Source organism: Rutidosis leptorrhynchoides, chromosome 8 (assembly GCF_046630445.1).
Source record: "Rutidosis leptorrhynchoides isolate AG116_Rl617_1_P2 chromosome 8, CSIRO_AGI_Rlap_v1, whole genome shotgun sequence".
In the NCBI taxonomy this organism is placed as follows: domain Eukaryota; kingdom Viridiplantae; phylum Streptophyta; class Magnoliopsida; order Asterales; family Asteraceae; genus Rutidosis; species Rutidosis leptorrhynchoides.
Window position 1 is genome coordinate 160,901,694 of NC_092340.1, and position 72,089 is coordinate 160,973,782.

Below are 72,089 nucleotides of genomic sequence, written 5' to 3' on the forward strand. Positions count from 1 at the left end.
GAGCTTATTACGGGAACGTTTCTCATTGACAATAAATCTGCTTATGTTTTATTTGATTCGGGTGTGGATAGAAGCTATATGAGTAGAGATTTTTGTGCTAAACTAAGTTGTTCACCGACGCCCTTGGATAATAAATTTTTACTTAAATTAGCAAACGGTAAATTAATTACAGCAGATAATATATGTCGGAATCGAGAAATTAAACTGGTTAGCGAAACATTTAAGATTGACTTGATACCAGTAGAGTTAGGGAGTTTTGATGTGATAATCGGTATGGACTGGTTGAAAGAAGTAAAAGCAGAGATCATTTGTTACAAAAATGCAATTCGTATTATACGAGAAAAAGGAAAACCCATAATGGTGTATGGATAAAAGAGCAACGCGAAGTTAAATCTTATTAGTAACCTAAAGGCACAAAAACTAATAAGAAAAGGTTGCTATGCTGTGCTAGCACACGTCGAGAAAGTCAATTCCGAAGAAAAGAACATAAATGATGTTCCAGTCGCAAAAGAATTTCCCGATGTATTTCCGAAAGAATTACCGGGACTACCTCGACATCGATCCGTTGAATTTCAAATAGACCTTGTACCGGGAGCTGCACCAATAGCTCGTGCTCCATACAGACTCGCACCTAGCGAAATGAAGGAACTTTAGAGCCAATTATAAGAACTTTTAGATCGTGGTTTCATTCGACCAAGCACATCACCGTGGGGAGCTCCTGTTTTGTTTGTCAAGAAGAAGGATGGTACACTTAGGTTGTGTATCGACTACAGAGAGTTGAACAAACTTACCATCAAGAACTACTGCCTACTACCGAGAATCGACGACTTATTTGATCAACTACAAGGCTCGTCGGTTTATTCGAAGATTGATTTACGTTCTGGGTATCATCAAATGCGGGTGAAGGAGGATGATATTCCAAAGACTGCTTTTAGGACGCGTTATGGTCATTACGAGTTTATGGTTATGCCGTTTGGATTGACGAACGCACCAGCTGTGTTCATGGACCTCATGAACCGAGTGTGTGGGCCATATCTTGACAAGTTTGTCATTGTTTTCATCGATGACATAATTATTTACTCGAAGAATGATCAAGAGCATGAAGAACATTTAAGAAAAGTGCTAGAGATGCTGAGAAAAGAAAAATTGTACGGTAAGTTTTCAAAGTGTGCATTTTGTTTGGAAGAAGTTCAATTCCTCGGTCACATAGTGAACAAAGACGGTATTCAGGTGGATCCAGCAATGATTGAAACCATTGAAAAATGGGAAACCCCGAAAACTCTGAAGCATATACGCTAATTTTTAGGACTAGCTGGTTACTACAGAAGGTTCAACCAAGATTTTTCCAGAATAGTAAAACTCTTGACTGCATTAACACATAAAGGGAGGAAATTTGAATGGAAGGATGAACAAGAGAAAGCGTTTCAATTGTTAAAGAAAAAGTTAACTACGGCACCTATATTGTCATTATTTGAAGGGAATGATGATTTTGTGATATATTGTGATGCTTTAAAGCAAGGTCTCGATTGTGTATTAATGCAACGAACGAATGTAATTGCTTATGCGTCTAGACAATTAAAGATTCACGAGCAGAATTATACGACACATGATTTGGAATTAGGCGCGTTTGTTTTTGCATTAAAGACTTAGAGGCACTACTTATATGGGGTCAAAAGTGTTATATATACCGACCATAAAAGTCTTCAACATATATTTAATCAGAAACAACTGAACATGAGGCAGCACAGGTGGATTGAATTGTTGAATGATTACGACTTTGAGATTCGTTACCACCCGGGGAAGGCGAATGTGGTAGCCGACACTTTGAGTAGAAAGGACAGAGAACCCATTCGAGTAAAATCTATGAATATAATGATTCACAATAACTTTACTACTCAAATAAAGGAGGCGCAACAAGGAGTTTTAAAAGAGGGAAATTTAAAGGATGAAATACCCAAATGATCGGAGAAGCATCTTAATATTCGGGAAGACGAAACCTGGTATAGGGCTGAAAGAATTTTGGGACCAAAATTTCTAGATATGAGAGAAATGGTACTTAGAGAAGCTCATAAAACCAGATACTCAATACATCCTGAACGGGGAAGATGTACAAAGATCTTAAGAAATATTTTTGGTGGCCAGGTATGAAAGCTGATGTTGCTAAATACGTAGGGGAATGTTTGAAGTGTTCTAAGGTCAAAGCTGAGAATCAAAAACCATCAGGTATACTTCAACAACCCGAAATCCTAAAAAGGAAATGGGAAAACATTACCATGGATTTCATCACTAAATTGCCAAGGACTGCAAGTGGTTTTGATACTATTTGGGTAATAGTTGATCTCTCACCAAATCAGCACACTTCCTGCCAATAAGATAAGATGACAAGATGGAGAAGTTAGCACGACTGTATTTGAAGGAAGTCATCTCCATACATATAATACCAATCTCTATTATCTCTGATAGGGATGGCAGATTTATTTCAAGATTCCGGCAGACATTACAGCAAGCATTAGGAACTCGTCTAGACATGAGTACTACCTATCATCCACAAACTGATGGGCAGAGCGAAAGGACGATACAAATGCTTGAAGACATGCTACGAGCATGTGTTATTGATTTCGGAAACAGTTGGGATCGACATCTACCGTTAGCAGAATTTTCCTACAATAACAGCTACCATTCAAGCATTGAGATGACACCGTTTGAAGCACTTTATTTTAGAAAGTGCAGGTCTCCGATTTTTTGGAGTGAAATGGGGGATAGACAGATTACGGGTCCGGAGATAATACAAGAAACTACCGAGAAGATCATCCAAATTCAACAACGGTTGAAAACCGCCCAAAGTCGACAAAAGAGCTACGCCGACATTAAAAGAAAAGATATAGAATTTGAAATTGGAGAGATGGTCATGCTTAAGGTTGCACCTTGGAAAGGCGTTGTTCGATTTGGTAAACGAGAGAAATTAAATCCAAGGTATATAGGACCATTCAAGATTATTGATCATGTCGGACCAGTTGCTTACCGACTTGAATTACCACAACAATTTGCGGCTGTACATAACACTTTCCACGTCTCAAATATGAAGAAATGTTTTGCTAAAGAAGATCTCACTATTCTGTTAGACGAAATCCAAATCAACGAAAAACTTCAATTCGTCGAAGAACCCGTCGAAATAATGGATCGTGAGGTTAAAAGACTTAAGCAAAACAAGATACCAATTGTTAAAGTTCGATGGAATGCTCGTAGAGGACCCGAGTTCACCTGGGAATGAGAAGATCAGATGAAGAAGAAATACCCGCACTTATTTCCAGAAGATACTTCAACACCTCCAACTGCTTAAAATTTCGGGACGAAATTTATTTAACGGGTAGGTACTGTAGTGACCCGAATTTTTTCATGTTTATATATATTAAATGAAATTGTTATTTACATGATTAAGTGTTTCCAACATGTTAAGAAATCAAACTTGTTAAAACTTGATTAATTTAAATAGGTTTCATATAGACAATTGACCACCCAAGTTGACCGGTGATTCACGAACGTTAAAACTTGTAAAAACTATATGATGACCTATATATGATTATATATATATAGTTAACATGATATTATGATAAGTAAGTATCTTAGTAAGTATCTCATTAGGTATTTTAACAATGAGTTATATACATAAAATTGAGTTTATTGAATTAAGAAACTCGAAACGATATATATAACGATTATCGTTATAACAACGTCTTACTAAATACATATAAATCATATTAAGATATTGATACACTATGTTTAATCATGATAAATGATAAGTAAACATGTCATTAAGTGTATTAACAATGAACTACATATGTAAAAACAAGACTACTAACTTAATGATTTCGAAACGAGACATATATGTAACGATTATCATTGTAACAACATTTAACTGTATATATATCATACTAAGATATATTAATATATCATAATATCATGATAATGTAATAATTTAACATCTCTTTAGATATAATAAACAATAGGTTAACAACATTTAACATAATCGTTAACTTAAAGGTTTCAAAACAACATTTACATGTAACGACTAACGATGACTTAACAACTCAGTTAAAATGTATATACATGTAGTGTTTTAATATATATTCATACACTTTTGAAAGACTTCAAGACACTTATCAAAATACTTCTACTTAAGAAAAATGCTTACAATTACATCCTCTTTCATTTTCATCAACAATTCTACTCGTATGCACCCGTATTCGTACTCGTACAATACACAGCTTTTAGATGTATGCACTATTGGTATATACACTCCAATGATCAGCTTTTAGCAGCCCATGTGAGTCACCTAACACATGTGGGAACCATCATTTGGCAACTAGCATGAAATATCTCATAAAATTACAAAAATATTAGTAATCATTCATGACTTATTTACATGTAAATAAAATTACACATCCTTTATATCTAATCCATATACCAACGACCAAAAACACCTACAAACACTTTCATTCTTCAATTTTCTTCATAAAATTGATCTCTCTCAAGTTCTATCTTCAAGTTCTAAGTGTTCTTCATAAATTCTATAAGTTCTAGTTTCATAAAATCAAGAATACTTCCAAGGTTGCTAGCTTACTTCCAATCTTGTAAAGTGAACATCCAACCTCAAGAAATCTTTCTTATTTACAGTAACACATCTTTCTAATACAAGGTAATACTCATATTCAAACTTTGATTCAATTTCTATAACTATAACAATCTTATTTCTAGTGGAAATCTTACTTGAACTTGTTTTCGTGTCATGATTCTGCTTCAAGAACTTTCAAGCCATCCAAGGATCCTTTGAAGCTAGATATATTTTTCTCATTTCCATTTAATTTATCCACAAAACCTGAGGTAGTAATGATGTTCATAACATCATTCAATTCATATATATAAAACAACCTTATTCGAAGGTTTAAACTTGAAATCACTAGAACATAGTTTAGTTAATTCTAAACTTGTTCGCAAACAAAAGTTAATCCTTCTAACTTGAATTTTAAAATCAACTAGACACATTTTCTATATCTATATGATATGCTAACTTAATGATTTAAAACCTAAAAACACGAAAAACACCGTAAAACTGGATATACGCCGTCGTAGTAACACCGCGGGCTGTTTTGGGTTAGTTAATTAAAAACTATGATAAACTTTGATTTAAAATTTGTTCTTCTGGGAAAATGATTTTTCTTATGAACATGAAACTATATCCAAAAATCATGATTAAACTTAAAGTGGAAGTATGTTTTCCAAAATGGTCATCTAGACGTCGTTCTTTTGACTGAAATGACTACCTTTACAAAAACAACTTGTAACATGTATTTATGACTATAAACTTATACTTTTTCTGTATAGATTCATAAACTTAAGTTCAATATGAAACCATAGCAATTGGATTCACTCAAAACGGATTTAAAACGAAGAAGTTATGGGTAAAACAAGATTGGATATTTTTAATTGTTGTAGCTACGTGAAAATTGGTAACAAATCTATATTAATCATATCCTAGCTAACTTATATTGTATAATACATATATTCTAATATATTATGTACTCTTGGGATACCATAGACACGTATGTAAATGTTTTGAAATATATATATATATATATATATATATATATATATATATATATATATATGTATATATATATATATATATAATTTGGAACAACCATAGACACTCTATATGCAGTAATGTTGGAGTTAGCTATACAGGGTTGAGGTTGATTCCAAAAATATATATACTTTGAGTTATGATCTAGCATGAGATGTGTATACACTGGGTCGTGGATTGGGTCAAGATAATATATATCAATTTATTTCTGTACATCTAACTATGGACAACTAGTTGTAGGTTACTAACGAGGACAACTGACTTAATAAACTTAAAACATTAAAATGTATTAGAAATGTTGTAAATATATTTTGAACATACTTTGATATATATGTACATATTTGTTATAGGTTCGTGAATCGACCAGTGGCCAAGTCTTACTTCCCGACGAAGTAAAAATCTGTGAAAGTGAGTTATAGTCCCACTTTTAAAACCTAATATTTTTGGGATGAGAATACATGCAGCTTTATAAATGTTTTACAAAATAGACACAAGTACATGAAACTACTTTCTATGGTTGAACGATCGAAGCTGAATATGCCCCTTTACTTGGTAACCTAAGAATTAGTAAACCAGTCTACTAATTGACGCGAATCCTAAAGATAGATCTATTGAGCCCAACAAACCCCATCCATTGTAGCGGATGCTTTAGTACTTCAAGTTTTTATATCATGTCTGATGGATGTCCCAGAATGATGGGATATTCTTATATGCATCTTGTTAATGTCGGTTACCAGGTGTTCACCGTATGAATGATTTTTATCTCTATGTATGGGATGTATTGAAATATGAAATCTTGTGGTCTATTATTATGATTTGATAATATATAGGTTAAACCTATAACTCACCAACATTTTTGTTTGTGATGACCCGAGAATTTCCGACCAAATTTAAACTTAATCTTTATTTGATTTCGACACAATAAGCAAAGTCTATCATCTTGATTCTCAAAAATTTTGAACTGCTTTCAAACATTTATTAAATCCCTTGACTATTCTTGACGATTCACGAACCATAAATTGTAACATAAACTACAAGCTAAAAATATTGAAATGATTGTTATGACAAATATTATTATTACAACTTTCACTAATAGCAATATTAATAAATATTAAATATTAAAATTTTTAATAAATTCTATGTTATGATTATCAAAATAAATATTTAAAATATAAATGTTACTATAAGAATGATTAACATTATTAATTATTTGTAACTAAAATATTATTAGCTAATGTAGTTAATACATGGATCATTTATTGATTATTAGTAATATTAACATTATTACTTCTATTATTATTATTATTATTATTATTATTATTATTATTATTATTATTATTATTATTATTATTATTATTATTATTATTATTATTATTATTATTATTATTATTATTGATATTTAATGATAACATTTGTATGATAAATAAAACTATGTTCCTTATACAATTAATATACCTATATATATAGTCAATATATATAGTATACATATATATATATATATATATATATATATATATATATATATATATATATATATATATATATATATATATATATATATATATATATATATATATATATATATATATATATATAAACACAAAATCATATATAAATGTTAGTTAAATATATATAAATAACTATATATATAAATAGATATATATAAATAAATATATATAAAATCAAATATACATAAATACATATATATGTATATAATACGAATACATGTATGTATAGCTATTTAAATATATTAATGTTATATACATATATATAATTATAGATGATATATATCCTGTTATCCATACCATCACCATGTTTAATTTAATTATCTGATAAATATAAAATCAGGATTTGTACGAATGGAATCATAAGATTTTAACTTGTTGTTATTTTTTTCTTCCCTTCTTGTTCCCGATTAGCAAAGCTGACGACCCAATTGTGATACAAACAAAACTTTATGAATCTGTGTATGTACATAAATCCAAATTCTGTTAGAGGTTATATTCAACTTTTTATTTAATTATTACTATATTTTTTTTTACTTCTGTCCTTGATTGAGTCTGTGAAAAACGAATTGGATTTAAATCCAATTCTTTATCTGCATTATCGATTATTAACACTACACCATTTATCAGATTCAATAAATCAAAAGAATACAGAAAAACAGACCCGTTAAAACTCTGTTCTACAACTTAATAGCCAATTTCAAATTCGAATCCAATTTTAAAAACAAAAAGTGCAGTCATGGTAGGAATTCGTTGTTGAAACTATCTGGAAAGTTTCAGCATCTAACTTCTATTAACGATTCCGAATTTAAGAAGTCAAACTTTTGGTTTTTAAAGTCAACAGGTTGTTCATGAATCAAATTCAAAGTTTATGCTATGATTTATGTTTAATTAACGATTACCACAGTTTCTAAATATGAATTGAAAACTATTTTGTGAAGAAATTGTAAGCTAAAACGTCCTTTAATTCATAATCAATGAACGAGATTTTTTTTTTCACGAACAGCTCGCTGCTTCTTTTATTCATTTTTTTTCGATTGGTTGTTAGTAAATAACTCCACCTCTGGTCGATTACAACTAAAATTCTAGTTTTAAAGTTGATTGAGTAATTTAAAGAATTAAAGTGATTCGTTATCTGATGGATTTGATAAAGAAGAAGAACAAGAGAGAAAAACAGAAAACGTATTATGTATAAAAGTTTAGGAGATAATTCAGAAAGATAAGAATAGAGAAACGGTTAAGGTGTGTTTCAGATTAATGAGAGGTCAGGGGTTCGAGCCTTGGCAATGGCATTCTATTTTTTTGAAGTTCAATTAGTGTGAGGTAGTAATCTTGTTATTTTATTGTTATTATTATTATTATTATTATTATTATTATTATTGTTATTATTATTATTATTATTATTATTATTATTATTATTATTATTATTATTATTATTATTAAAAGTATTATTATTAATATTATCATTATTATTATTATTCATATAAATATTAGTATCATTATTTTGATAGTTATGATTATAAATATTCATTTTTGTTAAAATTAACATTTTTACTAAAAGTATTATTTATTAAAGTTATCATTTTTATCAATATTATTAAAAGTATCTTATTTTAAATTTATCATTTTTATTATTATTATTTAGTATTACAATTATTATAATAGATAAACATTTTTACATATATTATAGATATCAATATAATTATGTATGAAAGTATTAATTTTAATACATAATAGATAAAGATAAAACATTAATAAACATATATATATATATATATATATATATATATATATATATATATATATATATATATATATATATATATATATATAACACTATTAAATCATAATAAATAATAATTATTAAGAATATATAAACTTGTTCGATTACCATTATACATGTTAATATATATATAACTGATATAGGTTCGTGAATCCGAGGCCAACCCTGCGTTGTTCAGTTCCGTTGTTCAATGCCGTCATATGTATTTTTACTACAAAATACAGTATTGTGAGTTTCATTTGCCTTTTTACCCTTTATATTTTTGGGCTGAGAATACATGCAGGTTTTATAAATGATTTACAAAATAGACACAAGTACGTGAAACTACATTCTATGGTTGAATTATCGAAATCGAATATGCCCCTTTTTATTAAGTCTGGTAATCTAAGAATTAGGGAAAGACACCCTAATTGACGCGAATCCTAAAGATAGATCTATTGGGCCTAACAAACCCCATCCAAAGTAACGGATGCTTTAGTACTTCGAAATTTATATCATATCCGAAGGGTGTCCCAGAATGATGGGGATATTCTTATATATGCATCTTGTTAATGTCTGTAATGACCCGAACTTTTCCATGTTTATATATATTAATTGAGATTGATATTTACATGATTAAATGTTTCCAACATGTTAAGCAATCAAACTTGTTAAGACTTGATTAATTGAAATAGGTTTCATATAGACAATTGACCACCCAAGTTGACCGGTGATTCACGAACGTTAAAACTTGTAAAAACTATATGATGACATATATATGGTTATATATATAGTTAAAATGATATTATGATAAGTAAACATATCATTAAGTATATTAACAATGAACTACATATGTAAAAACAAGACTACTAACTTAATGATTTTTAAACGAGACATATATGTAACGATTATCGTTGTAAAGACATTTAATGTATATATATCATATTAAGAGATATTCGTACATCATAATATCATGATAATATAATAATTTAAAATCTCTTTTGATATTATAAACATTGGGTTAACAACATTTAACAAGATCGTTAACCTAAAGGTTTCAAAACAACACTTACATGTAACGACTAACGATGACTTAACGACTCAGTTAAAATGTATATACATGTAGTGTTTTAATATGTATTTATACACTTTTGAAAGACTTCAATACACTTATCAAAATACTTCTACTTAACAAAAATGCTTACAATTACATCCTCGTTCAGTTTCATCAACAATTCTACTCGTATACACCCGTATTCGTACTCGTACAATACACAGCTTTTAGATGTATGTACTATTGGTATATACACTCCAATGATCAGTTCTTAGCAGCCCATGTGAGTCACCTAACACATGTGGGAACCATCATTTGGCAACTAGCATGAAATATCTCATAAAATTACAAAAATATGAGTAATCATTCATGACTTATTTACATGAAAACAAAATAACATATCCTTTATATCTAATCCATACACCAACGACCAAGAACACCTACAAACACTTTCATTCTTCAATTTTCTTCATCTAATTGATCTCTCTCAAGTTCTATCTTCATGTTCTAAGTGTTCTTCATAAATTCTAAAAGTTCTAGTTTCATAAAATCAAGAATACTTTCAAGTTTGCTAGCTCACTTCCAATCTTGTAAGGTGATCATCCAACCTCAAGAAATCTTTGTTTCTTACAGTAGGTTATCATTCTAATACAAGGTAATAATCATATTCAAACTTTGGTTCAATTTCTATAACTATAACAATCTTATTTCAAGTGATGATCTTACTTGAACTTGTTTTCGTGTCATGATTCTGCTTCAAGAACTTCGAGCCATCCAAGGATCCATTGAAGCTAGATCCATTTTTCTCTTTTCCAGTAGGTTTATCCAAGGAACTTAAGGTAGTAATGATGTTCATAACATCATTCGATTCATACATATAAAGCTATCTTATTCGAAGGTTTAAACTTGTAATCACTAGAACATAGTTTAGTTAATTCTAAACTTGTTCGCAAACAAAAGTTAATCCTTCTAACTTGACTTTTAAAATCAACTAAACACATGTTCTATATCTATATGATATGCTAACTTAATGATTTAAAACCTGGAAACACGAAAAACACCGTAAAACCGGATTTACGCCGTCGTAGTAACACCGCGGGCTGTTTTGGGTTAGTTAATTAAAAACTATGATAAACTTTGATTTAAAAGTTGTTATTCTGAGAAAATGATTTTTATTATGAACATGAAACTATATCCAAAAATTATGGTTAAACTCAAAGTGGAAGTATGTTTTCTAAAATGGTCATCTAGACGTCGTTCTTTCGACTGAAATGCCTACCTTTACAAAAACGACTTGTAACTTATTTTTCCGACTATAAACCTATACTTTTCTGTTTAGATTCATAAAATATAGTTCAATATGAAACCATAGCAATTTGATTCACTCAAAACGGATTTAAAATGAAGAAGTTATGGGTAAAACAAGATTGGATAATTTTTCTCATTTTAGCTACGTGAAAATTGGTAACAAATCTATTCCAACCATAACTTAATCAACTTGTATTGTATATTATGTAATCTTGAGATACCATAGACACGTATACAATGTTTCGACCTATCATGTCGACACATCTATATATATTTCGGAACAACCATAGACACTCTATATGTGAATGTTGGAGTTAGCTATACAGGGTTGAGGTTGATTCCAAAATATATATAGTTTGAGTTGTGATCAATACTGAGATACGTATACACTGGGTCGTGGATTGATTCAAGATAATATTTATCGATTTATTTCTGTACATCTAACTGTGGACAACTAGTTGTAGGTTACTAACGGGGACAGCTGACTTAATAAACTTAAAACATCAAAATATATTAAAAGTGTTGTAAATATATTTTGAACATACTTTGATATATATGTATATATTGTTATAGGTTCGTGAATCAACCAGTGGCCAAGTCTTACTTCCCGACGAAGTAAAAATCTGTGAAAGTGAGTTATAGTCCCACTTTTAAAATCTAATATTTTTGGGATGAGAATACATGCAGGTTTTATAAATGATTTACAAAATAGACACAAGTACGTGAAACTACATTCTATGGTTGAATTATCGAAATCGAATATGCCCCTTTTTATTAAGTCTGGTAATCTAAGAATTTGGGAACAGACACCCTAATTGACGCGAATCCTAAAGATAGATCTATTGGGCTTAACAAACCCCATCCAAAGTACCGGATGCTTTAGTACTTCGAAATATATATCATATCCGAAGGGTGTCCCGGAATGATGGGGATATTCTTATATATGCATCTTGTTAATGTCGGTTACCAGGTGTTCACCATATGAATGATTTTTATCTCTATGTATGGGATGTGTATTGAAATATGAAATCTTGTGGTCTATTGTTACGATTTGATATATATAGGTTAAACCTATAACTCACCAACATTTTTGTTGACGTTTAAAGCATGTTTATTCTCAGGTGAATATTAAGAGCTTCCGCTGTTGCATACTAAAATAAGGACAAGATTTGGAGTCCATGTTTGTATGATATTGTGTAAAAACTGCATTCAAGAAACTGATTTCGATGTAACATATTTGTATTGTAAACCATTATGTAATGGTCGTGTGTAAACAGGATATTTTAGATTATCATTATTTGATAATCTACGTAAAGCTTTTTAAACTTTTATTTATGAAATAAAGGTTATGGTTTGTTTTAAAAATGAATGCAGTCTTTGAAAAACGTCTCATATAGAGGTCAAAACCTCGCAACGAAATCAATTAATATGGAACGTTTTTAATCATTAAGAACGGGACATTTCAGTTGGTATCCGAGCGTTGGTCTTAGAGAACCAGAATTTTGCATTAGTGTGTCTTATCGAGTTTGTTAGGATGCATTAGTGAGTCTGGACTTCGACCGTGTTTACTTGAAAAATGATTGCTTAACAAATTTTGTTGGAAACTATATATTTTTAACATGTGAATATTATGTGATATATTAATCTCTTAACGCGTTTGATATTATGTGATAGATGTCTACCTCTAGAACAAGTCCCATTGACTCACCTAATAATAATGAAGAGTCAAATGTAAATTGGAATGATTCGTGGACTGATTCACAAGTTCCCGAAGAGGAACCGGAAGAAGAGTCGGAACCAGAAGAAGAATCGGAACCGGAAGAAGAATCGGAACCAGATGAAGAAATAGAACCGGTGGGGGAAATAATAAAACGGTTAAGTAAAAGAAAATCCTCAACCAACCGACCAAGGTTAATTATGGTCAATGGTGTTTCCGCTAAGGAAGCAAAATATTGGGAGGATTACCAATTCTCCGATGAATCGGATTCTGACGAGAATTCCGATGATGTTATAGAAATTACCCCAACTGAATTTAAAAAGGCAAAAGAAAATAATAAGGGAAAGGGTATAAAAATAGAGAAATCTAATTCCAACCCCAATGAACTTTATATATATCGTCAACCCCCGAAGTCCTTAAGTTGTAACAATGACCCGGGAACCTCTAAACCACCAGGTTTTTCTAAACCAATGTGGACAACGACGGCTCGTATTAGGGGAACATCATATATCCCTAGAAACTTGGCAAAACGAACTAAAACCGAAGAAGAAGAAACGAGCGAGTCGGAATAAGATAGTTGTATTCGTGTGGTGTAATATATGTAATATAGTGTTCTTATGCTTTATGATATATGTAAAAATTGCTTGTATTAATAAGTATTTTTTTATGAATCTAACGCTTGTCTATTTTACAGTTTAAAAACACAAAATGGATAGACAACCCAATATTTTAAGAGACCTACCCGGAGACATGATTGATGAAATCTTGTCTAGAGTCGGCCAGAATTCCTCGGCACAACTATTTAAGGCGAGATCAGTTTGTAAGACATTCGAAGAACGTTCCAAGAATGTCTTGGTTTATAAGAGACTTTCGTTTGAAAGATGGGGGATATCACATTGGGAAACCCATAAGTTACGATGTGTTTACTTTGACGCATATATTGCGGGGAACCCAAATGCTATTTTACGCAACGGGTTAAGAAATTATTTTGACTCAATATATCCGAATATTGGACTTCGTGATTTAGAAAAAGCGGCTAACATGCAACATAAAGAAGCATGTTATGCTTACGGATTAGTAATGTTCGCTTCTCACCAAAGTGAGAACAAGAACATCGGGCTACAACTATTAAACAAAACGTTTCCACAAGTGACGGAGTCGGTAATTGGGGTAAGAAATGAGGTTTTTAGATTATTACGGGACTGTTGGACATTACGTAACCCTCGTCCCTTTGATGACGTTACAACACGCTGTCTTATCAACGGCCATAACGGTTATGTTGCACAAGACCAAGGATGGGAAGTAGTCCTAGTAAAACCAGAATGCATGACTTGTTTCTGGACGTATGAATTACGTGTCTTTATTGCCTTTGCCGAACGACTTGTGTACTAGCTAGAATTGTCTTCACAACTATCTTGTATCAAAGTTATTGTGTGCTATATTTCATGCTTTATGTAAAATAAGCGGTATTGTAAGTTTGTAAAATATTGTATAAAAGTTTGAACGCGAAATATTATTACAATCAGTTTTTCATATAGAATTGTAGTAGTTGAATTGTATATTAGCTACTAAGTATGAACTTAACGGGTAGGTACTACCCGAATTTAAACTTATAAAACGCTAATATGAAGAAAAAGCTTTTATAAATGAGTTCATATTATGCTACGAAATACTATTAACTACTCTTAATATTCTGTATGATTAACTTGTTCCATTTAACTATTTTGAAGGAAATGGCACCGACTACTCGACACACCGTGAATATGAATGAAGAGGAATTCCGTACTTTTCTAGCTTCAAACATAGCCGCAGTACAGGCTGCGCTACATACCAACAATAACCTTGGATCTAGCAGTACAGGAAATCGTGTAGGATGCACCTACAAAGAATTCACTGCCTGCAAACCTTTGGAATTTGATGGAACCGAAGGACCGATCGGATTGAAACGGTGGACCGAGAAGGTTGAATCGGTGTTTGCCATAAGTAAGTGTACTGAAGAGGACAAAGTGAAGTACGCTACGCATACCTTCACAGGTTCTGCGTTAACATGGTGGAATACCTATCTAGAGCAAGTGGGACAAGATGATGCGTACGCACTACCGTGGTCAGCATTCAAGCACTTGATGAACGAGAAGTACCGTCCCAGAACCGAGGTCAATAAGCTCAAGACAGAACTTAGAGGGTTACGAACCCAAGGATTTGATATTACCACGTACGAAAGACGATTCACAGAATTGTGCCTATTGTGTCCGGGAGCATTCGAAGATGAGGAAGAGAAGATCGACGCGTTTGTGAAAGGATTACCGGAAAGAATCCAAGAAGATATAAGTTCACACGAGCCCGCCTCCATACAACAGGCATGTAGAATGGCTCACAAACTAGTGAACCAGATTGAAGAAAGAATTAAAGAACAGACTGCTGAAGAGGCCAATGTGAAGCAAGTCAAAAGAAAGTGGGAGGAAAACGGTGATAAGAATCACCAATACAACAACAACAGTAATTACAACAATAATCGCAACAATTATCCCAACAATCGCAACATCAATCGCAACTACAACAAACGGCCCAACAACAACAACAACAACAACAACAACAGCAACTACAACAATCATCCCAACAACAATAATAACCGCAACAACAACAACAATCAGAAGCAACTATGCCAAAGGTGTGAAAAGAATCACTCGGGGTTCTGCACCAAATTTTGCAACAAGTGTAAAAGAAATGGTCATAGCGCGGCGAAGTGTGAGGTCTACGGACCAGGGGTTAATAGAACGAAAGGAACAAATGGTGTCGGAACGAGTAATGGCGGAGCAAGTAGTGTCGGAGCAAGTTATGCCAATGTAGTTTGTTATAAATGTGGAAAACCAGGCCACGTTATTAGAAATTGCCCGAACCAGGAGAACACGAATGGACAAGGCCGTGGAAGAGTTTTCAATATTAATGCGGTAGAGGCACAGGAAGACCCGGAGCTTGTTACGGGTACGTTTCTTATTGACAATAAATCTGCTTACGTTTTATTTGATTCGGGTGCGGATAGAAGCTATATGAGTAGAGATTTTTGTGCTAAATTAAGTTGTCCATTGACGCCTTTGGATAGTAAATTTTTACTCGAATTAGCAAATGGTAAATTAATTTCAGCAGATAATATATGTCGGAATCGAGAAATTAAACTGGTTAGCGAAACATTTAAGATTGATTTGATACCAGTAGAGTTAGGGAGTTTTGATGTGATAATCGGTATGGACTGGTTGAAAGAAGTGAAAGCAGAGATCGTTTGTTACAAAAATGCAATTCGCATTATACGAGAAAAAGGAAAACCCTTAATGGTGTACGGAGAAAAGGGCAACACGAAGCTACATCTTATTAGTAATTTGAAGGCACAAAAACTAATAAGAAAAGGTTGCTATGCTGTTCTAGCACACGTCGAGAAAGTACAAACTGAAGAAAAGAGCATCAATGATGTTCCCGTCGCAAAAGAATTTCCTGATGTATTTCCGAAAGAATTACCGGGATTACCCCCACATCGATCCGTTGAATTTCAAATAGATCTTGTACCAGGAGCTGCACCAATAGCTCGTGCTCCTTACAGACTCGCACCCAGCGAGATGAAAGAACTACAAAGCCAATTACAAGAACTTTTAGAGCGTGGTTTCATTCGACCAAGCACATCACCGTGGGGAGCTCCTGTTTTGTTTGTCAAGAAGAAAGATGGTACATTCAGGTTGTGTATCGACTACCGAGAGTTGAACAAACTTACCATCAAGAACCGCTACCCACTACCGAGAATCGATGACTTATTTGATCAACTACAAGGCTCGTCTGTTTATTCAAAGATTGACTTACGTTCCGGGTATCATCAAATGCGGGTGAAAGAAGATGATATTCCAAAGACTGCTTTCAGAACACGTTACGGTCATTACGAGTTTATGGTCATGCCGTTTGGTTTAACTAATGCACCAGCTGTGTTCATGGACCTTATGAACCGAGTGTGTGGACCATACCTTGACAAGTTTGTCATTGTTTTCATTGATGACATACTTATTTACTCAAAGAATGACCAAGAACACGGTGAACATTTGAGAAAGGTGTTAGAAGTATTGAGGAAGGAAGAATTGTACGCTAAGTTTTCAAAGTGTGCATTTTGGTTGGAAGAAGTTCAATTCCTCGGTCACATAGTGAACAAAGAAGGTATTAAGGTGGATCCGGCAAAGATAGAAACTGTTGAAAAGTGGGAAACCCCGAAAACTCCGAAACACATACGCCAGTTTTTAGGACTAGCTGGTTACTACAGAAGGTTCATCCAAGACTTTTCCAGAATAGCAAAACCCTTGACTGCATTAACGCATAAAGGGAAGAAATTTGAATGGAATGATGAACAAGAGAAAGCGTTTCAGTTATTGAAGAAAAAGCTAACTACGGCACCTATATTGTCATTGCCTGAAGGGAATGATGATTTTGTGATTTATTGTGATGCATCAAAGCAAGGTCTCGGTTGTGTATTAATGCAACGAACGAAGGTGATTGCTTATGCGTCTAGACAATTGAAGATTCACGAACAAAATTATACGACGCATGATTTGGAATTAGGCGCGGTTGTTTTTGCATTAAAGACTTGGAGGCACTACTTATATGGGGTCAAAAGTATTATATATACCGACCACAAAAGTCTTCAACACATATTTAATCAGAAACAACTGAATATGAGGCAGCGTAGGTGGATTGAATTATTGAATGATTACGACTTTGAGATTCGTTACCACCCGGGGAAGGCAAATGTGGTAGCCGATGCCTTGAGCAGGAAGGACAGAGAACCCATTCGAGTAAAATCTATGAATATAATGATTCATAATAACATTACTACTCAAATAAAGGAGGCGCAACAAGGAGTTTTAAAAGAGGGAAATTTAAAGGATGAAATACCCAAAGGATCGGAGAAGCATCTTAATATTCGGGAAGACGGAACCCGGTATAGGGCTGAAAGGATTTGGGTACCAAAATTTGGAGATATGAGAGAAATGGTACTTAGAGAAGCTCATAAAACCAGATACTCAATACATCCTGGAACGGGGAAGATGTACAAGGATCTCAAGAAACATTTTTGGTGGCCGGGTATGAAAGCCGATGTTGCTAAATACGTAGGAGAATGTTTGACGTGTTCTAAGGTCAAAGCTGAGCATCAGAAACCATCAGGTCTACTTCAACAACCCGAAATCCCAGAATGGAAATGGGAAAACATTACCATGGATTTCATCACTAAATTGCCAAGGACTGCAAGTGGTTTTGATACTATTTGGGTAATAGTTGATCGTCTCACCAAATCAGCACACTTCCTGCCAATAAGAGAAGATGACAAGATGGAGAAGTTAGCACGACTGTATTTGAAGGAAGTCGTCTCCAGACATGGAATACCAATCTCTATTATCTCTGATAGAGATGGCAGATTTATTTCAAGATTCTGGCAGACATTACAGCAAGCATTAGGAACTCGTCTAGATATGAGTACTGCCTATCATCCACAAACTGATGGGCAGAGCGAAAGGACGATACAAACGCTTGAAGACATGCTACGAGAATGTGTTATTGATTTCGGAAACAGTTGCGATCGACATCTACCGTTAGTAGAATTTTCCTACAACAACAGCTACCATTCAAGCATTGAGATTGCGCCGTTTGAAGCACTTTATGGTAGAAAGTGCAGGTCTCCGATTTGTTGGAGTGAAGTGGGGGATAGACAGATTACGGGTCCGGAGATTATACAAGAAACTACCGAGAAGATCATCCAAATTCAACAACGGTTGAAAACCGCCCAAAGTCGACAAAAGAGCTACGCTGACATTAAAAGAAAAGATATAGAATTTGAAATTGGAGAGATGGTCATGCTTAAAGTTGCACCTTGGAAAGGCGTTGTTCGATTTGGTAAACGAGGGAAATTAAATCCAAGGTATATTGGACCATTCAAGATTATTGATCGTGTCGGACCAGTAGCTTACCGACTAGAGTTACCTCAACAACTCGCGGCTGTACATAACACTTTCCACGTCTCGAATTTAAAGAAATGTTTTGCTAAAGAAGATCTCACTATTCCGTTAGATGAAATCCAAATCAACGAAAAACTTCAATTCATCGAAGAACCCGTCGAAATAATGGATCGTGAGGTTAAAAGACTTAAGCAAAACAAGATACCAATTGTTAAGGTTCGATGGAATGCTCGTAGAGGACCCGAGTTCACCTGGGAGCGTGAAGATCAGATGAAGAAGAAATACCCGCATCTATTTCCAGAAGATTCGTCAACACCTTCAACAGCTTAAAATTTCGGGACGAAATTTATTTAACGGGTAGGTACTGTAATGACCCGAACTTTTCCATGTTTATATATATTAATTGAGATTGATATTTACATGATTAAATGTTTCCAACATGTTAAGCAATCAAACTTGTTAAGACTTGATTAATTGAAATAGGTTTCATATAGACAATTGACCACCCAAGTTGACCGGTGATTCACGAACGTTAAAACTTGTAAAAACTATATGATGACATATATATGGTTATATATATAGTTAAAATGATATTATGATAAGTAAACATATCATTAAGTATATTAACAATGAACTACATATGTAAAAACAAGACTACTAACTTAATGATTTTTAAACGAGACATATATGTAACGATTATCGTTGTAAAGACATTTAATGTATATATATCATATTAAGAGATATTCGTACATCATAATATCATGATAATATAATAATTTAAAATCTCTTTTGATATTATAAACATTGGGTTAACAACATTTAACAAGATCGTTAACCTAAAGGTTTCAAAACAACACTTACATGTAACGACTAACGATGACTTAACGACTCAGTTAAAATGTATATACATGTAGTGTTTTAATATGTATTTATACACTTTTGAAAGACTTCAATACACTTATCAAAATACTTCTACTTAACAAAAATGCTTACAATTACATCCTCGTTCAGTTTCATCAACAATTCTACTCGTATACACCCGTATTCGTACTCGTACAATACACAGCTTTTAGATGTATGTACTATTGGTATATACACTCCAATGATCAGTTCTTAGCAGCCCATGTGAGTCACCTAACACATGTGGGAACCATCATTTGGCAACTAGCATGAAATATCTCATAAAATTACAAAAATATGAGTAATCATTCATGACTTATTTACATGAAAACAAAATAACATATCCTTTATATCTAATCCATACACCAACGACCAAGAACACCTACAAACACTTTCATTCTTCAATTTTCTTCATCTAATTGATCTCTCTCAAGTTCTATCTTCATGTTCTAAGTGTTCTTCATAAATTCTAAAAGTTCTAGTTTCATAAAATCAAGAATACTTTCAAGTTTGCTAGCTCACTTCCAATCTTGTAAGGTGATCATCCAACCTCAAGAAATCTTTGTTTCTTACAGTAGGTTATCATTCTAATACAAGGTAATAATCATATTCAAACTTTGGTTCAATTTCTATAACTATAACAATCTTATTTCAAGTGATGATCTTACTTGAACTTGTTTTCGTGTCATGATTCTGCTTCAAGAACTTCGAGCCATCCAAGGATCCATTGAAGCTAGATCCATTTTTCTCTTTTCCAGTAGGTTTATCCAAGGAACTTAAGGTAGTAATGATGTTCATAACATCATTCGATTCATACATATAAAGCTATCTTATTCGAAGGTTTAAACTTGTAATCACTAGAACATAGTTTAGTTAATTCTAAACTTGTTCGCAAACAAAAGTTAATCCTTCTAACTTGACTTTTAAAATCAACTAAACACATGTTCTATATCTATATGATATGCTAACTTAATGATTTAAAACCTGGAAACACGAAAAACACCGTAAAACCGGATTTACGCCGTCGTAGTAACACCGCGGGCTGTTTTGGGTTAGTTAATTAAAAACTATGATAAACTTTGATTTAAAAGTTGTTATTCTGAGAAAATGATTTTTATTATGAACATGAAACTATATCCAAAAATTATGGTTAAACTCAAAGTGGAAGTATGTTTTCTAAAATGGTCATCTAGACGTCGTTCTTTCGACTGAAATGCCTACCTTTACAAAAACGACTTGTAACTTATTTTTCCGACTATAAACCTATACTTTTCTGTTTAGATTCATAAAATATAGTTCAATATGAAACCATAGCAATTTGATTCACTCAAAACGGATTTAAAATGAAGAAGTTATGGGTAAAACAAGATTGGATAATTTTTCTCATTTTAGCTACGTGAAAATTGGTAACAAATCTATTCCAACCATAACTTAATCAACTTGTATTGTATATTATGTAATCTTGAGATACCATAGACACGTATACAATGTTTCGACCTATCATGTCGACACATCTATATATATTTCGGAACAACCATAGACACTCTATATGTGAATGTTGGAGTTAGCTATACAGGGTTGAGGTTGATTCCAAAATATATATAGTTTGAGTTGTGATCAATACTGAGATACGTATACACTGGGTCGTGGATTGATTCAAGATAATATTTATCGATTTATTTCTGTACATCTAACTGTGGACAACTAGTTGTAGGTTACTAACGGGGACAGCTGACTTAATAAACTTAAAACATCAAAATATATTAAAAGTGTTGTAAATATATTTTGAACATACTTTGATATATATGTATATATTGTTATAGGTTCGTGAATCAACCAGTGGCCAAGTCTTACTTCCCGACGAAGTAAAAATCTGTGAAAGTGAGTTATAGTCCCACTTTTAAAATCTAATATTTTTGGGATGAGAATACATGCAGGTTTTATAAATGATTTACAAAATAGACACAAGTACGTGAAACTACATTCTATGGTTGAATTATCGAAATCGAATATGCCCCTTTTTATTAAGTCTGGTAATCTAAGAATTTGGGAACAGACACCCTAATTGACGCGAATCCTAAAGATAGATCTATTGGGCTTAACAAACCCCATCCAAAGTACCGGATGCTTTAGTACTTCGAAATATATATCATATCCGAAGGGTGTCCCGGAATGATGGGGATATTCTTATATATGCATCTTGTTAATGTCGGTTACCAGGTGTTCACCATATGAATGATTTTTATCTCTATGTATGGGATGTGTATTGAAATATGAAATCTTGTGGTCTATTGTTACGATTTGATATATATAGGTTAAACCTATAACTCACCAACATTTTTGTTGACGTTTAAAGCATGTTTATTCTCAGGTGAATATTAAGAGCTTCCGCTGTTGCATACTAAAATAAGGACAAGATTTGGAGTCCATGTTTGTATGATATTGTGTAAAAACTGCATTCAAGAAACTGATTTCGATGTAACATATTTGTATTGTAAACCATTATGTAATGGTCGTGTGTAAACAGGATATTTTAGATTATCATTATTTGATAATCTACGTAAAGCTTTTTAAACTTTTATTTATGAAATAAAGGTTATGGTTTGTTTTAAAAATGAATGCAGTCTTTGAAAAACGTCTCATATAGAGGTCAAAACCTCGCAACGAAATCAATTAATATGGAACGTTTTTAATCATTAAGAACGGGACATTTCAATGTCGGTTACCAGGTGTTCAACATATGAATGAATTTTATCTCTATGTATGGGATGTATATTGAAATATGAAATCTTGTGGTCTATTAAAATGATGGAAATGATTATTTATGTTAAACTAATGAACTCACCAACCTTTTGGTTGACACTTTAAAGTATTTTTATTCTCAGGTATGAAAGAAATCTTCCGCTGTGCATTTGCTCATTTTAGAGATATTACTTGGAGTCATTCATGACATATTTCGAAAGACGTTGCATTCGAGTCGTTGAGTTCAATAAGATTATTATTAAGTCAATTATACTTGGATGTATTATGAAATGGTATGCATGCTATCAAATTTCATTGTAAAGAAAGTTTGACTTTTCAAAAACGAATGCAATGTTTGTAAAATGTGTCATATAGAGGTCAAGTACCTCGCGATGTAATCAACTATTGTGAATAGTTTATAATCGATATGGACTTCGTTCGGATGGATTAGGACGGGTCGTTTCAGTTGATATCAGAGCGGTGGTCTTAGCGAACCAAGTCTTGCATTAGTATGTATAACTGATAAGTCGTTAGGATGCATTAGTGAGTCTGGACTTTGACCGTGTCTGCATGTCAAAAGTTTTGCTTATCATTAGTGTCGAAAATTATTTGCTTATCATCCTTAAAGTCTAGACACGTCTTACTGCCTCTATTGCATAGACAGTGTATAGATAAATTCATATCTTAGCGTATCTGTTATTGTTACCTTTGCCTGACAGCTTCCGTAGATTCCTCTATAATTTATGGGATTTTAGTATTATATATGCATATGTAAATTATGTATTGCAGGGTACTAATCTACATCCTATAATCTAATTCTTATCTAAAATCTTTCATCTGATAGTACGAGATGGATTCCTCCACCAGTTTGCATTCCTCGGATTCTGACAGCTATTCCAACATGGATGTTCACCTAAGCTCCGAAAGTAGCGTCACCAGAATGAATCAACCAATCATCCATCTGATGAGTTCGTAGTCGACTTAATCAATGGAGACGCAAAGAAGGGGATCCTTTCCACCAACCAAATTACCCTCTTGACGATGAACCTGAAGCATTTACCGGCGAACCTTTCGAGACACCATTTTCTCTCTCATTTCCAGAGCATCTCGTCACAATTATATTCTATCCACAATTCTAAACCTTATTCATCCACTCGTTCCGACCGACAATCATCCTGGAATAATAGAAGAAGTCAACGAACTTCACGCTCGAGTAATCAATTTAGAGAATATGGTGCAAAACTTACCAGCTTCAGCAACATCACCGATACCAACAGTACCATCAGCAACAGCACCAGTATCATCAACAATCCATGCCTCAACATCTCATTCTGTACCTCAAGTATAATCATCGTTCTACATGATGTTCTACATCATTTATCCCCATTCGACATGGCGATTAAGTAATCACTAAAGTTTTGGAGATTATGTGTAGTGACCCGAACTTTTCCATATTTATATATATATTAAATGAAATTGTTATTTACATGATTAAGTGTTTCCAACATGTTAAGCAATCAAACTTGTTAAGACTTGATTATCTGAAATAGGTTTCATATAGACAATTGACCACCCAAGTTGACCGGTGATTCACGAACGTTAAAACTTGTAAAAACTATATGATGACATATATATGGATATATATATAGTTAACATGATATTATGATAAGTAAACATATCATTAAGTATATTAACAATGAACTACATATGTAAAAGCAAGACTCCAAACTTAATGATTTTGAAACGAGACATATATGTAACGATTATCGTTGTAACGACATTTAATGTATATATATATCATATTAAGAGATATTCATACATCATATTATCATGATAATATAATAATTTAAAATCTCATTTGATATTATAAACATTGGGTTAACAACATTTAACAAGATCGTTAACCTAAAGGTTTCAAAACAACACTTACATGTAACGACTAACGATGACTTAACGACTCAGTTAAAATGTAAATACATGTAGTGTTTTAATATGTATTCATACACTTTTGAAAGACTTCAAGACACTTATCAAAATACTTCTACTTAACAAAAATGCTTACAATTACATCCTCGTTCAGTTTCATCAACAATTCTACTCGTATGTACCCGTATTCGTACTCGTACAATACACAGCTTTTAGATGTATGTACTATTGGTATATACACTCCAATGATCAGCTCTTAGCAGCCCATGTGAGTCACCTAACACATGTGGGAACCATCATTTGGCAACTAGCATGAAATATCTCATAAAATTACAAAAATATGAGTAATCATTCATGACTTATTTACATGAAAACAAAATTACATATCCTTTATATCTAATCCATACACCAACGACCAAAAACACCTACAAACACTTTCATTCTTCAATTTTCTTCATCTAATTGATCTCTCTCAAGTTCTATCTTCAAGTTCTAAGTGTTCTTCATAAATTCTACAAGTTCTAGTTTCATAAAATCAAGAATACTTCCAAGTTTGCTATCTTACTTCCAATCTTGTAGAGTGATCATCCAACCTCAAGAAATCTTTCTTATTTACAGTAAGATATCTTTCTAATACAAGGTAATACTCATATTCAAACTTTGATTCAATTCTATAACTATAACAATCTTATTTCGAGTGGAAATCTTACTTGAACTTGTTTTTCGTGTCATGATTCTGCTTCAAGAACTTTCAAGCCATCCAAGGATCCTTTGAAACTAGATTCATTTTTCTCATTTTCAGTAGCTTTATCCAGAAAACTTGAGGTAGTAATGATGTTCATAACATCATTCGATTCATACATATAAAGCTATCTTATTCGAAGGTTTAAACTTGTAATCACTAGAACATAGTTTAGTTAATTCTAAACTTGTTCGCAAACAAAAGTTAAGCCTTCTAACTTGACTTTTAAAATCAACTAAACACATGTTCTATATCTATATTATATGCTAACTTAATGATTTAAAACCTGGAAACACGAAGAACACTGTAAAACCGGGCATTCGCCGTCGTAGTAACACCGCGGGCTGTTTTGGGTTAGTTAATTAAAAACTACGATAAACTTTGATTTAAAAGTAGTTCTTCTGGAAAAAAAAATTTTCTTATGATCATGAAACTATATCCAAAAATCATGGTTAAACTCAAAGTGGAAGTTTGTTTTCTAAAATGTTCATCTAGACGTCGTTCTTTCGACTGAAATGACTACCTTTACAAAAATGACTTGTAACTTATATTTCCGACTATAAACCTATACTTTTTATGTTTAGATTCATAAAATAGAGTTCAATATGAAACCATAGCAATTTGATTCACTCAAAACGGGTTTAAAATGAAGAAGTTATGGGTAAAACAAGATTGGATAATTTTTCTTGTTGTAGCAACGTGAAAATTGGTAACAAATCTATATTAATCATATCCTAGCTAACTTATATTGTATTATACATGTATTCTAATATATTATGTAATCTTGGGATACCATAGACACGTATGTAAATGTTTTGACATATCATATCGACCCATGTGTATATATTATTTGGAATAACCATAGACACTCTATATGCAGTAATGTGGGAGTTAGCTATACAAGGTTGAGGTTAATTCCAAAAATATATATACTTTGAGTTGTGATCTAGCCTGAGACGTGTATACACTGGGTCGTAGATTGATTCAAGATAATATATATCAATTTTTTTCTGTACATCTAACGTTGGACAACTAGTTGTAGGTTACTAACGAGGACAGCTGACTTAATAAACTTAAAACATCAAAATGTATTAAAAGTGTTGTAAATATATTTTGAATATACTTTGATATATATGTACATATTTTTTATAGGTTCGTGAATCGACCAGTGGCCAAGTCTTACTTCCCGACGAAGTAAAAATCTGTGAAAGTGAGTTATAGTCCCACTTTTAAAATCTAATATTTTTGGGATGAGAATACATGCAGGTTTTATAAATGATTTACAAAATAGACACAAGTACGTGAAACTACATTCTATGGTTGAATTATTGAAATCGAATATGCCCCTTTTTATTAAGTCTGATAATCTAAGAATTAGGGAACAGACACCCTAATTGACGCGAATCCTAAAGATAGATCTATTGGGCCTAACAAACCCCATCCAAAGTACCAAATGCTTTAGTACTTCGAAATTTATATCATATCCGAAGGGTGTCCCGGAATGATGGGGATATTCTTAAATATGCATCTTGTTAATGTCGGTTACCAGGTGTTCACCATATGAATGATTTTTATCTCTATGTATGGGATGTATATTGAAATATGAAATCTTGTGGTCTATTGTTACGATTTGATATATATAGGTTAAACCTATAACTCACCAACATTTTTGTTGACATTTAAAGCATGTTTATTCTCAGGTGAATATTAAGAGCTTCCGCTGTTGCATACTAAAATAAGGACAAGATTTGGAGTCTATGTTTGTATGATATTATGTAAAAACTGCATTCAAGAAACATATGTCGATGTAATATATTTCTATTGTAATCCATTATGTAATGGTCATGTGTAAACAGTATATTTTAGATTATCATTATTTGATAATCTACGTAATTCTTTTGAAACCTTTATTGATAAAATAAAGGTTATGGTTGTTTTAAAAATGAATGCAGTCTTTGAAAAACGTCTCATATAGAGGTCAAAACATCGCAATGAAATCAATTAATATGGAACATTTATAATCAATATGAACGGGACATTTCAGTTGTTATCCGAGCGTTGGTCTTAGAGAACCAGAATTTTGCATTAGTGTGTCTTATCGAGTTTGTTAGGATGCATTAGTGAGTCTGGACTTCGACCGTGTTTACTTGAAAAATGATTGCTTAACAAATTTTGTTGGAAACTATATATTTTTAACATGTGAATATTATGTGATATATTAATCTCTTAACGCGTTTGATATTATGTGATAGATGTCTACCTCTAGAACAAGTCCCATTGACTCACCTAATAATAATGAAGAGTCAAATGTAAATTGGAATGATTCGTGGACTGATTCACAAGTTCCCGAAGAGGAACCGGAAGAAGAGTCGGAACCGGAAGAAGAGTCGGAACCGGAAGAAGAGTCGGAACCGGAAGAAGAAATAGAACCAGTGGGGGAAATAATAAAATGGTTAAGTAGAAGAAAATCCTCAACCAACCGACCAAAGTTAATTATGGTCAACGGTGTTTCAGCCAAGGAAGCAAAGTATTGGGAGGATTACCAATTCTCCGATGAATCGGATCCCGATAAGGATTCCGATAATGTTATAGAAATTACCCCAACACAATTCAATAAGGCAAAAGAGAACAATAAAGTAAAGGGCATAAAAATAGAGAAATTTGATTCCAAACCCGATGAACTTTATATGTTTCATCAACACCTGTATTTCTTAAGTTGTGACAATAACCCGGGAACCTCTAAACCACCAGGTTTTTCTAAACCAATGTGGAAAACGACGGCTCGTATTAGGGGAACATCATATATCTCTAGAAACTTGGCAAAACGAACCAAAACAGAAGAAGAAGAAACGAGCGAGTCGGAATAAGATAGTTGTATTCGTATGGTGTAATATATGTAATATAGTGTGCTTATGCTTTATGATATATGTAAAAATTGCTTGTATTAATAAGTATTTTTTTTATGTATCTAACTCTTGTCTATTTTACAGTATAAAAACACAAAATGGATAGACAACCCAATATTTTAAGAGACCTACCCGGAGACATGATTGATGAAATCTTGTCTAGAGTCGGTCAGAATTCCTCGGCACAACTATTTAAGGCGAGATCAGTTTGTAAGACATTCGAAGAACGTTCCAAGAATGCCTTGATTTATAAAAGGCTTTCGTTCAAAAGATGGGGGATATCACATTGGGAAATCCATAAGTTACGATGTATTTACTTTGATGCATATATTGCGGGGAACCCAAATGCTATTTTACGCAACGGGTTAAGAAATTATTTTGACTCAATATATCCGAATATAGGACTTTGTGATTTAGAAAAAGCGGCTAACATGAAACATAAAGAAGCATGTTATGCTTACGGGTTAGTAATGTTCGCTTCTCACCAAAGTGAGAACAAGAACATCGGGCTACAACTATTAAACAAAACGTTCCCACAAGTGACGGAGTCTGTAATTGGGGTAAGAAATGAGGTTTTTATGTTATTACGAGACTGTTGGTCATTACGTAACCTTCATCCTTTTGACGACGTTACAACACATTGTCTTACTATCGGTCACAATGGTTATGTTCCACAAAACCAAGGATGGGAAGTGGTATTAGTAAAACCAGAATGCATGACTTGTTTCTGGACGTATGAATTACGTGTCTTTATTGCCTTTGCTGAACGCCTAATTTATTAACTAGAATTATCTTCGCAACTACTTTGTATCAAAGTTTTATTGCTATATTTTATGCTATATGTAAAAAAAAACAGTATTGTAAGTTTGCAAGTTATTGTATAAAGGTTTGAATATGATATATTTTTTTTTTTTGTTTGTGATTAGTTTTTCATATAGAATTGTAGTAGTTGAAATGGTATGTTAGCTACTAAGTATGAACTTAACGGGTAGGTACTACCCGAATTAAAGAGTTTAAAATGCTAATATGAAGAAAGAGCTTTTATAAATAAGTTCATATTACGCTACGAAATACTATTGACTACTCTTGATATTCTATATGATTAACTCGTTTCATTTGACTATTTTGAAGGAAATGGCACCGACTACTCGACACACCTTGAATATGAGCGAAGAGGAATTTCGTGCCTTTCTTGCTTCAAACATAGCCGCAGTACAGGCTGCGCTACATACCAACAATAACCTTGGATCTAGCAGTACAGGAAATCATGTAGGATGCACCTACAAAGAATTCACTGCCTGCAAACCTTTGGAATTTGATGGAACCGAAGGACCGATTGGATTGAAACGGTGGACCGAGAAGGTCGAATCGGTGTTTGCCATAAGTAAGTGTACGGAAGAGGACAAAGTGAAGTACGCTACGCATACCTTCACAGGTTCTACGTTAACATGGTGGAATACCTATCTAGAGCAAGTGGGACAAGATGATGCTTACGCACTACCGTGGTCAGCATTCAAGCACTTGATGAACGAGAAGTACCGTCCCAGAACCGAGGTCAATAAGCTCAAGACAGAACTTAGAGGGTTACGAACCCAAGGATTTGATATTACCACGTACGAAAGACGATTCACAGAATTATGCCTATTGTGTCCGGGAGCGTTCGAAGATGAGGAAGAGAAGATCGACGCGTTTGTGAAAGGATTACCGGAAAGAATCTAAGAAGATATAAGTTCACACGAGCCCACCTCCATACAACAGGCATGTAGAATGGCTCACAAACTAGTGAACCAGATTGAAGAAAGAATTAAAGAACAGACTGCTGAAGAGGCCAATGTGAAGCAAGTCAAAAGAAAGTGGGAGGAAAACGGTGATAAGAATCACCAATACAACAACAACAGCAATTACAACAATAATCGCAACAACTATCCCAACAATCGCAATATCAATCGCAACTACAACAAACGGCCCAACAACAACAACAACAACAACAACGGCAACTACAACAATCATCCCAACAACAATAATAACCGCAACAACAACAACAATCAGAAGCAGCTATGCCAAAGGTGTGAAAAGTATCACTCGGGGTTCTGCACCAAATTTTGCAACAAGTGTAAAAGAAATGGTCATAGCGCGGCGAAGTGTGAGGTCTACGGACCAGGGGTTAACAGAACGAAAGGAACAAATGGTGTCGGAACGAGTAATGGCGGAGCAAGTAGTGTCGGAGCAAGTTATGCCAATGTAGTTTGTTATAAATGTGGAAAACCGGGCCACAATATTAGAAATTGTCCGAACCAGGAGAACACGAATGGACAAGGCCGCGGAAGAGTTTTCAATATTAATGCGGCAGAGGCACAGGAAGACCCGGAGCTTGTTACGGGTACGTTTCTTATTGATAATAAATCTGCTTACGTTTTATTTGATTCGGGTGCGGATAGAAGCTATATGAGTAGAGATTTTTGTGCTAAATTAAGTTGTCCATTGATGCCTTTGGATAGTAAATTTTTACTCGAATTAGCAAATGGTAAATTAATTTCAGCAGATAATATATGTCGGAATCGAGAAATTAAACTGGTTAGCGAAACATTTAAGATTGACTTGATACCAGTAGAGTTAGGGAGTTTTGATGTGATAATCGGTATGGACTGGTTGAAAGAAGTGAAAGCAGAGATCGTTTGTTACAAAAATGCAATTCGCATTATACGAGAAAAAGGAAAACCCTTAATGGTGTATGGAGAAAAGGGCAACACGAAGCTACATCTTATTAGTAATTTGAAGGCACAAAAACTAATAAGAAAAGGTTTCTATGCTGTTCTAGCACACGTCGAGAAAGTACAAACTGAAGAAAAGAGCATCAATGAGGTTCCCGTCGCAAAAGAATTTCCCGATGTATTTCCGAAAGAATTACCAGGATTACCCCCACATCGATCCGTTGAATTTAAAATAGATCTTGTACCAGGAGCTGCACCAATAGCTCGTGCTCCTTACAGACTCGCACCCAGCAAGATGAAAGAACTGCAAAGCCAATTACAAGAACTTTTAGAGCGTGGTTTCATTCGACCAAGCATATCACCGTGGGGAGCTCCTGTTTTGTTTGTCAAGAAGAAAGATGGTACATTCAGGATGTGTATCGACTACCGAGAGTTGAACAAACTTACCATCAAGAACTGCTACCCACTACCGAGAATTGATGACTTATTTGATCAACTACAAGGCTCATCTGTTTATTCAAAGATTGACTTACGTTCCGGGTATCATCAAATGTGGGTGAAAGAAGATGATATTCCAAAGACTGCTTTCAGAACACGTTACGGTCATTACGAGTTTATGGTCATGCCGTTTGGTTTAACTAATTCACTAGCTGTGTTCATGGACCTTATGAACCGAGTGTGTGGACCATACCTTGACAAGTTTGTCATTGTTTTCATTGATGACATACTTATTTACTCAAAGAATGACCAAGAACACGGTGAACATTTGAGAAAGGTGTTAGAAGTATTGAGGAAGGAAGAATTGTACGCTAAGTTTTCAAAGTGTGCATTTTGGTTGGAAGAAGTTCAATTCCTCGGTCACATAGTGAACAAAGAAGGTATAAGGTGGATCCGGCAAAGATAGAAACTGTTGAAAAGTGGGAAACCCCAAAAACTCCGAAACACATACGCCAGTTTTTAGGACTAGCTGGTTACTACAGAAGGTTCATCCAAGACTTTTCTAGAATAGCAAAACCCTTGACTGCATTAACGCATAAAGGGAAGAAATTTGAATGGAAGGATGAACAAGAGAAAGCGTTTCAGTTATTGAAGAAAAAGCTAACTACGGCACCTATATTGTCATTGCCTGAAGGGAATGATGATTTTGTGATTTATTGTGACGCATCAAAGCAAGGTCTCGGTTGTGTATTAATACAACGAACGAAGGTGATTGCTTATGCGTCTAGACAATTGAAGATTCACGAACAAATTATACGACGCATGATTTGGAATTAGGCGCGGTTGTTTTTGCATTAAAGACTTGGAGGCACTACTTATATGGGGTCAAAAGTATTATATATACCGACCACAAAAGTCTTCAACACATATTTAATCAGAAACAACTGAATATGAGGTAGCGTAGGTGGATTGAATTGTTGAATGATTACGACTTTGATATTCGTCACCACCCGGGGAAGGCAAATGTGGTAGCCGACGCCTTGAGCAGGAAGGACAGAGAACCCATTCGAGTAAAATCTATGAATATAATGATTCACAATAACCTTACTACTCAAATAAAGGAGGCGCAACAAGGAGTTTTAAAAAAGGGAAATTTAAAGGATGAAATACCTAAAGGATTGGAGAAGCATCTTAATATTCGGGAAGACAGAACCCGGTATAGGGCTGAAAGGATTTGGGTACCAAAATTTGGAGATATGAGAGAAATGGTACTTAGAGAAGCTCATAAAACCAGATACTCAATACATCCTGGAACGCGGAAGATGTACAAGGATCTCAAGAAACATTTTTGGTGGCCGGGTATGAAAGCCGATGTTGCTAAATACGTAGGAGAATGTTTGACATGTTCTAAGGTCAAAGCTGAGCATCAGAAACCATCAGGTCTACTTCAACAACTCGAAATCCCGGAATTGAAATGGAAAAACATTACCATGGATTTCATCACTAAATTGCCAAGGACTGCAAGTGGTTTTGATACTATTTGGGTAATAGTTGATCGTCTCACCAAATCAGCACACTTCCTGCCAATAAGAGAAGATGACAAGATGGAGAAGTTAGCACGACTGTATTTGAAGGAAGTCATCTCCAGACATGGAATACCAATCTCTATTATCTCTGATAGGGATGGCAGATTTATTTCAAGATTCTGGCAGACATTACAGCAAGCATTAGGAACTCGTCTAGACATGAGTACTGCCTATCATCTACAAACTGATGGGCAGAGTGAAAGGACGATACAAAGGTTTGAAGACATGCTACGAGCATGTGTTATTGATTTCGGAAACAGTTGGGATCGACATCTACCGTTAGCAGAATTTTCCTACAACAACAGCTATCATTCAAGTATTGAGATGGCGCCATTTGAAGCACTTTATGGTAGAAAGTGCAGGTCTACAATTTGTTGGAGTGAAGTGGGGGATAGAAAGATTACAGGTCCAGAGATAATACAAGAAACTACCGAGAAGATCATCCAAATTCAACAACGGTTGAAAACCGCCCAAAGTCGACAAAAGAGCTATGCCGACATTAAAATAAAAGATATAGAATTTGAAATTGGAGAGATGGTCATGCTTAAGGTTGCACCTTGGAAAAGGCGTTGTTCGATTTGGTAAACGAGGTAAATTAAATCCAAGGTATATTGGACCATTCAAGATTATTGATCGTGTCGGACCAGTAGCTTACCGACTTGAGTTACCTCAACAACTCGCGGCTGTACATAACACTTTCCACGTCTCGAATTTGAAGAAATGTTTTGCTAAAGAAGATCTCACTATTCCGTTAGACGAAATATAAATCAACGAAAAACTTTAATTCATCGAAGAACCCGTCAAATAATGGATCGTGAGGTTAAAAGACTTAAACAAAACAAGATACCAATTGTTAAGGTTCGATGGAATGCTCGTAGAGGACCCGAGTTCACCTGGGAATGAGAAGATCAGATGAAGAAGAAATACCCACACTTATTTCCAGAAGATACGTCAACACCTCCAACGGCTTAAATTTTCGGGACGAAATTTATTTAACGGGTAGGTACTGTAGTGACCCGAACTTTTCCATGTTTATATATATATTAAATTAAATTGTTATTTACATGATTAAGTGTTTCCAACATGTTAAGCAATCAAACTTGTTAAGACTTGATTATCTGAAATAGGTTTCATATAGACAATTGACCACCCAAGTTGACCGGTGATTTACGAACGTTAAAACTTGTAAAAACTATATGATGACATATATATGGATATATATATATAGTTAACATGATATTATGATAAGTAAACATATCATTAAGTATATCAACAATGAACTACATATGTAAAAGCAAGACTCCAAACTTAATGATTTTGAAACGAGACATATATGTAACGATTATCGTTGTAACGACATTTAATGTATATATATCATATTAAGAGATATTCATACATCATATTATCATGATAATATAATAATTTAAAATCTCATTTGATATTATAAACATTGGGTTAACAACATTTAACAAGATCGTTAACCTAAAGGTTTCAAAACAACACTTACATGTAACGACTAACGATGACTTAACGACTCAGTTAAAATGTATATACATGTATTGTTTTAATATGTATTCATACACTTTTGAAAGACTTCAAGACACTTATCAAAATACTTCTACTTAACAAAAATGCTTACAATTACATCCTCGTTCAGTTTCATCAACAATTCTACTCGTATGTACCCGTATTCGTACTCGTACAATACACAGCTTTTAGATGTATGTACTATTGGTATATACACTCCAATGATCAGCTCTTAGCAGCCCATGTGAGTCACCTAACACATGTGGGAACCATCATTTGTCAACTAGCATGAAATATCTCATAAAATTACAAAAATATGAGTAATCATTCATGACTTATTTACATGAAAACAAAATTACATATCCTTTATATCTAATCCATACACCAACGACCAAAAACACCTACAAACACTTTCATTCTTCAATTTTCTTCATCTAATTGATCTCTCTCAAGTTCTATCTTCAAGTTCTAAGTGTTCTTCATAAATTCTACAAGTTCTAGTTTCATAAAATCAAGAATACTTCCAAGTTTGCTATCTTACTTCCAATCTTGTAGAGTGATCATCCAACCTCAAGAAATCTTTCTTATTTACAGTAAGATATCTTTCTAATACAAGGTAATACTCATATTCAAACTTTGATTCAATTTCTATAACTATAACAATCTTATTTCGAGTGGAAATCTTACTTGAACTTGTTTTTCGTGTCATGATTCTGCTTCAAGAACTTTCAAGCCATCCAAGGATCCTTTGAATCTAGATCCATTTTTCTCATTTTCAGTAGCTTTATCCAGAAAACTTGAGGTAGTAATGATGTTCATAACATCATTTGATTCATACATATAAAGCTATCTTATTCGAAGGTTTAAACTTGTAATCACTAGAACATAGTTTAGTTAATTCTAAACTTGTTCGCAAACAAAAGTTAATCCTTCTAACTTGAATTTTAAAATCAATTAAACACATGTTCTATATCTATATTATATGCTAACTTAATGATTTAAAACCTGGAAACACGAAGAACACTGTAAAACCGGACATACGCCGTCGTAGTAACATCGCGGGCTGTTTTGGGTTAGTTAATTAAAAACTATGATAAACATTGATTTAAAAGTGGTTCTTCTGTAAAAATGATTTTTCTTATGAACATGAAACTATATCCAAAAATTATGGTTAAACTCAAAGTGGAAGTTTGTTTTCTAAAATGGTCATCTAGACGTCGTTCTTTCGACTAAAATGACTACCTTTACAAAAACGACTTGTAACTTATATTTCCGACCATAAACCTATACTTTTTCTGTTTAGATTCATAAAATAGAGTTCAATATGAAACCATAGCAATTTGATTCACTCAAAACGGATTTAAAATGAAGAAGTTATGGGTAAAACAAGATTGGATAATTTTTCTTGTTGTAGCAACGTGAAAATTGGTAACAAATCTATATTAATCATATCCTAGCTAACTTATATTGTATTATACATGTATTATAATATATTATGTAACCTCGGGATACCATAGACACGTATGCAAATGTTTTGACATATCATATCGACCCATGTGTATATATTATTTGGAACAACCATAGACACTCTATATGCAGTAATGTGGGAGTTAGCTATACAGGGTTGAGGTTGATTCCAAAAATATATATACTTTGAGTTGTGATCTAGCCTGAGACGTGTATACAATGGGTCGTAGATTGATTCAAGATAATATATTTCAATTTTTTTCTGTACATCTAACGTTGGACAACTAGTTGTAGGTTACTAACGAGGACAGCTGACTTAATAAACTTAAAACATCAAAATGTATTAAAAGTGTTGTAAATATATTTTGAATATACTTTGATATATATGTACATATTTGTTATAGGTTCGTGAATCGACCAGTGGCCAAGTCTTACTTCTCGACGAAGTAAAAATCTGTGAAAGTGAGTTATAGTCTTACTTTTAAAATCTAATATTTTTGGGATGAGAATACATGCAGGTTTTATAAATGATTTACAAAATAGACATAAGTACGTGAAACTACATTCTATGGTTGAATTATCGAAATCGAATATGCCCCTTTTTATTAAGTCTGGTAATCTAAGAATTAGGGAACAGACACCCTAATTGACGCGAATCCTAAAGATAGATCTATTGGGCCTAACAAACCCCATCCAAAGTACCAGATGCTTTAGTACTTCGAAATTTATATCATATCCGAAGGGTATCCCGGAATGATGGGGATATTCTTAAATATGCATCTTGTTAATGTCGGTTACCAGGTGTTCACCATATGAATGATTTTTATCTCTATGTATGGGATGTATATTGAAATATGAAATCTTGTGGTCTATTGTTACGATTTGATATATAGGTTAAACCTATAACTCACCAACATTTTTGTTGATGTTTAAAGCATGTTTATTCTCAGGTGAATATTAAGAGCTTCCGATGTTGCATACTAAAATAAGGACAAGATTTGGAGTCTATGTTTGTATGATATTATGTAAAAACTGCATTCAAGAAACATATGTCGATGTAATATATTTCTATTGTAAACCATTATGTAATGGTCATGTGTAAACAGTATATTTTAGATTATCATTATTTGATAATCTACGTAATGCTTTTGAAACCTTTATTGATAAAATAAAGGTTATGGTTGTTTTAAAAATGAATGCAGTCTTTGAAAAACGTCTCAAATAGAGGTCAAAACCTCGCAATTAAATCAATTAATATGGAACGTTTATGATCAATATGAACGGGACATTTCATTATCCATTCTAATTCTAACGGTAAATCAAATGCGTTTAATATCATATTAACTCAATGAATCCGTGATTACATCTGAAGAAAATATATATGTATATATGTTTTCATAAAGATTGTAATTAAAAATTCTTTCGTAAAAAGTGTTAATTGTGAAAATATTTTAACGGGTGGGTAATACCCGAGGAATATTTAGATTTCACATTAATAAGTTACACTGTACATTCTTCGAAGCTGATTCAACAGTCGTTTACTATCCTACTTACATCCACCGATATACAAATCCGTTCACCGCAGAATAACCATATTCATCCAATTTCATCTTGGGATTTTGATTTATCAGAATCCAACAAGTGGCATAATGAAGAAAACATTTGACAAAATAAAAATTGTTAGAAACAAACAAATTAACTATGAGAAATTTTGTTAAGAATCCACGCTAACAGTTCCTAGCTAATTGTTCCTAGCTAACTAATTACATTCTATTTATCGCAATTTAATTATCGCAATTTACATTCTTGCAATTTTATTTATCGTCATTTAATTTCTGTTATTTACTTTACGCACTTTATTTATCGTCATTTAATTTCTGTTATTTATTTTTATGTACTTTAAATATCGGGACACGTATACAAGGTTTTGACATATCATATCGACGCATCTATATATATTATTTGGAATAACCATAGACACTCTATATGCAGTAATGCGAGAGTTAGCTATACATGGTTGAGGTTGATTCTATAATAATATATATAGTTTGAGTTGTGATCGAGTCTGAGACGAATACGGGTCACGATACGTATTAATTAATTCAAAATTATATATTAAACTATATATGAATTATTGAATTGCTAACTGTGGACTATCAACTGTGGACTACCAACATTGGACAATTAAAATGAATTAAAATATTGACTATAACATATGAAACTAAATAATTCTTCAAGTTTGCCACTTGATTTCATCTTAAACGCCATTTGTATCTTGACAATTCTAATCTGCATTCAAACCTTTCATAATTCTTGAAAAAACCTCAATCGAGAGGATGAACCAACGACACTTTATCTACAAAAGAAAAGATCGATGCATCTAGTTATGCACCTGAAAACTCTCGAAAACTGAGTAAATGTTTAACGTGTAGCTGTGCTAATTCCTTTAGCGTTATTATTACCGAAAATAACTTTACAATCTCTTTTCAAATTAGCCAATTTTGTCACAGCTTCAAAATGTCAACTTCAATTTTTCGTGCGAAACAACCTTATTATAACCTTGATATATACGTTGTCTTTTCGCCTTCGTTACCGGGGAACTGTTTATATCCCACCCCATTAACAGTAAATGTACCAGCAACTTCACTACTCTTTGGTGAAAGTCACTTCGATAAATCACTATATTTATTCATTAATATCCTATCATATACTCATCCGCGTTATGTAACGATAATTGCCATACCAATGACAGAGAATCAGCAATCAGTATTTCGAATCTCGCAACGTTTCTATATCAACAGTTATATGTATACATATAACCTTTATCTCTTTGAATTATAATCTTTCATTCTGAAATTCTGAAACGCACCCAGTCTGCAAATTAATGCTCTGAATTTTGAAAAGTTGAATGAAGCAACAAAAAATGTAAACGACCTCAACAGCCAAAAGTTGATGATAAAGAATTGTATGTTGGCAAAGCTCAGAAAAAGTTTGAAACTGAAAAACTGATTGAGCAAACTACGAAGGAGTCTCTGAACAAATCACAAGGACTAAACTTGTACATTAAGAATCCTGATGATTCTGTTTCTGATGAAATCTTTAGCGAATACCTTGCTTCTGACTCCAAACTCTTGCGAAAAAAAAATTTCTTCACCATCCTTTGATATTAGAAATTCCAAGATATCATCATATCTTTCATTATAAATATTCTCCATATTTCTGAAGATATTTTCATAACTATTCTTATCTGAAATCATAAATCTCTTCGTGCTATCAGTGTTACATCATATAGAAACTGTTAGTTTCTATATTCTGTAAACTTTCGAGCTTAAAATATGAATGTTATTGAAGTAATGTTGGAAACTGATGCATGAGTTAGTATAATATAATGACACTTGATCAACGTGATTATATTACAGTAAGTCATGCTGAGTTTCTAATGGGACGTGATGATTCACAGATCATAACGTCATTATGTGCCATGTTACATAACTCTTCCATTCTACTTAACTCCTGAACAAATCAAGAAAATGTATTCTTGATGGTTCTATCTTCCGTGATGTTGATGAATTTGAAAATCAAATCGTTCGATCACGTTCCTTCCTGCTTAGAACAGTATAATCATTCTAAACTCTATATCTACAAATTCTGGACCATTATTCACTTGACTCGAAGTCGGGAAGATAAAACAAAAGCAAAAAGCTCCGAAACATAAGGGAAGATATACAACTCGACAACAACACAGAAATCACAAACCGTGTACATTAATACGAATAGCAATATAAAGACATGGGAGAATAAGAAATACAATAATCCCTAGAGCATAGTAGACATAAACAGATTCCTCTGATGGTAGTTGAAAAAGAAGAGAGATTGATGCGATAATCAAGAAAATATCAAGGACTAGAACTGGATTAAGCATTTTCACAATCTTTTGGATGAATGGACTAAGAAACAAAGTATAGGTGTGATGAAAATAAATGGAACGGAAAAAGTTTAAATTATAATGGAAATGCCAGACAGAGTAATCAAGGCAAATCTCCGAATTTAATTAGAGAGATCCTAATTTCCTTATTTGTCGAAGAATCAAATCTTTTAGATTTTGAAGATTTTTTTTTAATCCCTTGAATTCCGAAATTCAACCAAGACAACGTCAAAAGTTAAGACGCATCTTATTTTCTAAATTCAACCCTGACTCTGTCAAAAGTTAAGATGAATCTTTACTTTCCTATTTCACTCTTTGATGATAGCTTCATTCGTACTCTTCGAATAATCGAATTATTTTTATCCATATTACTCAATGATGATAAAACTCAATTTATCAACTCATATTGTCATGAAAACATTTTTATTGTTAGCCATGACCACCTCACTCAAATTTCGGGACGAAATTTCTTTAACGGGTAGGTACTGTGATGACCTGGGAATTTTTGACTAAATTTAAATTTAATCTTTATTTGATTTCGACACAATAAGCAAAGTCTATCATCTTGATTCTCAAAAATTTTGAACTGCTTTCAAACATTTATTAAACCCTTGACTATTCTTGATGATTCACGAACCATAAATTGTAACATAAACTAAAAGCTAAAAATATTGAAATGATTGTTATGACAAATATTATTATTACAACTTTCACTAATAGCAATATTAATAAATATTAAATATTAAAATTTTTAATAAATTCTATGTTATGATTATCAAAATAAATATTTAAAATATAAATGTTACTATAAGAATGATTAACATTATTAATTATTTGTAATTTAAATATTATTAGCTAATGTAGTTAATACATGTATCATTTATTGATTATTAGTAATATTAACATTATTACTTCTATTATTATTATTATTATTATTATTATTGATATTTAATGATAACATTTGTATGATAAATAAAACTATGTTCCTTATACAATTAATATACCTATATATATAGTCGATATATATAGTATATAAATAGATATATATATATATATATATATATATATATATATATATATATATATATATATATATATATATATATATATATATATATATATATATATATATATATATATATATATATATATATATATATATATATATACAAAATCATATATACATGTTAGTTAAATATATATAAATAACTATATATATAAATAGATATATATATAAATAAATATATATAAAATCAAATATACATAAATACATATATATGTATATAATACGAATACATGTATGTATAGATATTTAAATATATTAATGTTATATACATATATATAATTATAGATGATATATATTCTGTTATCCATACCATCACCATGATTAATTTAATTATCTGATAAATATAAAATCAGGATTTGTACGAATGGAATCATAAGATTTTAACTTGTTCTTATTTTTTTCTTCCCTTCCTGTTCCTGATTAGCAAAGCTGACGACCCAATTGTGATACAAATAAAACTTTATGAATCTGTGTATGTACATAAATCCAAATTCTGTTAGAGGTTATATTCAACTTTTTATTTAATTATTACTATATTTTTTTTTACTTCTGTCCTTGATTGAGTCTGTGAAAAACAAATTGGATATAAATCCAATTCTTTATCTCCATTATCGATTATTAACACTACACCATTTATCAGATTCAATAAATCAAAAGAATACAGAAAAACAGACCCGTTAAAACTCCGTTCTACAACTTTATAGCCAAATTTCAAATTCGAATCCAATTTTAAAAATGAAAAGTGCAGTCATGGTAGGAATTCGTTGTTGAAACTATCTGGAAAGTTTCAGCATCTAACTTCTATTAACGATTCCAAATTTAAGAAGTCAAACTTTTGGTTTTCAAAGTCAACAGGTTGTTCATGAATCAAATTCGAAGTTTATGCTATGATTTATGTTCAATTAACGATTACCACAGTTTCTAAATATGAATTGAAAACTATTTTGTGAAAAAATTGTAAGCTAAAACGTCCTTTAATTCATAATCAATGAATGAGATTTTTTTTTCACGAACAGCTCGCTGCTTCTTTTATTCATTTTTTTTCGATTGGTTGTTAGTAAATAACTCCACCTCTGGTCGATTACAACTAAAATTCTAGCCTTAAAGTTGATTGAGTAATTTAAAGAATTAAAGTGATTCGTTATCTGATGGATTTGATAAAGAAGAAGAACAAGAGAGAAAAACATAAAACATATTATGTATAAAAGTTTAGGAGATAATTCAGAAAGACAGGAATAGAGTAACGGTTAAGGTGTGTTTCGGATTAATGAGAGGTCGGGGGTTATAGCCTTGGCAATGGCATTCTATTTTTTTGAAGTTCAATTAGTGTGAGGTAGTAATCTTGTTATTTTATTGTTATTTTATTGTTGTTATTATTATTATTATTATTATTGTTATTATTATTATTATTATTATTATTATTATTATTATTATTATTATTATTATTATTATTATTATTATTATTATTATTATTATTATTATTATTATTATTATTATTATTAAAAGTATTATTATTAATATTGTCATTATTATTATTATTCATATAAGTATTAGTATCATTATTTTTATAGTTATGATTATAAATATTCATTTTTGTTAAAATTAACATTTTTACTAAAAGTATTATTTATTAAAGTTATCATTTTTATCAATATTATTAAAAGTATCTTATTTTAAATTTATCATTTTTATTATTATTATTTAGTATTACAATTATTATGATAGATAAACATTTTTACATATATTATAGATATCAATATAATTATGTATGAAAGTATTAATTTTAATACATAATAGATAAAGATAAAACATTAATAAACATATATATATATATATATATCATGATATATATATATATATATATATATATATATATATAACACTATTAAATCATAATAAATAATAATTAATAAGAATATATAAACTTGTTCGATTACCATTATACATGTTAATATATATTTAACTGATATAGGTTCGTGAATCCGAGGCCAACCCTGCGTTGTTCAGTTCAGTTGTTCACTGCCGTCATATGTATTTTTACTACAAAATACAGTATTGTGAGTTTCATTTACCTTTTTACCCTTTATATTTTTGGGCTGAGAATACATGCAGGTTTTATAAATGATTTACAAAATAGACACAAGTACGTGAAACTACATTCTATGGTTGAATTATCGAAATCGAATATGCCCCTTTTTATTAAGTCTGGTAATCTAAGAATTAGGGAACAGACACCCTAATTGACGTGAATCCTAAAGATAGATCTATTGGGCCTAACAAACCCCATCCAATGTAACGGATGCTTTAGTACTTCAAAATTTATATCATATCCGAAGGGTGTCCTGGAATGATGGGGATATTCTTATATATGCATCTTGTTAATGTCGGTTACCAGGTGTTCACCATATGAATGAATTTTATCTCTATGTATGGGATGTATATTGAAATATGAAATCTTGTGGTCTATTAAAATGATGGAAATGATTATTTATGTTAAACTAATGAACTCACCAACCTTTTGGTTGACACTTTAAAGCATGTTTATTCTCATGTATGAAAGAAATTTTCCGCTGTGCATTTGCTCATTTTAGAGATATTACTTGGAGTCATTCATGTTATATTACGAAAGACGTTGCATTCGAGTCGTTGAGTTCATCAAGATTATTATTAAGTCAATTATAGTTGGATGTATTTTGAAATGGTATGCATGCTGTGAAATTTCGTTGTAAAGAAAGTTTGACTTTTCAAAAACGAATGCATTGTTTGTAAAATGTATCATATAGAGGTCAAGTACCTCACAATGTAATCAACTGTTGTGAATCGTTTATAATCGATATGGACTTCGTCCGGATGGATTAGGATGGGTCGTTTCATTGTTGACGTTTTAAGCATGTTTATTCTCAGGTGATTATTAAGAGCTTCCGCAGTTGCATACTAAAATAAGAACAAGATTTGGAGTCCATGCTTGTATGATATTATGTAAAACTGCATTCAAGAAACTTATTTTTGATGTAATATATTCATATTGTAAACCATTATGTAATGGTCGTGTGTAAACGGTATATTTTAGATTATCATTATTTGATAATCTAAGTAATGCTTTTTATACCTTTATCGATAAAATAAAGGTTATGGTTGTTTTAAAAATGAATGCAGTCTTTAAAAAATTGTCTCATATAGAGGTCAAAACCTCGCGACAAAATCAATTAACATGGAACGTTTATAATCAATATGAACGGGACATTTCATGGATAACTAGATACAAAAGTGGTGGGGAGGTTGTTTATATATGACAACCTCCCAAGTTACAAAGTTACTAGACATTAACCATAGTAAAAGGTAAATATTGAGTCCCCAAAATAATTAAGAATTTAATTATGACAAACCAACAATCATATACACTAAAATGTTATGTGCAGCCAGCATAGGTTTAGTTATGTATAGACAACAATTGTCGTTGTGTCAAGTGTTTTAGTATGCTGCCTAGTCTACCAGCACAAGGTAGACAGTATTCTTTAATTAGCACAGGAGGAGTGCCCAGCAAATCATGAAGATCAAGTGACTCATCATAGAAGAACCAACACAAGTGGTAAGCAGCATGCTACACGAAGACAGCTATGCTCCAGTACAAGCATTGTGGTTTCTGGAGTGGTCTACATCAATTGTACTATTCAACAGAAGTTGAAGACAAAGTTTGAAATACCCCGTTCATATAGATTATAAGCGATTCACAATAGTTGATTACATCGCGAGGTATTTGACCTCTATATGATACATTTTACAAACATTGCATTCGTTTTTAAAAGACAAACTTTCATTTCATCGAAAGTTGACACGTATACATACCATTTCATAATATATCTAAACTATAAATGACTTAATCTGTCATTTACTTAATAATAATCTTTATTGAACTCAACGACTTGAATGCAACGTCTTTTGAAATATGCCATGAATGACTCCAAGTAATATCTTTAAAATGAGAAAATGCACATCGAAAGATTTCTTTAACACCTGAGAATAAACATGCTTTCAAATGTCAACCAAAAAGTTGGTGAGTTCATTAGTTTATCGTAATCAATCATTTCCATAATTTTAATAGACCACAAGATTTCATTTATTCAATAATCATACACTCGCAAGTGTTTAAAATTCATTCATATGGATTGAACACCTGGTAACCGACATTAACAAAATGCATCTAGAATATCCCTAAACATATAAACATCGAAGTACTAAAGCAGTTCAAATTCTCTAACTGGGGCGTGTCAAAGCCCATAGATCTATCTTTAGGATTCACGTCAATTGGTGGCAATTATAATAAACACCAATTCTTAGGCTACCATGTTCAACAAGGGTGATATCCAGTATAACAATTCAACTATAGAATGTAGTTTCGATTACTTGTGTCTATTTCGTCAAACATTTATAAAAGTGCATGTATTCTCAGTCCCAATAATATATATTGCAAAAGCATTTAAAAGGGGAGCAAATGAAACTCACAATACTCTATTTCGTAGTAAAAATACATATGAAGTCATTGAACAAGTGCAAGGTTGGCCTCGGATTCACGAACCTATATTAAGTATATATATATATTTATATGTTGGTCAATAACTATCTAATAATTTAGGTCAGGTCATAGTGTATCGCAATCCTAATGCTCGAGATTGATATGCAAAAGTCAACAAAAGTCTATTTGACTCAAGATGATTTACAAAATTTTATTCATGTTTATTATATAACTTAAATAGTCGTTTTATATATTTAAATATATTTATCAAATTTTATTAAAGTAAAAATAATACAAGTCATTTATTAATAAATAAAAATTTATATTGAAATTTAAATTAAAATTTATATATGCTAAAAATATACTTGTATATATCTTAAGTAATATAATTTATAAAGCTCACTTAATATCATAAATATATAGTGGTATGTAATATTAATGTAAATTATATTACGTGTGGTAAAAATATCTTTATATCACATATTTATTTGTTATTGATAATAACAATAAGAAGTAAAAGTTGTATTATATCGTAATAATAATAATTATTATTATTCTAATAATAATAATAATAATAACAATATTTATATTTACTAAAAACGTTGTTAATTATGATAAAATGATAATTCTAATCATGATAATCTTAATAATGAAACTTTTTAATATTAACTATAATAATAATAATATTTCATAAAAATAATTATTCTATTAAAAATGATAATTTTTATTAATAATAATACTAAAATGATAATAAAAATGATATTTTATAATAACAATGATATTTCTATTAAAAATAATAGGTTTAGTAAAAATGATAGTTTTAATATTAATAATACTTTTAATAGTAATAGTAATGATAAAAATATTGAAAATGATATTTTTATCTAAATCAATATCTTACCATATTTTAATTTCATCATGATACTTATACTCATTATTTCCTAATCGATTTGTTTAATAGTTTTTAATCCTCTTTTATATCGCATTTATAATAATGATAATAATAATAATAATGATAATAGTAATAATAGTAATGATAATGTTAAATAATAATTTTAATGATAATAACGGTAGTAATACTAATAAAAATGACAATTCTTAATAATAATACTTATAACGATAATGATATTGATAATAATAATAATAATTATTAGATAATAATTATAACGACGATAATAACAACGATAGTAATAATAATCATTTTAACAATAAATATACTAAAATTAATAATAATTCAGTTGACTATATCTTTTAATCCGTTCATCGAAATCACACGAGTTCTAAAGGAAAAGTTCTTAATTTTTTGCAAGCTTTCCAAAGACATGCATATCATATACCTTATCTCAGTAGCATATGTATCTAATTCAGGATTCAACATAACCTATCTAACGACAATAATAAACATACAAACATGCATGATCCTATATACTCGAGCACTAGTCATGGATATACTAATAATATATAAAAGTTAAGTTATGAGTGCTCACGTATCAATATTGAGATTCAATATTGCAGAAAAGGTACGTAGACGCAACGGAGATAATAAACACTAGATTGCCCTCACGAGTATACCCCCGAATAATACCATCACCTCCATAGCTATAACCCATAATTTTCTTAATTCCATCCCGCTTGAAAACCCCGTTTTGAAATAACCCGCTCATGACCTCGTCGTAATATTTTATGTATAATACAAATAATAATGTGGAGTAAATATATATATATATGTAAATCAATTGAGAGAGTTTAGAGAAATATATTTTCAAGTTTCTATGAAATAATGAAACCTATTGAATTTTATTTATAATAGATTTTTGAATTATTAAAGTGAATTATTAAAGTATGAATTATTAAAGTGAATTATTAAAGTATGAATTATTAAAGTGAATTATTAAAGTATGAATTATTAAAGTGAATTATTAAAGTATGAATTATTAAAGTGAATTATTAAATTTAAAGTAAAGTAAAAGTAAAGTAAAGGTAAAGTTAAAAAGTATAAAACTATGTACGTATAATACACGTATAAATATATATAATATTAATTTAAATCATTATATATATTTAATAAAATAAAATATAAATATCGTTATCTTTATCATACTAGTTAAGTAATGAGTTGTTAAAAGTGGTTCTAGATATTTATAAAAGTTATATACGTTTTAGTAATAAAGTTGTTTTTAAACTGAAAACGTTTTTGTACGTTTGAAACTAAATCAATTAAATATGATAATTTTGTTTTCCAAAACTAAATATTTTTAAGAATCATTTTGTTAAAAGGTTAAAATAATGGAAATCGTTATATCATAAAACGTTTTAGAAAAGTAGAATTAAATATATACTCATAATAGGTTTCAAGTTTTTTTTAAATTACCGTTTGTTAGTGAAACGTGGGATAAAGTCCAATGATTAATATAAGCGTATGAAACCATCTTAATGTAAAATGTCGATTTACTTAACTTTTATCTATTTCCTAAGTTATCTATATTCCCAAATTTCACTTTCACCCTAAATAATATGAAAGTTAACTAGTTAACACATATATAGGAAATTCAACAGGAAACTCCACTAACCCTTGTTTAGTTCCCGTTAATTGACACATTTGTTCTTACTTATAAATCACTTTACCATTTTCCGAATGTTGTCAAAAAGAATAGATTTCTTAAATCACAGTGGACCTCATAACATAGACCCATAATCATATTACAATGTATCTGATAATTCAATCATTTGATATTATCTTTTAATTCTGGCGATAAATATATTAAACATATATTGAAACAAATACGTTTATGTAAAGTATTATACATCTAATACTTTGTTAACGTTTTCAATTAATATAACTATATTATATATACGTATCTATATATACATAAATGTTCGTGAATCGTCGAGCACAGTCAAAAGGTAAACACAGTTCAAAGTTTTTGAGATTTCAACATTACAGACTTTGCTTATCGTGTCGGAAATATTACATCATTTAAAGATAAAGTTTAAATTTGGTCAGAAATTTCTGGGTTGTCACAGTACCTACCCGTTAAAGAAATTTTGTCCCGAAATTTGATTGGGATGGTCATGGCTGACAATAAGTATGTTTTCATGACGCATGCGAGCTGAAAATTAGCGTTTTATCTTCATCGAGTAATGTAGATAAAATAATTTGATTTTGTGAAGAGTACGAGTGAAGCTATCGCCAAAGAGTGAAATGAGTAAATGTAGGTTAGTTTTAACCTGTGACGTAGTCACGGTTGATTTCCGGAATTCAAGGGATTTAGAGAAAATCTTTGTAATAAGATTTGGTTCTTCGGTAATTAAGGAAATTTGGATCCACTTTGATTAAATGCGATAATCTGTTTTGATTGCCCTGTCGGATATTTTATTATATATCCACCCCCTTCGTTTCTTTATTTCTACAACTCACCCTTCTATTCTTTCTCCCTCAATTCATACTTTAAAGCATTCGTCAATATGCTCCATCCAGTTCTGATTCTTGATATACTCCTAACTTTCATATCTGTCATTCTTCTTTTTCATCTTCCGCCGAAAGAATCTATTTATTTTTGATAGGTCAGATCATGTTGAGTTTGAGAGAAATGATAAGATAAAGAAAGATTCGGTATGTAAGCATGAGACTCGGTATTAGAGAGAATTGGTACAATTACATTCCACAGCTTCTAGAACTCGGTTATAATGCAATGGCTATCTAATTAGGACTACTTAGGTTCTTTATATAGCCCTCTTCTAAGGAACCTTCATTTAAGCTTATTTTCACATTAACACTATACAACTTCGGGGTCCTAACAATCTCCCCCTTAGTGTTAAATGTGAACTTTACAACATAATCCTATTTTGAAACATCTAAAGGAACTTTGTTCCTCTGAAGTGAACTTTAGATTTGAATCCCTTGAGATTCTCATATCTTCGTATATTCACTCTTGTTTTGAGACGACTTTTTAATCTTGTGAGAATGTATTTGACAATCTCAATATCTTCAGTTGAATAGCAGTTATTGATCAATCTCCATCTCATGTACTTGAAAGCATACATCAACGTTCCGTCTGAGTATCTTCTGAAATCTGAGACTCTGATGAATATCTTTGTATAGTGATAATTGACAAGTACAAACCCATATGGACAGTCTCTCACTTCAAGTAAGGACATGTATCTTAGCTCTTCAATCATTTGATTTGTTGGTTTGATTCCGAGCTTTTTGTGTCCAGATTCCAATCCCAACTGAAAATCATGAACTGACATCCATCTCATCGAATCAAGAATAAACCTGTAGACTGCCTTCATTGCAGTAGCATGATAAATTGTTGCAGATTCATTCAAGTTAATCAGATAGTTGTAAATGAAAATAATGTCATCCATCTTCAGTTTATCAAAATCCGCTTCTGAGAATTGATAATCCTCATCATCCATTCTTGTAACTTGAAACAATGGCATCTTCACTCCATCCTTATTAATCATCAAAATCTTATTTATTCTTTTAATCTCTGAACTCCGCTGAATTTGAAGTTTCTCTTCATTCTTCAATTTGAATTTGTCACGAATACTCAGATAAGCTTTGAGAAATTCTGGTTTCTTATGATATTTTCATGCACCCAGAACACTCATTGATGCAGAAAGGACGAGATCAGAATCACCATAAATTGTATATGCTTGTTGTTCAATGAATGGTGCACGAAGAATATTTTTCTCTTCATCCTCACTCAGTTGGTAATTTGCATCACGTTCAAGAACAAACTCTGCATTTTGAAAATGAACATTCAAATCGGGAGGAGTCGTGGTATCTTCTTTGCCATTAGAGAAAATCTCCTTTTCGAAGTGTATTCCAAATTCGTCAGTTGGAGATGTCAAATTAACAAATTGATGATCATTGAATTCATTGGCGACGCTCGATGACCCCTTCAAAATATCTTCAATGTTGTCAAAGTTTTTATTGTCCTCTTGAGTTAACTTTTTCTCTGATAGATCAGCTGAATCCATAATCATTAACATTCCTGAGTCACCCTCTCTCTGACTTTCCGATTCATCTAGAAAACTTTCACACTGAATTTCTTCAATTTCATCACTGGAATCAGATACATCAACAACATCTTTATCCTTCTGTTGACTAGATGTACCAGCTTCATAAGTTGATCTTTGAAAAACACTGAACCGATAACCACCTTGTCTATTCTCCCCCTCATGAAGATTGTCGGGATCGAAATCATCATGATCAGTCATGTGAATTGGTCCAGGTGACTTGCATGGAGATAAAGGATATACTATCCTTGCTTGCTCAAGATAAATCATCATAGTTTCGCGAACTTCATTAAGATCAGTTCGTTTAGCAAACTCAGCAAGATAGAGCTGCTCCACCTCATTGTCAGAGAGATATTGTAATCTATATCTATTTGAACTTCGAGAAGGTGACCCAGTTGGTGAAACAACAGTGTAACCATGAACAAAAGCAGCATCAGCAGCAACTGTTGAAGGTGATGTCGGTGGAAGTGTTTGAGTTGCCGTGAGGGCAGGTAAGGATGATTGTGCGGTATTATTCTTATATGTAGGGCTGTACATACTACTAGTCAGATTCGTGATATACCATTCTGATGGAGGTTGGGTAACAACCGGAGTTGTCACCGGCGAAGTTTCTTTCAAAGCATCTACCTCCATGACTTTGGTCTCATGGGACTCTGACAGAGTAGTAGAACTACCCGTCTGTTTAGTTCTCGCAGAGATATTGCTATCCCCGACTCCTGAAATCATTGATATACCATGAGGTGGCACATCTTTTTTAGTTAAAGACTCTTCCTCCAGACCCTGAGATTCAGAATCCGAAAGAGAAGTGGTTTGAACCAATGGATCACTTTCATGAACCAAGGGAACAGTCTGCTGGAAGTCTGATAAATATCTCGAAGGATTGCCATGTAGACTCGTTTCCATGGGATGCGGCAGATCTTCCTCATCAAGATAAGCCAGACCTCGAGACCCTGTTGTACGTTGAAGTACAGGAGGATTTCCAGCCGATACGCAGGGTGCCTTTTCAAGATTTTTCGGCTCCCCTTCGGCCGTTCTAGACTTCAATGATTGAGTTTCCTCAATCAATTGAGTCAACGCAGACTTTACTGCAGAGGAAGACTTTACTTCCTTAGATGCCGAAGCACCTTGCTTTATAGGATTTATTATTAAGTCCTGTTTAGATTGGATGGGCTTAGTGGTCGTTTTACCATCCGTGCGTTTAGATCTCTTGCCTACCGAAGCTTGCGCTTCATTTAGCGTAGGGCTTACTGTTATTCTTGAATGTGATACGGAGATGGGTGAGGGTGACCTAATTGGCTCTAGGTCTTGGTCCGTATCACCACTGGTTGGAGTAACTGTTTGGCGGACGATGGGTGTCGAAGTCCTAGATCTAGTTACTCGTTGGGTTGGCGGAGTCTGAATCATCTCATCAGGCATGTATCGAGTTCTCTTAGGAGAATGTTCAGGAGATGATTCAGATGATGTTGCTGAAGTGTCACTGCTTACTTCGTATAACAACCCTCATATTTCCATACCTGAATTGACTAATTTGACTATAGGGTTGTTATCCATACGTAATATATAATTAAATTCGACGTTGATCAAATATTTATTTTTAGTCGGCATGTTCTGTTAACTAAAGTTTACACTAATTATATAAAATAACTTTAGTTAATATTAATGCGTATTATATTTAAAACTATATGTAACATAATTATTAATTAAATGATAAGTTATTTTAATCATTATATATATTTTTAGCTTATAAAAAAATAAAAATAAAAAGAAATAAGATTTTTTTTATAAATTAAATAATGAGCCCATGAATTTTGACTAAATATTTTCAAAAACAAAAACTTATTAAAAATATTTTTAACATGTTTTTATTATTTTGTCAAAATTGGCACCTTTATTTTATTATTTTTTTCTTTTCACCAATCATTTTTTACCTATAAATACATGGCTCCTCATTCATTTTTTCTTGCCAAACACAAAAACTTAAGTTATTCTCTCAAAACCTTGAAGAAAATTTGAGGTACTTTCTATTTTTATTATTTTTTTTCAATATTGTCATTTATATTTATATTTATTGTATATTCTTTGTAAAATTCGAAATTAATTATGTTTATATGTTATAATTAGTATTATAAGTGTTATGATGCATAAAAATAATTTTGATAATTTATGGAATATTATTTATAATTAAATAAGAATTATGTAGTGTTTAAACGTAAAAACAATGTAAAATTCGTAATAAATACTTTTAACCAAAAATAAAATATATATAATTTTTTTATGAGTTTTTAAAACTTATATAGATCTGAAAAAATTATAAAAAAAATTACTTGGGTCAAATTGGTATTTATTATATAATTAAACTCTATTATTATGTAATTTGAAGGTAAATTAAGAATAAATATAAAATAATAAAAAAATATTTTTTTAAATATTTTTCTACAGGTTATTAGACTGATAGAAACTTATAAAAATTATAAAAATAATTATGTAGGTTTATTTAGTAATTATGTAGAATTAAAATTATTTTGTGAATACATTAAGGGTAAAAACAAAAATAAATACGAAAATATAATAAAAATGTTTTCTTAAATTTTTCTACTAATCTATATGATTAACTAAGACTATAAAAATTATGTATGTAATTTTTAGATATTTAATTTATTATTTAGACATTTTTGAATAATGTTCGATTAATAAAACAGTATTATTTTTGAAGTAATTTAGGTATTTATTTAAAGGTAATTATATTTGATATATATAAGACATACTAAGGTATAATAAGTAAATATTAAATAAAACTTAGGTTATATTATCACATATATAATTATTAAGTACATTAATAATTCGTTGTGTGTATACACCTAAAGTGAAGGTTAATCAAAGATAATGTATAATTCATGTGAACTTCATCGCTACTCACGGTCGTAAGTGAATGATGTCTAGGTTGCCATTTATGGGTAAGCTTGTGGATCTCGAATGCCATGACTTAGATTCTGGTCAAGAATCCTGGGCCCCCGGTTACATCTGGTCATTCCTGACTTATTTGATAGCAACGAAGTTTGAGTAAAGTTATACAACGTCTTGCTAAAGATTAACCCAAACTTTCTAAAATTGTAAAATTACTATAAGTGGAAACTTTCCATAAATAGTAACCTTCCGAAAATGGAAATTCTTTAGTGAACCATTACTATCAATATAGTACTATATACTATTGTCTGTTAGGCAATGTCTGATCATACGTTCTATCTCTAGGTTGAGATCTTGGTCACGTCCTTTCGTTCAATTCTTTCGTGTGCTACTAAGGTGAACTTCATAGCCCCACTTTTTACTGTTTCATAACTGTTTTATAACTTTTGGGGTGAGACACATGCTTGCTTTATAACTGTTTTACACTTAGACACAAGTACTAAATTGTTAACTATGCTGTCATGCTTTGATTCATGCTAAATCCCTACCGTAATATCGTTAATTGCTACGTTTAAATGCAAACTTAATTATTGTGAGTAGGCCTATTGAGAGTAACGTCTCTAACCATTGTACCGTTGGTCTTTGGTTACATAATAATGATTCCACGACACTGACAGTACAAGGTGTCATAGGGTAAACTTGTTTAGTAGCGATATTACAAAATGCAGCACCACTTTTAGATTGATATTTCTATATCAATCAACTTTAAACTAAATCTTGTGGTCTAAAACTTTGGATATTATTTATAAACCTATGAATTTCACTCAACCTTTTTGGTTGACACTTTAAGCGTGTTTTGTCTCAGGTGATGATTGAGCTAGCTGCTACTTGCTACTAGATGATTGATGTATGCTTTGCTGCTTGTATGGAGTCCATCATTCATATTTATCATTTTGTTTAAGACATTTTCCATTTACTGTACTCTTATGATGTAAAACTTTGAATAATGCTTCCGCTGTTTATTTAATAAATAAAACGTCTCATTTAGAGTCGTTCTCGCTTATACAACTGTGTTATGATATGATTGGTCACAATTACCCTGGTCCATTTTGGGGGTGTGACAGATTGGTATCAGAGCATGTTGTTGTAGAGAACCAGGATTGTATCTCATGTGTGCCTTATACAATTAGGTACCTTAGCAATGTAGGACTACAACTTCCTTTGACTATAGTGCCTTTAATTGTTGCCTTTAACAGTTAAATGCTACACTATACTTTAGAAACTTTACTTATCTTAGAATGCCGAGCCAATCTAAGAACTCTGCTCATTCTCCTAAGTAGTATTCAATTCCGCCACCACATTTAAATGCGACACCGTTCTCGACATTCCTATGTCATTTATCATGGTTTTGTGTATTACATATGTATTACATGAAATATTATCCATGAATTTTTGAAACTCCTATATTTGTTACTATTCATACTCAAACGTATATAACTCCCTGTTATATCACGTACCTATATGCTTTATGCCTTTATGCATCAGTTTGCGAACCGAAAAATGTCATTGAGTTATCAAGAATCTCAAAGACATTATAATGTCATCACTACTCATATTCATTACTTTTATACCTTTTATTTCTCGTTATTGAATTTTCTTGACGGATGGCGTCTACGAAACTCTAGAATGGAAGGGTTTGGATTACCGATTTAAAGGATCCTATAGCTCAAGCCCCTAGACCTGAATAGGCCATTACGAATTAAAAGTCTTTAATCGAAAGATTATCAGATTACATACTTATCATTTTATCATCTCGACACGTCATACTGCTATTATTGGATTATAGACACATCATATCTTATTATATCTTATCATATCTATCTTAATAAACTTTGTCTAACACTTTTCCTAAATTTCCTCCGTAAATTACGGAAATCTTTTTGCTATATATAAGTATATCAAGAAGACAAATATATCATTCAATATTCAACACTCATCTCATAACAAAAACCCTTATTCCGATCAGATAATATGGATTTCTCACATGATTCCTCGAACTCCTCGAGCTCCAATGGCAGCGTAACCGGAATGAACCAACCAATTAGTCATCATCTATTTTGGATGAATTGGGGATGGGTTCGTAGTAAACTTAATGAATAGAGACAAGAAAAGGTGATCCCTTCCACCAACCGAATTCACCTCTTGGTGAAGAACCAGAAGCACTTACCGGCGAACCCGTTCGGAACACTATTTTCACCCTCATTTTCAGGGTATCCAGTCACGAATATATAATATCTAAAATTCTAGATCTTATTCATCCACTTTTCCGAACCGCCAATCACCCCGGAATAATAGAAGAAGTCAATGAGCTTCGCGCTCGAGTGGTGGCTCTGGAGAATATGGTGCGAAACCTACGAGCACCAGCAGCAGCACCAGCAGCATAACCAGCATCACCAGCAGTACCAACAGCATCACCACCAACAACATCAGCTTCACCAACAACAAACACCATAATCTGTACCTCGAATATCAACATCATACGCCCCATAGATACCAAGGAATATTAGTAATAATGAGTTAAGATGTATTGACTCATTCTTCCTGAAAATTATATATGTATACTTTATATATATATATATATATATATATATATATATATATATATATATATATATATATATATATATATATATGGTTTGGAACAATAATAAATATTTTCGTATTAAGCTATTATGTGTGAATCTTAAATAGTATGTACTACTTGGTTAATTCATATCATTAATATGCTATGATATACATTCCTCGTTAATCACTGCTTCATCACAATAAACTCCATTTCATAATAAACTAAGTGTATTATTCAAATACATGTTTGGTTTTACACTTTCACTTTCGATGTACTCAAAACTCTTTAGAAAACATCATTCGTGCCTTGTGAATTTCACAAGAATTCCACGAGCATCAACATCATATACCGAGGTATATCAATAACAATGAACGATGGAGTATTGATTCATAACTTCGTTAAAGAAAGATTCTGCGATGATTATGTAATCTCTCAAGTTTTGAAGATTATTTATTCTCGCTTCAACCGCAAATCAAATGATTTTAATAGTATATTAACTCATTAAATCTATATTATACGTGAAGAATACATATATGAACGTATATCTTCATAAAGATTGTAATTAAAAATCCTTTTGTACAAACTGTTAATTGTGAAAATATTTTAACGGGTAGGTAAAACCCGAGAAATATTTATATCTCACATCAATATCTTACATTGTACATTCTTCAAATTCTGATTCAATAATTAGTAACTATACTACTTACATCCACATATGTATCCGTTCACTAAAGAACAACCATTTACAAACAAATTTAATTACCTATTCTGATTTGGACATATCGGAATCCAAGTAAAGCTTTAGCAAGTGTAATCTTCCTAAAGATCACTACATTCATGAATTATATTCATTTGTATTCTATGATGAATTATCACATCAAACCACCGAAATTATCGTTCATTACTTTTGAAATCAACAACGCCTATTCATCAACCATTAGATCCGTTGACGATTACAATCAGCTTTTAATCATCTAAAAATTAAATTTCTTGAAACCATCTCGGATTGATAACCGATGAATCAAATATGGCTGCATTAAATGCAGAGGAAATAGCAAAATTGTAGATGGTCTCAATGGCCAAAAGTTTTATAATAAAGAATGGTACGTTGGAAAAGCTCAAAAGAAAATTTGGAACTGAAAAACGGATTGAGCTAACCATGGAGGAGACCAAGGATAAATACAAGGACCAAACCCTATATTCAAAGAATCCAAGTAATTCTAGATCCGATGAAACCTTTAGAGAATATCTTGCTCCGAAGTTATGTTAAAAGCTTGCGGAAAATTTTTCTTCATCAACCTTCGAACTTAGAAATTCCAAATTGTCGTTATAAATATCCTCTATATTTTTGAAGATATTTTCATAACGATTCTTGTCCACAATTAAGTATCTCTTTGCGATATCTTTATAAAGGAAACTATTTTAGTTTCTATATTCAGTAAAATTCAAGTTTAAATTATAAATGTTTTGAAGAAATGTTGGAAATTGAAGCATGAGTTAGTATAATATAATGACGTCAGGCCAACTTGATTATATTACAGTAAGTCATGCTAAATTTTTAATGGAAGATGATGATTTATAGACTTTATAATCATTATTTGCCATGTTACACGACTCTTACATTCTACTTAGTCTCTGAACATATCAAGAACATATATTCTTGATAGTTCTATCCTCAGTAATTCTGGTAATTTACCAAATCAAATCGTGATATTACGCTTAGAACATTAGGTTCATTCGAAACTTCATACCTACAAATTCTGGACCATTACTCGCTTAACTTAGAGTCGAGAGCAGAATAAAAAGGTAAAGAGCTCCGACATATAAGGGAAAATACAAAGCCCGATAACAACACGGAAATTATAAATCATGTATATCAATGCGTATAGCAACATAAAGACACGGGAGAATTAAAAACACTATAACCCCAAGAGCATAGTAGAAGTAAACAGATTCCTCTGGTGGTAAAAGAAAAAGAAGCATGACTGCATATATGGTCAATATAATAACAAATATCAATACGGGATTGAGCATATTAACAAATCTTTGGAAGTATGAATCTAGGAAGAAAGTATAGAAGTGGTGAAGATAATGAAACGGAAGAAGCTAATTTATAGCAAAATTTCCAAACATAGCAATCGAGGCAATTCACCACATTTAATCAAAGAAATCCCAAAATTTCGTAAATACCGGATAATCAAATCTTATAGATTACGAAGATTTCCTTTAATCCCTTGAATTCCGGAAATCAATCGTGACTACGTCAAAAGTTAAGGCGAACATTTAATTTACTCATTCACTCTTTTACGATAGCTTCGTTTATACTCTTTCTATAATCGAATCATTCTATCCATATTATTCAATAGTGATAAAACTTTATTCTTCAACTTATATTCATCATTACAATATTTTTGTTGTAAACAATGATGATCTCTATCAAATTTCATGACTATAATTTTCATGAACTACTCTCTGTTTTATCTACCCTAACATTGTGGCATAAACGCTCAAGGTTTAAATGAACTCGATATTATTCATAACACATTTTATATATCCAATTTACTGAAATGACTTGTATAACATCATCATTTTGAATGATCTCCGCATTAATAATAAAATGCACTTCGTAGAAGAACTTGTAGAAATTATGGTATGTATGATTTTAATTCTTGAAACAGAACAATATTCTATCCGTTGGAATTCACGCAAGGCCCCGAGCATACCTGGGAACGTGAAAACCAAATAAAACGTAAATATCCTCGTCTATGTACGAACAACACCGATTAATGGCAACAACTAAATTTCGGGACGAAATTTCTTTTAACGGGTAGGTACTATAACAACCCTCATATTTCCATACCTGAATTGACTAATTTGACTATAGGGTTGTTATCCATACGTAATATATAATTAAATTCGACGTTGATCAAATATTTATTTTTAGTCGGCATGTTCTGTTAACTAAAGTTTACACTAATTATATAAAATAACTTTAGTTAATATTAATGCGTATTATATTTAAACCTATATGTAACATAATTATTAATTATATGATAAGTTATTTTAATCATTATATATATTTTTAGCTTATAAAAAAATAAAAATAAAAAGAAATAAGATTTTTTTATAAATTAAATAATGAGCCCATGAATTTTGACTAAATATTTTCAAAAACAAAAACTTATTAAAAAAATTTTTAACATGTTTTTATTATTTTGTCAAAATTGGCACCTTTATTTTATTATTTTTTTTTCTTTTCACCAACCATTTTTTACCTATAAATACATGGCTCCTCATTCATTTTTTCTTGCCAAACACAAAAACTTAAGTTATTCTCTCAAAACCTTGAAGAAAATTTGAGGTAGTTTCTATTTTTATTATTTTTTTCAATATTGTCATTTATATTTATATTTATTGTATATTCTTTGTAAAATTCGAAATTAATAATGTTCATATGTTATAATTAGTATTATAAGTGTTATGATGCATAAAAATAATTTTGATAATTTATGGAATATTATTTATAATTAAATACGAATTATGTAGTGTTTAAACGTAAAAATAATGTAAAATTCGTAATAAATACTTTTAACCAAAAATAAAATATATATAATTTTTTTCTGAGTTTTTAAAACTTATATAGATCTGAAAAAATTATAAAAAATAATTACTTGGGTCAAATTGATATTTATTATATAATTAAACTCTATTATTATGTAATTTGAAGGTAAATTAAGAATAAATATAAAAAAATAAAAAAATATTTTTTTAAATATTTTTCTACAGGTTATTAGACTGATAGAAACTTATAAAAATTATAAAAATAATTATTTGGGTTTATTTATTAATTATGTAGAATTAAAATTGTTTTGTGAATACATTAAGGGTAAAAACAAAAATAAATACAAAAATATAATAAAAACGTTTTCTTAAATTTTTCTACTAATCTATATGATTAACTAAGACTATAAAAATTATGTATGTAATTTTTAGATATTTAATTTATTATTTAGACATTTTTGAATAATGTTCGATTAATAAAACACTATTATTTTTGAAGTAATTTAGGTATTTATTTAAAGGTAATTATATTTAATATATATAAGACATACTAAGGTATAATAACTAAATATTAAATAAAACTTAGGTTATATTATCACATATATAATTATTAAGTACATTAATAATTCGTTGTGTGTATACACCTAAAGTGAAGGTTAATCAAAGATAATGTATAATTCATGTGAACTTCATCGCTATTCACGGTCGTAAGTGAATGATGTCTAGGTTGCCATTTATGGGTAAGCTTGTGGATCTCGAATGCCATGACTTAGATTCTGATCAAGAATCCTGGGCCCCCAGTTACATCTGGTCATTCCTGACTTATTTGATAGCAACGAAGTTTGAGTAAAGTTATACAACGTCTTGCTAAAGATTAACCCGAACTTTCTAAAATTGGAAAATTACTATAAGTGGAAACTTTCCATAAATAGTAACCTTCCGAAAATGGAAATTCTTTAGTGAACCATTACTATCAATATAGTACTATATACTATTGTCTGTTAGGCAATGTCTGATCATATGTTCTATCTCTAGGTTGAGATCTCGGTCACGTCCTTCCGTTCAATTCTTTTGTGTGCTACTAAGGTGAACTTCATAGCCCCACTTTTTACTGTTTCATAACTGTTTTATAACTTTTGGGGTGAGACACATGCTTGCTTTATAACTGTTTTACGCTTAGACACAAGTACTAAATTGTTAACTATGCTGTCATGCTTTGATTCATGCTAAATCCCTACCGTAATATCGTTAATTGCTACGTTTAAATGCAAACTTAATTATTGTGAGTAGGCCTATTGAGAGTAACGTCTCTAACCATTCGACCGTTGGTCTTTGGTTACATAATAATGATTCCACGACACTGACAGTACAAGGTGTCATAGGGTAAACTTGTTTAGTAGCGATATTACAAAATGCAGCAACACTTTTAGATTGATATTTCTATATCAATCAACTTTAAACTAAATCTTGTGGTCTAAAACTTTGGATATTATTTATAAACCTATGAATTTCACTCAACCTTTTTGGTTGACACTTTAAGCGTGTTTTGTCTCAGGTGATGATTGAGCTAGCTGCTACTTGCTACTAGATGATTGATGTATGCTTTGCTGCTTGCATGGAGTCCATCATTCATATTTATCATTTTGTTTAAGACATTTTCCATTTACTGTACTCTTATGATGTAAAAATTTGAATAATGCTTCCGCTGTTTATTTAATAAATAAAATGTCTCATTTAGAGTCGTTCTCGCTTATAAAACTGTGTTATGATATGATTGGTCACAATTACCCCTAGTCCATTTTGGGGGTGTGACATTTCGAGTGTTGTGGAAAGGGTTGGTTCAATCCTAGTTGGACTAGGTTCCCTGATCCTCACGGGTTGAGTTTGGTGTGCTACCCTACATCGTTTGAGGTTCACCCTAAGTGGAGGATTAGCTGGCCTGGGTGGTTTAACTACAGGTTCCTCTACAACCTCTGGGGCTGGAACCACAACAGGTTCAACTTGTTCTTGTTGTACCGGGTTCGGAAGAGGTATTCCTACAGCCTGAAAATAAGAACACATACGAGCGTCTTGGGGTTCAGCTTGCCTCACTAGCCAATTTGGAATTGGCGCAGTGAATTGATTATCAGACACCATAGGGGTGTTCATCTTCAGCTCTCCAAACCTTTTCATCTGTAATCCATGTGTACCTGGTACAAAGATATTTGCATTTCTGCAAGCATTGATAGCATCATGGATAAAGATACAGAAAAACCTTTCGCAAGGGATGTATGAACCCCTTGGCTTTTCAACCTGTGCCTGAACCAAATCCCATATAAGTTCTGCATAATCAGGATTCTCTACTCTTGTGAATGAGTAGAAAAGTTTGAGCATCGGCACAGTTAAGCTATCAGATCTACTTCTTGTCATCAACAAGCATCTGTTGATGATTGAGAAGATCACATACCACCTTGAGTGCAGATATTTCTTCTGAAACTTAGCTGGTGGAACATTGGTAGCTCCAACATAACCAAGATCAAAGACAGAAGTCATCATTTGCTGAGTAGCAGGAAAAGCAGGAGCATTCTGTACAAGAGGAAGTCTGAATATCCTCCTGAAGTCTGCTTTTGTGATACTCTTGAATCCTTGTACTCCTCTCAGCCTAAATTCAAATCTGGTTGGTTCGCCCTGTGGATTAGTAGCATTTGGTTGTGTGGCCTCCACAAATCTGATTGATCTGTTAAGAATATCCAAGTCTGTTTCTGGCACACTAACTGTGGAGCTCAGAGCAGGCCATAAAATATGCCTCTCTAGAATTGCAGTCCAATATTTGCAGGGAATATTGGTTTCAAAGTTGATAAAGTGATTGTTCGCCATTTAGCTGTATAAATAAGAAATAGAAGACCACAAGATATTTAACAAAAAACATATATCTCTATTCTTATTTGCCTTTGAAATCCTTTTTATATTTTTAAATTTTAAGATTTTTATGGTTTTTCAAATATAAAAGTCTTTTATTCTCAAATATGAACAAATAATTGACAACCATGACATTCATATGATATTCATCTTAGTACAAAATCATCATGCAAAGTCAATTATATAACACAAGGAATCAAAACAACACTTAGTCAATTTCAGCACAATTCAAGCAGATTCGGTAGTTATGAAAACTTTAGATTCTGTAACCAAATAAGCTTGAGTTTTCATATCAGAAAAATATAGAATAAACATGTTAAGTGTTTGAAGATAAAAATCAGAAAATTTCAAGGTACCAAATTACAGACTCGGTATCAAGAAGGAAAACCAGATTTGGTATCTTCAACAATTAACAGAAAGTCACTCAAATATGCATATTCTATCACATATCATGTAATTTCACAACCATGATCAAACAACTATTCAATTACAAGCATATTAACATGTTAATTGTATGAACAAATTCGGTATCAAGATAAGAACACATTCGGTAGATACAGAATCCATCAAATAAGCAATTAAACATGTAATCAGGCTCGGTCAAATGATAGATCAGTCAATTTAACTCAGATTAGACAAGATTTCATGTTGATTTTCCAAATCAATTGATTTTAATCAAAGATTAATTGAAATCGACTTAGACTCGGTATAATCAACAAGATTTCAAAAATTAAAGGTCATAATCCAGTTATTTTGAACTTTTCTGGTTGATAAAAACATAATTATCTCAGATCTACAATTATATATCTTAAACATTGATTAAAATGAACAATTACCAAGAATTTGAAGAAACAGAATGACGGACTCGGTAGAATTAGGCAGATTCGGTATAATCAACAGACTCGATAGGTAATTAATAATAGTAAGAGTAATGTTTGACTTTGACTCTCCTTTTATAGATACCGAAGGTAAAATACCGAATGGGCTTTAAAGAATGGGCCTAATATACCGAATTCAGTCCAATTTTTCAAAACATAAACAATTTAACTCCAAATCTTGACAAATTGATTTTTCCTCTTGAAATCCATTTCAATCTTTTCATGAAAAACAATTTTGAGACAATTTTTTTTTGAAAACTTTGAACTTACCGAATCTGTACAGTTGGTTGTCAGACTCGGTAAAATGCTAAAAATAGCATTTATTCAGTAAAATTTAAATATTTTTGGATTTTATCTTTTCCAATTTTTATGAATTTTTCAATATAAGATTTGTACTTAAAAGAACTTTGAATTTTATACAAAGTACAAATCTCCAGTGATACTAATTGTTGACACGGGTTGCATACTGAGATGTATACAAGCCATAGTGAATTATTTCAGATAAAAACAAAGAAATTTTGAATTCACTTTTGAAAAACAATATTTTTGAATAATTTTCTAATTTTCTCCCTTTTTCTCCCCCTCAAAATGTGATATACAAGAAAGTAAATCATCATTTTGATTATGTTCCCAAGAAAATGAATCAACTCCCCCTTGAAATAGGATATCAATGAGTTACCTCCCCCTTGCGTAACCATTGAACAAATGTACCTAGGAAGTTATCATGAATCTAAAGGCAGTCCCTTAAAGAAAAATTATCTAAAGCACTGAAACTTAGTTGCTCCCCCTAGAAAGTATCTACTCCCCCTAAACACAAGATCCCAAAAATAAGTCCCAACAGATCTAAGGAATATCAAGCACTATACTCTACCATTCCAATCTCTTTGATCAAGAGTTTTAGCCTAAGTTCATCTAAAGGTTTAGTGAACATGTCAGCTAACTGCACTTTAGTAGGCACAAAGTATAATTCTACATCCCCTTTCTCTACATGGTCCTTAATGAAATGATAACGAATATCTATGTGTTTAGTTTTAGAATGCTGAACCGGGTTGCTTGTTATTGCAATAGCACTTTGTGAATCACAATAGATCGGGGTCTTAGAAATCTTAAAGCCATAGTCTAAAAGTTAAGTTTGCATCCACAAAACTTGTGAACAACAGTGAGCTGTAGCAATGTACTCAGACTCAGCTGTTGATAAAGACACACAGTTTTGCTTTTTGGATGACCAACCAACTAGCCTATTCCCCAACATCTGAATTGATCCAGATGTGCTTTTTATATCAACATGGCAACCACCATGATCCGCATCAGTATAAGCAGTGAGATTGAAATCGGATCCATGAGGATACCAGATCCCAAGGTTAGGTGTACCTTTAAGGTATTGAAAAATCCTAACAACCACTTTGGAGTGAGATTTCTTAGGGTTGGACTGAAAGCGGGCACAGAATGTTACGACAAGTGTAATGTATGGTCGACTTGCAGTCAGATACATTAAAGAACCAACCATGCTTTGATAAAGTGTAATATCAAAGGGTTCCCCATTAGTATCAGCATCTAGTAAAGTCCTCATTGGGGTTGTCATTGGTTTTAAAGCAGTCATTTTAAAACGTTTTAGCATATCATTCATATACTTTGTTTGACTGATAAAAATTCCATTTGGTAATTGTTTTACTTGTAACCCCAAGAAGAAAGTTAACTGGTCAAGCATGCTCATTTCGAATTTGCTGGCCATAAGGTCACCAAATTCTTTGCATAAGGCCGGGGACGTGGAACCAAAAATAATATCATCAACGTAAATTTGAACCAAGAGAATGTGACCATGGTTTTTACGGATGAATAGCGTTGTATCAATCGTTCCATGAGAGAAGCCATTGTCCAGTAAATACTTTGTTAAGGTCTCGTACCATGCACGCGGTGCTTGCTTTAGACCGTATAAAGCTTTCTCCAAGTAGTAAACGTGGTTTGGATGAATGGGATCGACAAAGCCCTCTGGTTGATCAACATAGACTTCCTCTTGAAGATAACCATTCAGAAAAGCAGTTTTGACATCCATTTGAAACACCGTGAACTTCATATGAGAAGCAAATGCAAGGAAAAGACGAATTGCCTCAATCCTAGTAACCGGAGCAAACGTTTCGTCATAATCAATGCCTTCTTGTTGTCGATATCCTTTGGCCACAAGACGTGCCTTGTTTCTAACCACAATTCCATCAGAATCTTTCTTGTTCTTGAAAATCCACTTTACCCCTATTGGTCGTTGACCCGTTGGTCTTGGAACAACTCGCCATACTTTCAATCGTTCAAATTGATTGATCTCGTCTTGCATTGTAACTACCCAGTATGGATCTAGTAAAGCTTGAGCAACCGTTGTTGGTTCAATCTTACTAAGAAAGGCTGTGAATAGACACATATTCTGAGTAGCCCTTCGAATTGACACTGGAGCAGATGCGTCACCAATAATAGGATCTATTGGATGACTTTTAGTCCATCGGGTGTGTGGAAGAGGTTGTACATCAGTGGTATCCATTGAAACATCAACCGTTGTTGACATTGAGCCTTGATCCATTGGATCTGATGTAACATTATCTAATGGATTCAATAGAGTTTCTGGAGAAACAGCTGGAGTTGTATCAACTGATGAATCTTGAATTGGTTCAAGATTATCAGTAACAGGAGGTTGGAGGGAGGATGAAGAAGCAACAGGTGAATCAGTTGGTGTTGAATCTTCATCAAAAAGACTTTGAAGAGTCTCCACAGTAGTTGACTGTGATGGTGTAACCGGTACGGCTTGAACATTTGAATCCCGTTGAGGAGTATAAAGACTATCAAACAAGATATCCAGTTCCTCTGATGTAACCGTAGGAACACCCTTCTTCGAGAAAATTGAGTTTTGCGAGAAAGAAGTAATAGCCAGGTTAGGTTCGGGTTTTGAACTGAGTTGTTCAAAAGCCATTCCCGAAAATTCATCGAACTTGACGTTAATGCTCTCTTTAATCATCTTTGTCCACTTATGATAAACACGATAAGCAACTTTGTTCGAGGAATAACCAAGAAATATGGTCTGATCGCCATGAGGATCAAACTTTCCGAGGCTGTCAAAATCGTTAAGCACATAGCATATACAACCAAAAACACGGAAATATTTGACATTCGGGCATCTACCATATAATAACTCATATGGAGTTTTATCAAAACGTTTGTTTACAATACAACGATTTTGGGTATAGCATGCAGTTGAAATGGCCTCCCCCCACATTTTTGGAGGTAATTTGGAGTAGGCAAGCATCGTTCGTGCTGCTTCGCACAACGTACAATTACGTCGTTCGACTACTCCATTTTGTTGGGGGGTCCGAGCAGCAGAGAACTGATGTTCAATGCCTTTGTCTTTCAAATAACTATCAAGCGGGTCATTCTTAAATTCCGTTCCATTATCAGTTCTGATGCTCTTAACATGTTTGTTAAAAGAGCGTTGAATCTTTTTAATGAATTCAATGATAATGGCGGGGGTTTCTGACTTAGTTCGCAAAAGAAAAATCCATGTAAATCGGGTATAGTCATCAACAATGACAAGCACATGTTTCTTGCCACCGAGGCTAGAAATACGCATGGGTCCACATAAGTCCATATGCAATAATTGCAAAGACGATGAAGTACTGGGGTTTTGCTTAAGCGGATGATTAGTCCGTTTCAGCTTACCCATCGCACATGATGGACACATATGATGCTTATCATATTGAAAGGTTGGAATACCATCAACTAAATCTTTAGAGACTAGTCGATTGATACCCTTGTAATTCAGGTGTGACATCCGATGATGCCATAACCATGAATTTTCTTTGGTAGAACGAGTCGCCAAACACATGGTTGCATGTGATGGTGCATCATTGAGGTCAATAGTATATAGTGAAGCACAACGTTTACCAACAAGAAGATCATTCCCTCCGGTGGATTGCACCGAGCATTGTCGACATTCAAACAAAACTTTGAGATCTCCATCGCAGAATTGGCTCACACTAAATAAACTGCACCCCAAACCCTCAACATATGAAACCCGTTTGATTGTTATGCAATTTTGCACAAAATCTCCGTAACCCATTATTGTTGCAATCTCATCATTTCCGAATGTAACCGTTCATAGGAATTTGTCAATGAAGTTGACAAGCAAGGATTTATCGCCCGTCATGTGTCGAGAACAACCGGAATCGATATACCAAACACAGACATCGAAACCCTGTAAATGTGAATTTCCTAGAGTTTAGGTACCCAAAGTTTTTTGGGTCCTTTTCGGTTAGTACCAACAATAAACTTTGGATTAACAACAAACTTTGGATCAATGATGAAATAATCACGTAAAGCATCATGCAGTTTAGACAATAAAGCATCATTTAAAACCACATTACATGAAGCATCATACGCAATATCAATCTTTACATCGTTATCAGAAGTCTTAACACACAATTTATTCCAAGTAGATGTTTTGTTCACAGACGAAAATTGAAAAATATGAGATGATTTCCTAGGCCGACTAGCAGATTGCTTTGGTTTGGTTGCTACTTTCTTAGTCGTGGACTTAGGAACCCATACAGATTTGTAATTCAAGTTTGGATTATGACCTGTGACACGAAAAACACCTTTGTTAGTTAGACGTCCAAACTTTTCAGTTGACACATGAGATGACTGATTTTGCAGAATTTCCAATTTGATTGTACGTTCTTTTTCATCATACTCACTTAAATCAGGTTTAGAACTTGTGTGTGTTGTTGACTTAACTGATTTCTTTAAAAGAATCTCTTTTGAAGTTTTTGTCATAGGAATCATAGGAATCTTTTCAGTTAACACAGAACCATTTGGAGAATGAACCTTTTTAACAATATACTGAGTTGTAGAAACAACTTTCGAACCATGATTGCCAAATTGAGAACGTAGAGGATTTTTAAGAATAGTAATGGGTTTTACATCCTTAGATGTTGTTGTTCCCTTCCCCTTCTTAGTAATCCCACCAGTACATTCAAGCACATTGGTTGCAACATTAGACGTTTGCTTAAGTGTGTTAGCCTGTTTCATTTGAATTATCTTTTGTTTTAAGCTTTTAATCTCAAGACATAATTCTTCAGCACAAACTATCACTTCACCCTCCTTAAAAGCATAAATAGATTCTTTCTTAGGCAGTGAAGGCAATTTATCACACAAAGCAAACATTTGTTCTAATGATTGGCACTTAAGTTGCAAGTCAATATTCTCCTGTTCAAGTTGAGCTACTATACGATTCAAATTACGTACAGCAGGCAAATGCAAGTAATAATCATGCAAAGGATCAAGTTGACTTTCAAAATCTATCAAAGGTTCAATGTTCGGTTCATCCTGAGGTTCTACTTTATCATCTAAAGAATTTTGACCTAGAGAATCTGTCTCAAAGAAGACAGTTTGTTCATGTGCTAGGTCTGCACGGAAAACATCATCTGGACATGCAGGTAAAGTTGGTGGAATTGGTTTCACATCAAAAATTGGTTCATAAAACACCTAAACTATTGCAGTAATGCTAGAACTAGGTTTGTTAAACACTTCATTCTCAAGTATTAAAATGTATTTCTCTAGCATGAGTGTTGGGATATAAACCAGTCTACGCTTAGGCACATAATCTTCACGTTGTATGTTCTTTTCAGTTTCAACAAGATTTTTCAAGAAATCAGGATTCGATTTACCTATCTTAGCATTGATTTTTTCATACATTAAGCTAATTTGATGGTATTTCCTAGATTTACGATTTACAATAATATCATCAAAATCAGCATCAAAAGCATGTACAAAATGCGATGGTAAACCAGCTTGAAAATAATCAGAATGATATAATCCTGGAATCTTTTTGGAAGCATCTTCCAAAATTTTCGGATCTTCATAACCCAACCCCCACTTTTCACCATGAATCGTTTTTGGTCTATTCATGAAAATTGTTTGTTTTGAAAGTTCCATATCCATGATAGCTTTGGATTGCTCTGTTCGATAGAGTTTTTCCTCATATCGAGCAAGTTGTGCTTTCATTTGAAAAGATTCTTTTGACAATAAAGAAATTTCAGTGTTCTTTTCAATTATGGTGTTTTCCAATTGAACGATTTTCTTGTTTAGTTTTGAAAGTGTGGGTTCATGTTGGTTTTTCAAATCAGAAAGATCTTTTTCTAAAAATTGAACTTTTTCTGCAAGTCGTTCCGATTTTAAACGATAATCAGTTCTTTCAACTTTAATTGGATGAATTGTCTTTTTCAGATCTTCCAACTCAGTTTCCTTAGAGTTGAGTTGGAGAGTCAATTGTTGTACATCCGTTTGCAATTTGGATGAGGAAGGTCTGGTCTCATTCATTTTGATTTTATCTTTTAAAAATTTGTTTTCAGATTTTAAGCCTTTGACTTCTTTTGACATTGAGGCCAGATTCTTCATCAAGTCATTTTGCATTTTTATAAAATCAGGTGAGATTTTAGATGATTGTACCTCATCATCATCGGATGTTGAGTTAGAATTCTCCATTGCTTCCTTAGCTTTGATGAGCTTTGTCACCTTGCAAACATTTGCATGTTCCACCTCTGAATCTGAATCGTCAGTCCAGTTAAACCAAGTATCATCAACCGGTTTTAGCTCTCCCCCAGTTTCCACAATCTTAGCCATCAACATTTTCTTCTTGTAGTAAGCTGCGTCCTTCTTCTTAGGCATCTTGCACTCACGAGAGTAATGACCAGCTTTGCCACAATTGAAACAAATTGAATCTTCCTTCTTGGAATCATCAGCACGTTGTTGTTTAGATTGATCAGCTTTCTTGTAGTACGAGGAAGATGATGAGTTTTTGCGTTGATTGCTTGATTTGCCTTTAAACTTGTGTTTGTTCAAGGCTTTTGTGAACATGGCTGCCATCTTGACTAATTCAAGATGAGAATCATCAACATTAGAAAGATTCAAATCTTCTAAATCAGTTGATTCTTCAACAAGCACTTTCTTGGACAAGCTTTTGGAAGACGTCAATGATTTGCTCTTCTTTTTGGCAATTAGGGCAAGTGGATCGCCCGGAGAAGACTCTTTCCTTCCTTCTTGAAGTGTAGACACTTCAGGTTGGTAATGCATAAGAACTCCAACAAGCTCATGAATAGTCAACTTGTCAATCTCTTTAGTAGATCGAACAATGGTTCCATAAGGAAGCCAATCAGCATTGAGCTTTTTTAGAAACTTCATGTTGACTTCAGCATTTACTTTTATGATCTTGCACCTTTTCAACTCATTGAGAACACCATTGAAACGACGATACGTATCCTTGAGTGGTTCATCAGTTTCCTGCTTGAAATCTTCATAGAATCCCAGAGCCTTATTCAATTTAGTAACGTCTGACATGTCATAACCTTCTTGCTGTTGTTTGATCTCATCCCATATATCTTTTGCTGTTGTGTTGCTATTAACATTTTCAAATAATTCATACGGGATAGCTTGCATAACAATATTCTTTGCCTCTATGTCACCCTGAGCTCTCTCACACTTATCACCAGAAAGTTCATAGACTGGAATTGGCATATCAGTATCCGGATGATAATCAACAGCTGGACCATCTCTCAGAGAAGCCCAAATGTGTTTTGCTTTCTCACCCTTATAGTCTATGTACTGAGTGATACGGTGAAGCCACTGAGTGTATTTGCCATCAAACAACACTGGAGGACGGGAATCTGATCCAATGATCAAAGTATCTTGAGTAGACATCTTGAAAATGAGGTAGATTCGGTAAAGATTCTGTATTACACAAATCTAAGATGAAAAATCACAACAATCTGATCAGAATGTCAGATTCTGTAATAGATTCAGTACTGTAGCAGATTCAGTAAAGTAGCAGATTCGGTAAAGATTCTGTATATCAGATTCTGTAAAAGAAACTGATCAGAAATACAAGAGACACACCCAGATTCAGTATAGATTCGGTAATCACAAGAATTGTAGCCTGTAACCACTTAAAATAATAGATTAAGTGATACAGAAACTCAGATTCTGTATTTGATTCGGTAGTCAGATTCTGTATGAATTTGAAGTTCAAACTCAATTCAATCCTTTTGAATTAGATTCTGTAACCTTGCTGCACAAGGAAACACGTTAGTATCACACAAAAAATCAAAGATACCGAAAGTATAGGATACTGAATGTCAACTGTAGCAGTTGACAATACCGAGTCTAAGTTTAAAACTTAGAAATATGACAGAATCCTTTCTCAAACCACACCAATTAGCTGCGTATAATCAAACCGAATGTGATAGAATCACAATCACACCATAATCTGCAACACTTAAGATGAATTTAAGTAATGAAGCAGACTCGGTATGACAGTTACGATACCGAGTGTTGATCAAATCTTCAAAACTTAATGAATTGACGAAATTGAACCGTCAGAAATGTGATTTAACACGTCACGAACACAACTGAATCCTTAAATCTTCACAAAAATCCAGAATCAAGCTTGAATTAAGCAATACCGAGAGTTTTAGCCACAAACTCTAAAAATCAACTTGATTCTCCATAATTGAAGTTAAAAAGCTGTAATGATGATCGAAACTCTTTCTAAAATACCTAATGCACCTTTGCTGAACTTATCATAAGAATCTGAACGTCAGATTATCAAATTCGATGATACCGAATGTGATTCAAAATACCGAGAGTAATCAGATTCTGTAATCTACAATCTATGGATCGATATAGTGATGTAGAATCACTTCCTGGAAGCTCTGATACCAAATGATAGGTCAGATCATGTTGAGATTGAG